Here is a 60,948-nt window from a genome sequence, read left to right as displayed (position 1 = left end):
ATATTCTGTATATTAGGCAAGGCAAGGCAAATTTATTTGTAGAGCACATTTCAAAACAAACACAATGCAGTGCTTTACATGATTGAAATATAGGAAAATAAAAACAGAAAAAGTTGGAATAAAATGTAGAAACAAAATAAAACATGGAAAAATAGAAATTAAAAGAAAATATTAAAAACAGTTGGACTACAAAGTTGAACTAATGATGTTTCAGTCCTGTCATGTTTTTAGGCCCATACTTTTCATCATGAAATCAAACTTTCCACCCTGGGGAAAAGATTGGCCCTGGAAACTGCCTTAAACCCATTATAAGGACTTCTCTGCTTCCAGACCCTTTTTTTAAAAAAATGTTAATTATTTTTTTAAAAGGTCCTCTGCAAGGTCGACCAACCAAATAAAAGGCTTAACACTTATTGGCCGTTCTGGTATAATGAGAGAGAATTCTCCTTTTCAAATCTACCTACCTCTAGATAGAAGTCAGATGCTTTAAGCACACCTGCGGCTTTCACCCAGCACCCAATGCTGCACAGCCTCTTGTCCCGCTGACAAAAGGTCTTCTGTTTCCAGGTGAAAATCATCAGCTCCCCTCCTCCAGGCAGGAGCGCTCATATTTCAGCTGAAAATTGTAATCTAATTTAATGTAATTTAAAGTTAAAACTTCAGTCACTGTTCTGTATTTGTGAATCCTATTTTGTTTGCTTCAAGGATTGAATATAATTCATTATTTCTATGGGCTTATATTTATTAAAACAGTTTAAGTAGAACAGTCGAAGGCAATCCTAAACAAATGCGTTTTTAATCTTGATTTAAAAGAATTCAGACATTCAGCACTTTTACAGTTTTGTGGAAGTTTGTTCCAGATAAGTGGAGCATAGGAACTAAATGCTGCTTCTCCGTGTTTGGTTGTGGTTCTATGCAGAGTAGGCTGGAGCCAGAAGACCTTGGTCTGGATGGTTGATACACTGATAACAAGTCTGTGATGTATTTAGGTGCTAAGCCATTTAGGGATTTCTAGACTAACAGAAGGATTTTAAAGTCTATTATCTGAGATACAGGGAGCCAGTGTAAGGACTTTAGAACTGGGCTGATGTGCTCTACTTTCTTAGTCTTAGTGAGGAAACAGGCAGCAGTGCTCTGGATCAGCTGCAGTTGTCTGATCCACTTTTTAGGCAGACCTGTGAAAACACCATTGCAGTAATCAATTCGACTAAAAATAAATGCATGGATTCGTTTTTCCAGATCCTTCTGAGACACTAGTCTTTTAATCCTGGAAATGTTCCTCAGGTGATAGAAAGCCGACCTTGTAATTGTCTTTAGATGCTTTTGGAGCACTTATTAGTGATAAGTACATACAATATAAAGAAATACTGGGCATAATTTAGTTTGTTTTGGTAACTGTAGTTAGCATATTCCCTGATTTAAACAATTTATGAATCCCATTCATCTGCAACCCTGTAAATGAAACATGGTCAAATTTGATATGATGTCATTCTCAGATAGTTTTGATTTCCACACATGATGAACCCTTGTATAATTTCTTTCTGCCATAGATTCAGATGTTCTACCAATCACAAGTATGGTACAGATTTTAGATCCTAAACAAAAAAATTATAATAATATTATAAATTCTTAATGAATAGATAATAAAATCTTCCCATTAATTTTACTAATAATATATTACAACAGCTCCCCAATTCAAACTGTAAACCAGAATACCTGTATACTCTAGAATAGACCTGTATACATAACGCACATCTCCTGAATCATTAGTCAGATTTGACTTTACGTCCACACACAGACTTCCATAAACACCTGATGAACATGACAGCAGCCAGAAGCATGAGCAGAACTGCTCCTGTCAGGAAGAGGGCCACGTCTACAGAGTGGTAGACGTACCAGGGCATTCTGTAGGACTGGGCTTTCAGGTGAGCAGCGCCTTTGTGCCGCATGACGTACTCTATCCAGAAGAGGGCGGTTTCGATCGGCTTCATCGGCTGATCCCTGTGCAGGCTGGAGAGTCTCTGCATGTTCAGCCTGTAGGAGGGTTCGTTCAACACCTCTTGCAAAGCATTTAGGAAGTAGTCACCGCTTTCCATTAAATTCAGAGTAAGAATTTTAGCACCTCCTTTCTCCTGCAAACGGAGCAGATTGTCATATTGGTCAAAAACAAGGGGAAAACCCACGACTGGGACTCCATGACACAAGGCTTCCTGGACCCCGTTAGTCCCTCCATGAGCCACAAACAGCTTTATCTTAGGATGCCCTAAAAGGTCTTTCTGTGGCATCCAGTCAACCACCAAAGTGTTGTTACCCAGAGTGGACGGTTTGGTTCCTCTATAGCTCCAGATGACTTTCTGGGGCAACTTGGCGAAAGATGCGGCGATCCCGTCTGCCAGGTCGTCTGGAAGTTGATTTACAAATGTTGAGAGAGACATGATAATGACTCCGTGCTCTCCAGAACTCTGCACAAACTCCTCCATATGGTCAGGAAGGGGTTCGGCAGGTTTACAGTGGAACCCTCCCATGTACACAACATTGGGCATTGTGGGACGTGGGTAGTCGAACACAAAGTCGGTCCTCATCAGCCAGACGTCTGCATCAGTCTTTATCAGATCAAAGTCACAATCAGGTCCGAGATATTTCTCACAAAGTGGCTGGTACACTTGCTTAGTCACAAACCTGCTTTGAAGGTTAGTCATCACATACAAAATTATGTTTTTAATTCTCTGAAAAAAGGTCATTTTATCAGTGTGGCCGGATCCTGTGACAGGTATGTAGGATATTGGTGAAGGAGCGATGGCAAAATGAGCTTCTTCAGGCATTAACCACCGAACGTTATAAACCAAAGGGAGGTTCATATATTTGGCCAATATGGCTCCATTACCCCAGCAGGGGTCAGTGAGAACCAGATCAAACTTGGTCTCATTCAGTTTCCTCATCAGCTCTGCATCATCCAGCAGGGCTGGCACAAATGCGCTAACAGCACTGTGAACTTCAACAAGTTTGCTGAACAAGCCTAGCGTCATCTGGAGGAAACTGGTGATAGGTAAAGTCCCCCGTTCCAATCTTATGAACTCAGAAAGGAGCTTTTGTAAAACATCCTTATCTATTAAGCTCTTTTCCATTGGAACTGTGAAAGTGCTGTAATATAAGGAGTTCTCCTTTATGTACCAGCTTTTGCTGGAGCACGCAATGGTGACATTGTGTCCCCTGGAGTGCAGTGCTTTGAGAAGAATTTCCATGTTTATCCAGTGGCTTCCTTCAGTGGGAATGACCAAGATGTTGCCACCCTGACAGCAACCGGGCACAAGGACGAGCAGGAGCAACGCCCTGCAGCAAAAGGCGGCCTTCATCTGAAAAGGAAGCATGGGACACAAGAGTTAAACAATAACAATAAAGTTTGCCTTATTTAATGGTAAGTTGTGCTTTCAGGTGATTTAGTTTATTTTATGTGATGTGCTGAGACACAGCCTTTGGATTAGTAATATAAAGCTGCACTATTCGGACAGCGACCGCTGACACACTTCCGCTTTGGCTACAGAGTCCTTACTCAACAAGGGTATTTGGATGGAGCCTATGTTTGCCTCCAGCTGATCAGACAGAGTTTTTTAATCCTCCCAGATAAGCAACATAAATTTGCTGACTGAAAGCCAGCCACGGGGAAGAGCTCCTTTCTTCATATACAGTGGCATCAAAATATGTTTGCACCCTCATAAACTTTTTCTGTTGTTGTCACAACCTAAATGTTTCAGCTCAAACCTATTTTAAAATCAGTCCACAAACCTGAGTAAATGCCATAGTAAATGCAAAATGCAGTTTTCAAATGCTACTTTAATTTATTAAAGTTAACTTGGTCTTCTGTGACAGTTAAATTGCCCCCTAAACCCCAAAAATGCCCGTACCACCCTCGGCGCCAAATGCCATGAAGCCTGTATACGATAACCGGAGATGTGTCTTTTAAGTTGATATGGAGCAATTTAGTTCTTCTCTTGTTACCCTAATACTTTTAATCCACCCACATTTTAGGGCCATAGCCTGTTTGGGGGTCCCACTATAGTAATTGCAATCGAATCTCTGTCTAAACTTAGAGTAGGCCACACTAGGACCTTCCCTTTTATGAACCAATCAGAGTTACACTTGCAGGTAGGCTTCAGATTATTACCCTGCTGCATACCAGAAATGTATGTAAAAAAAAAAAAAGAAGAAAAAAAAAGAAGAAAGATTATTTGCATTTTCGTCTATTTGGATGTAATTAAGTCTGATGTCTAAAGAGAACCTCCTGTAGTGAACAAGCTGGCATGTTGTTTGTATTAGTAGTAGTTAGCCTCGTCACAAACTACATCAGTCAGCTAATCTTACTGGTACCTGGTAAACTGGAACACACTTTGAGTCCAGTCCAAGATCCAAGTTTCAACTTCAGAAGTAAACGAAGCACCACCTCAGAAGCCAATTTCTTTGTTGTTACAAATACCAAAATGCCTTCTGTGCGCCACAAAAGGCTTCCCATGTAGTGCTTCTTGCACCAGAGACTTGACAAACGTAGCTCTGGTAAATTAAAATTCTCTGGAGTGCGTTTTGCACTTGATCTATAACTGAATCTGAATGTAGCTGTGAATTGCTTTCCCACTGCATTGTGTAGGATTTGGTGGAAAAACATAATCTGAAGTAATGAAACATATTACTGAGGGGTCTCTGAAGCAAGCAATCACATGTGGAAACACATGTTGACACTACAGGGATCGTGCGGGTCCAACATCCACACCTTCCTCAGGCATGAAGGTAAAGTTCAGTCTGCACATGCTCAGTAACTTTTGCTTGAGTATAACTGCTCCCAACAAATTTTAATTCAATAGATAGATAAGTTTTGTTTTTCCAGACCACAGATTAAAGTTGCTTTTAGTGTGTTAGTGGAAAATGGCAAGACAAGAGGAACACAGCGTTTAGCGCAGGGACATCTAGTAACACTTCTGCACAGCAAGGATCTGACATGACATAAAGTGATAAAAACTGCAGGACTGACAAAACAATGCAAAATTAACTGACTCCTACCGAGTTTTTGGAGGCAATCTGAATTAACGCCGTTGCTTCGCAGCAATCCAACCCGTTTGTTGTTAGGTGAAGCATGGAAGCAATAAAAGAAGAGGCAGGTATGAGGAAGTCCCTGAAAGGCGCTCCCATTTGCTGTGGGGAGATGGCGCTTTCTCAGTGGCGACCCCTAGTGTCTGAAACAAGAAATTCAGTCATTATTGCACAAGAGAGGCTACACAGCTGGTGATATCTAAACATTCAGCACACGTGTTGATTGGACAGATTATCCATGTTTCACAAAAGCACATCATAAATATTTCAACTGACAAAATTAAACAACAGTTTTTTTTATGTGGGCTATTTAGATTCGTCACAAGGTTTTCTTTTCCATATTTATTTCAGTGTTTCTGTAGCTATAGGTTGGTGTGATCGTTGGTGAACTGAGTTTTGTCTCACTCATAAGATAGAAAGACTAGGAGACCCTTTCTATTTCTATTGTACAGTGTAAAATTACAACTAAAGTCTTCTTAAAGCACCTTACAAACAGCTCGAGTTCATTTGCAGTTCTACAAAATACAATCTGGGGCGACTTCAGCTTAAATCAACCTGATTCATTACACACAGAAGTGAAGGCGAGTAAAGCCTTTTATGGTAGAAGGTTGCCTATAAGAAAGCCCAGGTGATTACATGAAGTTTGACTTTGGAGCAATTATTCTACCTGAGCGAAGGTGTGGGAGCCGTGGTAAGATAAGAACACCTGTCACTGTTTGATTAACTGTGTGCAACGTGTGTTTTAGGTCAGTCCACTATAAAGTTGATTTTTTTCCTCCTGTTTCTAAACAGTCAGTCCAGTTCAATCGTATAGCACCATCCCTTTGTTTTGGTTTAAATTGTCAGAATAAATAGGATTAATCACAAGATTACTGTGTCAGATCTCTTCCACAGACAGTAAAAAGAAGCCACACCTTCAGTCTGTTCTCTGGTTTCAAAATAAAAAGGATCTGTTCCCCATCCAGTTTCTCCAAATATTTAAATAAAAACATTCTGAAAACCATGTCTGATTTTCCCTTCATTTTACCAATTATGTATTATTGTTTGTGTTGATCTATCAAGTTAAATAAAGTCGCACACAGTCTCTTTCTCCTGCATTGTTTACATTTCAATTGTTGTACTGTTAAATCACTGCTGCACTTTATCCTGTAAACTTTATCCCTTAAATTTTATCCTGTAAATTTTATCCTGTAACTTACTTTATCCTGTAATCTACTGCAATTCACTGTAATTTTCAAGCTGTATGCAAACAAAATTTCGTTCTGTACGCACTCTGTGCATACAAAATGACAAATAAAGTTGTCTAAGTCTAAGTCTTAAATGCAATTTTAAAGAAATAACATCTGTGGTTGTGAAAAAATTTAAAAGGGGCTTTAAAGGTATGAAAACATTTGCACTGCGATGATCTGGTACACATTTATTAAAGACATATTTACAACACAAGCCTATTTACAAAAACAGCAACCAAATTCAACTGAACACAAATTTAATGTGTGTGTGTGTTTTGCAGAAGGAACATATCAGCTTTGTGAAACACTGAAAAGCTGCATTTACGGACTCAATTAACATGCAGTACACGGTACAATCATTTCTTTTGTACTAAACACTTTTGGTAAATGTCATGAAACTTTTTTTTAAAATGACCAACACAGCAACTAAGACCTACTTTGCTTCAATAGGAACAGGAAAAACAAATTAGAATATTATCCACAGCTTACTACATCTATTTTATTGTACCTTACCTTCCTGAAGCATTGCAGTACATTATGGATTACAATAAGCAAGTAAATGTACATGTCCTTAACTAGCACCATATTGATGAACAAAACACATTTGCAAACAGGTTTCAGTACGAGCATAAAATAATGCACGTCAAATCTACACCGGTTGTCATATCTCCAGTTTGTCCCCGCGTACATTTTCTGAATCTTTAGTCGGATTTGACTTTACGTCCACACACAGACTTCCATAAACGCTTGATGAACATGATTGCAGCCAGGAGCATGAGCAGCACTGCTCCTGTCAGGAAGAGGGCCACGTCTACAGAGTGGTAGACGTACCAGGGCATTCTGTAGGACTGGGCTTTCAGGTGAGCGGCGCCTTTGTGCCGCATGACGTACTCTATCCAGAAGAGGGCGGTGTCGATCGGCTTCATCGGCTGATCCCTGTGCAGGCTGGAGAGTCTCTGCATGTTCAGCCTGTAGGACGGTTCGTTCAACACCTCTTGGATAGCTTTAAACAGGTTGTCGTCTTTGTCCACGGTGTTCAGGGTAAGAATTTTGGCTGCTCCTTTCACTTGCAGACGGAGCAGATTGTCGTATTGGTCAAAAAATAAGGGTAGACCAACCACCGGGACCCCATGATAAATGGCTTCCTGGAGTCCGTTTGTTCCTCCATGAGCCACAAACAGCTTTATCTTAGGATGCCCTAAAAGGTCTTTCTGTGGCATCCAGTCAACCACCAAAGTGTTGTTACCCAGAGTGGACGGTTTGGTTCCTCTATAGCTCCAGATGACTTTCTGGGGCAACTTGGCGAAAGCTGCGGCGATCCCATCTGCCAGGTCATCTGGAAGTTGAGGCACGTAAGTTCCCAAAGACATGATAATGACTCCGTTCTCTCCAGAACTCTGCACAAACTCCTCCATATGGTCAGGAAGGGGTTCTGCAGGTTTACACTGGAACCCTCCCATGTACACAACATTGGGCATTGTGGGACGCGGGTAGTCGAACACAAAGTCGGTCCTCATCAGCCAGACGTCTGCATCGGTCTTTATCAGATCAAAGTCACAATCAGGTCCGAGATATTTCTCACAAAGTGGCTGGTACACTTGCTTCGTGATCAACATGTCGTTCATTCGGACGATAGAGTATAAGAGGTTGTTTTTAACCCTCTGAAAAAAGCTCATCTTATCAGTGTGGCCAGACCCTGTGATAGGAACATATGACAGTGGCGAGGGAGCAACGGCAAAATGACCTTCCTCAGATATTATCCAGCGAACATTGAAAACTAAAGGCAGGCTCAAATATTTAGCCAGGACCGCTCCGCTACCCCAACACGGGTCAGTGAGAACCAGGTCAAACCTGGTGTTATTCAGGGTTCTGACCAGGTCTGCGTCATCCAGCATGGCCGAGACAAATTCACTCACGGCCCTGTGAATCTCCAGAGCCGTGCTGAACATGCCGAACGACGCGTGGAGGAAGCTGGTCAGAGGCAAGGCCCCCCGCTCAAACTGTATGATGTCGAATATGATTTTGGTGATGAACGTCTGATAGAAGCTCCTCTCCACCGGAACTGTGAAGGTGCTGTAATAGGATGCGTTATCTTTAATGTACCAGCTGTTGCTGGGGCGCATAACTGTCAGACTGTGTCCTTTGGAGTGCAGAGCTTTTATTAAAATGTCCATGTTTATCCAATGGCTGCCCTCGATAGGCAGCACCAAGATGTTTCCTCCTTTGCAGGAGCTGGGAAGGAGGACGAGCAGCAGCAAAGGCCCGCAGCAGATCGGCTTCATCTGGAACACAAGCAGCTGATTGTCAGTGTACAAGAAAACTAATGGATGATACAAATCAGGGCACACACTACAAGCCAGAATCACCTGTTTGTAGCCACAATTCTATTGGTTCTACTAAATGTTAGTATAAGATAAGAATCAATTTCAGCGAAAACGCTTCTTTCTTTCTTTCTTTCTTTCTTTCTTTTTTTATAAATGTAATACATCACGGGTTTCTGCACTAAACATATTATTTGCACTGTTACCGTGGTCAGTCCTGTCTCCTCTGACAAAAAACAACAACTTTTAGTTAGGCTGGAACACAACAACACCAAACAATCAGGTGTTGTGTCGAGTCGAGCTCCTCCGCCAAACCATGTTCTCGCCGCTGTTACGCCATTGCGCGCACAAACGTCGTTTTATGGCCACGGGAAAAAAAAACCTCATGGTGCGTTCAAGTGCGCCTCGTACACTAGAACAATAGGTTGAAGTGAAAAAATATCCGTGGAACGATATAACCATCTATTCTTATTATCAAATGTCACCACAGTCTTATTCAGCACTTCGTAAATAACACCCTTAACAATGTTTAAGTAATTTGACTGTTTTATATTGGTTTCATTAAATAAATAAAAACAACAACAACAAAACAACAATCTATTTAAAGCAGGTCATTTTAAAACTGTACAGGATAAAAAATCAGAATTCTTAAAATAAGAAAATATCACCACAGTCCTTTCTATAATAACTCACATGTTTTATTGCCACAACAGTCCGGTATCAATGCACCGTGGCAGCCCCAATGGTTAAGATTACAGGGCAAGAGCGATAAGAAGTTATGCTCATTTATTATCTGTTGTCAACCGATTTTTAAATACCACTAATAGTTCTTAACTGCTCGTGAAAATCAAATAAATCAAATAAAATTAATAAAGTTACCTTTGAAGTGGGTCTAGATAAAGATTGTTTTAATGAATTTGTAGTGAAATACGTTATTTTTTTTCTTTTTAATTAAACTAATAGAAAACCTGTAAATAGTAAAATATGTTATAAAGTTTTGCTTCAAGCAGTTGTGACATTTTTTCATTAAGGAAATGATTTGAGATTTTTAAATTTGATTTAAAACGTATTTTCAGTGTTCGAGCAGACTTGAATGCATCATGTTGGTAAAACGCGACCGTAACACTTGGTGTAGAAGCGCCCCAGTGGGCCTGAAAACAACGTGACTTTCCCTTCAGGGCTCACTGGAACTCATGGGACGAAACAAGCTACTTATTATTATGTTGGAGGTAACGCAGTTTTACATCATAACAGAATATTTAACAGATACATATATCAATAGTTTTGCCTTTATTTTGCTTTTTAAATGATTTGCTGTAATTTCTAATGCGCGTTTTGGGGAAGACAGTAATCCTGCTACAAAGTAATGACGACTTTTGTTTTTAAAGCTGAACAGTAAACATAGGCAACAGCGTTCCAGTTTTATTACAGCCCATTTGTTACTTAGCAAAAGCATATTCTTCACCGGGGGGTAAAAAAATAATTGATTATGCAGACTACTGCTAAACGTACCTTCCGGCATGATTGCCAGGCAGCAGAACAGTAATCTGCATGTCATTGAGTCGGGGCTCATTTTCCTGAAATTACTCCATTAATGAATCATCGCAGAGGCCAACTTCTTGTGGCACTCCTGTGCTGTTGATCAATCCCAGTCTTCAGCTCATCTGCATTCTTGGGACTCAACTTCTTCTTGACACATCCCCACAGATTCTCCATGGGGTTTAGGTCAGACTAATCTGCTGGCACAGTCATACACAGTCATAACATGGTCATTAAAGCAGGTATAGGTACTTCTGGCAGTGTGAGCAGCTGCCATGTCCTGCGTTAAAATGAAATCAGCATCTTGCTTGTCAGCAGAAGGAAGCATGAAGAGCCCCAAATTTCCTGCTGCATTGACTTTGTAATGAATAAAACACATTGGACCAAGACCAGCAGATCTCATCGCTTCCTCGATCATCGCCGACTGTGAAGACTTCATCCTGGAGCTTTGTAGCATACCTAATTTTCTCAGAAACTGAATTTTGGGTTTTTCTTTTAGCTGTAAACCATGATCATCTAAATTAACAAAAAATAAATAATCTTGAAATATGTCACTGTCTAATTAATGAATATGCTTAAAGTACTGTGTACATTTCACTGTTTGAATTGATCAGAGAAGACAGATAACCCGCTACTACCATCTAATGTAGAACAGATTACTGGATCAATGTGTGCTTCTGTGTTTTTTTGTCTCTCTTGTTGTGTCTCTGCTCTGTCTTCTGTAACCCCCAGTCGGACGAGGCAGATGAGCGTTTATACTGAGCCTGGTTCTGCTGGAGGTTTTCCTTCCTGTTAAAGGGGAGTTTTTCTTTCCACTGTCGCTTCGTGCTTGCCCGGTATGAGGGATTGCTGCAAAGACATGTACAATGCAGATGACTCTCCCTGTGGCTCTACGCTTCTCCAGGAGTGAATGCTGCTTGTCGGGACTTTGATGCAATCAACTGGTTTCCCTTATATAGGAAATTTTTTGACCAATCTGTATAATCTGATTGAATTTGACTTTGTAAAGTGCCTTGAGATGACATGTTTCATGAATTGGCGCTATATAAATAAAATTGAATTGAATTAAAGAAACGGGAACACTTGTCAGCCATACTGTAGTTCTTCTTGATTTTTATTTTATTGCTCTTTTTCTGGGTTTTTGTAGCACTAGAGGCTTGCTTTTTCAAAGTAGGCTGAAAGGAAAGGAGGTTTGAGAGAAGGGGGAAGTCGTGCGGCAGAGGACCTCAGGCCGGAATTGAACCCAGGTCATCCACGTCGAGGACTAAGGCCTCCGTGCATGGGTCATGCTCGCTACCCCTGCGTCATCGGAGTACGCCCCCTACCTGATATATTTCAAAGGAAGACTATTCAGAAGCTAAGCATTAGCAGTTAACAAAGAAATAGGCTGAATAGACCAGCATTAGTCACGGTGTGCTGTAGATGCAGGTCATTTAATTCAGGTGCAGTATTTGCAGTTGCCTGGCAGTTGCATGAAAATGATATCTTCCATCACATATAGTCCACATAAGGTTTAAAGATTTGCAGATATCTGTAATAAGCCTTCCTGCAGTTTCAAAAGGATGGCACTTACACCTCCACCAGCATTTCTTATTTCCCACCAAACATACAGAACATGTATATTTTTCCCCCCGTTCATTATGTCTTACAGGGTCCGCACCTGTGCAGATGTGGATCACGGGAAGCACTGTTATGGAAATGGGAAGCGGAGCTCGCCATTTGCTGCTCTGGTTTAGGCGGCGGGTTGGCTGAATTCGGGGGATGGCTATTACCGCCTGTGAGGAGTGGCTGGATATGTCAGGGCTCGAGGGGAGAGACGCTGGTTGTGGTGAAAGGGCTGAAAAAGGACTCTGAGGAGGGAGCAGGAGGAAAAGGAGGGGTGAGAGGAGATGAGGATACGTTGCCTGTGCACAACTGGATGCAGCCGGGAGTGCAGCAGTGCCTGTGGGAGGCAAGGAAAAGAACCTGCCTGGAATGGAGGAGAGCGATGCAGCACAGTTGCTGTTGTCAGGACTCCCTCCACCCTTCATCTGCCGCCACGCTGGATTCTGTGCTAATGAGAAAGAGCCAGAGCAGGTAGGCGCACAGCCTTTGCATGCTGCAATGTGGACTTGCGATTATTTCCTATAAGCGGTGCATGTTTGCAAGGTGAGGGTGGAGGGCATTCTCGTTTTGTGCAGGGTGTTTAACCTGTATTAAAAGTGGGATATCAGTGCAGCGGTCAATAGAATATGCATGTCAGCACAGGAAATTAAGGTTATTGCCAACAAATACAGGTGAATTATGTGTACAAAATGATTTTTTTTCATTACTATCTGACAGCTCTGGGATGCCCAAGAGACCAGCTGTGTGTGTTCAACTTTGATATGATGCTTAGAGCAGGAGGCGCAGCCACTTTCCATGTACTGCTGCTGATGCTGTTTCCATCGCTGTGCTGTTACCACCTGTGCCACTCTCTATGTGAGTACTGGATGGACACAAAGCTCTTATTCAAATTATGCTGGGGGGGAAAAAAATGGGTAAACACTGTTTTAGGTTTTGTTTTGGGGTGTGTTTTATAATGAGTATTAAAAACAGTACGATACTATAAATGCCTAGTTATGAGGTAAAAATAAAACAAGTGGTGTTTTTTTTGTGAGTTTTCCCTTATTTTGTGGATGATTTAGCAGAGTTTTCAATCAAAATGCTGCTCCTTTGGTAAACCAGGCTGAATCATTTACACAGGATTGGATGACTGGTCAGATTTAGCCGATGTTAACTAAACAGACCCTTTCTGGATATTCAAAAGCTACGTTTTCTCCAGTTTCAACATAACTTTTAGCTATTAATGGATCAGATTACAGAGTCATGAAACTATTTTGTATACTTACTGTAACACGTGAAGGGTTCAATAACGTAAATCAACAGAGAGGAGAGTTGGGTTGATTTAGTTAAAAATAATTAATGTTAAAAATAATTGACCAGGGATTAAAATGTGGAAATGGAATCATAAATAATGCATTATCTAATAACTCAGCACAAATACATGACAGCAAATTAACGGTAAGATGTATTACAAAAACAACAAGGCATCTAAAAACTGTTCTAAACAGACGTAAACAACGGGCAGCGTGAATGTTTCAAGCTGAAGGACTAAACACAATAAAAGCTGTCAGGAAACTGATTGGGTTTAATTTCCATCCAATGTTCTCTTCTGTTTAGAAGCTTTGGTATTGTATTATACAGTAAATCTTTGCTTCACTGAGGATCTTCACATCTGTAACAGGAGACAGTTATCACATTCTATGTTTTGTTCCCATTTGAAATCAATCTTTTTTTTTTTTTTTTTTTTTGTTTAATGATGCTCCACCCCTAAGGAGCCAAACAATATTCATTAAAATGCATTAGGGTAGCATTAAATATTCAATTTTACTACACATGCATGTTGTCTGTATTGGTCCACAAACAATGACAGAGTTACACCTACCCGTGTGTGGGCATTATCATGCTGGAGTGCTTTTCAAAAGTATTGATTCCTCGTCACCATTTTCACATTTCTTCACCCCCTAAATCCACAAACTGGAATGTATTTGATTTGTATTTTTTAAGTGATAGAATAACGCACCACATTGCAATGTTGTGAGGTGGAAGGAAAAAGATACTGAATTGGGAAATATGCCGCGTTTAACCTCGCTGAGTGAGTATTTTGTAGAACCACCTTTGACTGCAGTTGTAGCTGCAGAGGTTGGGGTATGTCTCTACAAGCTTTGCTTGTTTACAGACTGAAATATTTACCCAGTCTTTTTTTTTTATAAAGGGTAAACGAAGCCAAGTCAGAATGGATGGAGTGTATCAGTGAACATAAGTTTCTGAGTCTTTGCGTACATTCTCAATTGGCCATTCTCTACACAATTAAAAGCTTGGATCTAATCCACTCTATTTGAGCTTTGACTTTATCTTAGAGTTGTCATGCAGGAAGCTAACCATGCGTCCAAGTCTTCAGGAGCCTCTAGCAGATTTATCTCTAGGATTACCTAGTATGTAGGTCTCTTCATCTTTCTTTCAAGTCAGACAAGCTTCGTTGCACACGCTATGGAAGACCATCATGCTGTTCTGTGGCAATGTCCTACATTAGAAAATATGGTGGAGTAGAATCAAATGATATCATATGATGTCATATACATATTGTTTTCATATAGTGTTACTTTTCCACCACTTATAGGATTTTGTATGTATGCCAAAGAGCTCAATTTGGATTGCATATTTTACAATATTTGCTTTCTCCTCTACATTCTTTGTGATAAACTGCAGACAGATTTCTTTTCAACAATGGCATTATTTTTTTTCTAATCCTCCATGAAGTCCTGATTTGTGAAGTGCAAGGCTGTCCTCTCACCTGAGCCGAAGATCTCTTTGAGTATTAACTTATAGACTTTAATACACTGTCCCCCAGCACACAACAAAAAGTGAACAAGGGGGTGGAATGGATCGCTTTGTGACCTGGAGGGGGGTGGGATGTGAAGTGCCTCCTTTGGATTTAAAGAGACAGCACAAAACGAGTTGTTCTCGGACAAACGTCAGAACAGGGGTAAAATGGGGGAATATGGGTGAAAATTAACGAGGAATTCAGACTAAAGCCTTGCAGTTTCACTTTATAGAGACCACAGCTGAATGATTTCATTGTGAAAACGAAGGCATTAAAAGGCACATGTACCCCTTTAAGCAAGTCCATGATAATGTTGTACTGTATGGGACCTGTACACTGTTTTTCTCTGTCCTTTTCTCACATCTCAGGGGTTCCAAATATCTCCTCCTATGCAAAAGCAGAGGACAAACTGTTCAAATATCTCTTCAGAAACTACCAGAAATGGGTGCGTCCGGTGGAGTACCTCAATCAGACCATCCGTGTGAAGTTTGGGTTGGCCATCTCCCAGCTGGTTGATGTGGTGAGGTTAAAGTATTTATTTAATCTATGGTTCTATGGGTATGAGTTTTAATCACTTACTTTATGATTTCTCACCCTAGGATGAAAAAAACCAATTAATGACAACTAATGTCTGGATGAAACAGGCAAGTAAAATAACACACGAATAACGGATATTGGATTTGATTTCTTCACACGTGAACGTGCAGATACACCTACTTGAACGTACTCGCTAGCGTACTAGGAAAGCAGAAGCATTCTGTTCCCCTGAGAGGCGTTTTTTAAATCAGGTCTGGTGGCATTTCACTGACAGTTCTCATCTATTTGAGCCGATTCGACCCTGTGCCTACACACCTGCTTGCACATGCCCACTCCATCCCCCTGGCCTGCTCCTGTCAGCTGTATATATGGACTCTGTGTTGGGTCTCATAAATTATTAAACCTAGCTCATTCCCTCAGTTTTGATACATCCTGTCACAGTGATAAATTGTGTCATGCCAAAAAAGGAAACTAAAGGGGCAGAGGCCATTTTCATGTGCTATCATTCCCAAAATGGTTACATTCTGACTTTAAAAGCTGTTTTAAGCCTGCTTGTGTCAGATTCAATGCTGTGGAATACAGAGACAAAAGCTAATGGGTTTGCCTTTCACGGTGAGTTGCTGCAAAGGGATATCTACACATTTTTTACTGAAATTATTTTTCCTCTCTTGTGTAGGAATGGGTTGATATGAAACTGAGATGGAGCCCTGAGGACTTTCTGGGAATCACAACCATCCGCGTTCCATCAGACAGGATCTGGCTCCCTGATGTTGTGCTGTATGACAAGTATGTGACACGGAGGGCGTGTGTGCGATGTTTCCAGTTGCTTTATGAAAGTAATAGTGAAGAGGTAATACTTTAAGCGTTTCAGAAAGCTGCCACGTCTTACTAAAATATTTATACCCCATACATTTTGTTGGGATTTTATGTGCTAGAGCAACACAGAGTAACACCCAATCATGGAGTGGAAGGAAAAGGGTGCATGTTTTTCCACAGAACTCTGTGGCTTACATGCAAAAAGCCCTGCGTGGTGAATCTTGGTGACAGCCGCATTATCTTGTTGAGATGTTTTTCTTCAATTGGTCACCAGAAGGGACAAACTTCTGCAAAAACTCTGGAACTTGCGCTATGCTCCTTTAAAGTATATTCATGTGTTAGAGTGGTCCAGTCAAAATCTAGACCTAAATCCAGTTGAGAATCAATTGCAAGAGTGCTTTCTATCCAACTGTATTCGATAGAGGGGATCTTAGATGGTTAGACAAATGACCAAATTATTTGTCCTCTAGATCAGGGGTTCCCAAAGTAGGGGTCAGGACCCCCGGGGGTCGCGAGACACCATGTTGGGGTCACAAGATCATCCAAATAATGTCTTGACTTTACAATATCAGAGATATACTTGTTTTAATATAGCAAATTCCTTTAATTGTGGAAAATAGCAAACACTATTCAACATCAGCAAACATCCAATTTTTTTTCTTGCTGATATGTGAAATTAATAACAAACATCATAGGTTTTTGCGGAAATTTACTCTCTAGGGCCAAGAGAGTAAATGTACAAGAATAAATAATATTACGAGAATAAACTGAAGCAAAAGACTGCATTTTTTTGTTAGAGTTCTCATAACATTTACTGCTATATTATCACAATTATTTACATTATTCTCATAATTTCCTAAAAGAAAATTCCGCCCCTCTGGCACTGTCATTTTGCGTGTTGCAGGCTGATAAATTTGGGAACCCCTGCCCTAGATAGTTTCAAATGGTTACTGTCAAGGTAGTTGAAACAATAACGTAGGAAAGGGGGCCACATTCCCCTATAGCATAATCACTTTTTGTCAACTCAAAAAACAAAATTTACCTTTGGTTTTTGGTTCTTGATATATGTGGTCCCTTTTAGTGCATATCTGTGTGTGTGTCTGCACGTCTGATAAACAGATTCACTCAACATAGTGCAGAAGTCCAGTCCTCAAGCCCTTACCCTGTAGCGCTTGGCTGCGTCCCTTCACCCAAACAGCTGAATCAAATCAATAACTCGTTACCAGGCCTCTGCAGAGCTGAATGACATGCTGATGATGAGTGAATTGAGACATCTCATATAGGTGCGTTAGAACCGAGATTAATCTAAAAGTTGCAGGAATGTAGCCCTTCAGAGCTGGACTTGGGTGCCCTGATGTAATGACTCTATTAATGATCATTAGTTTCTAAAAAAAAAAAAAAAAAAAAACAATCATGCAGGTTGGTGGCGTTTTACTGAATGACGAACATGGTGCTACTTAGTAGTTCCGATATGTATTTGTTTCAGATTTGTATTTAAGAGTGTAATCAACGGTGCAGATTAACATATAAGAACTTACCTCAAGTACATCGTTATGGTTTTTATTGTCTCTGAAAAATTCTCATGTGACGTGTAACAGGTTACGATGGTCGATGATTTTTCTCAACAGCTCAGATGGACGTTTTGAGGGAACAGTCACGAAGGCTGTTGTTAAGTATGATGGGACCATTTTATGGAACCCACCAGCCAATTACAAGTCAGCCTGCACCATCGACGTCACCTTCTTCCCCTTTGATCTCCAGAACTGTTCAATGAAGTTTGGCTCTTGGACCTATGATGGCTCACAGGTGAGTCTATGTGTCACTGAAAGTGCGCAGGGCTTTGGCAGAGCGGACCGACTACTAATTATGTTTCATTCTAATAGGTGGACGTCCTTCTGGAAGACTTCCATGTTGATAAGCAGGATTATTTTGACAACGGAGAATGGGAGATAGTGAAAGCCACAGGCAGCCGTGGTCTGCGGACCGACGGCAGCGGCTCCTATCCCACCATCACCTACTTCTTTATTATCCGCAGGCTGCCTCTTTTCTACACTCTCTTCCTAATCATTCCTTGCATTGGCCTGTCCTTCCTCACCATCCTCGTCTTTTATTTGCCCTCAAACGGAGGCGAAAAGATCTCTCTCTGCACCTCGGTCCTGGTGTCTCTCACAGTCTTCCTCCTGGTCATCGAAGAGATCATCCCTTCCTCCTCTAAGGCAATCCCTCTCATTGGGGAATACCTGGTCTTTACCATGATTTTTGTCACGCTCTCGATCGTCATCACCGTCTTCGCAATCAACATCCACCATCGCTCCTCATCGACGCATCACGGCATGGCTCCGTGGGTGAGAAGGATCTTCCTACATCGACTGCCTAAGCTGCTGTGCATGCGCAGCCACGTGGACCGTTACACTGCAGCCGGAGTGCCTGAAATGAGAAGAAGCGGCGGACTGGGAAAGCTGAGGCCAACTCCTGAGCTCAGCCCTCCTCTGTACACCCAGCACAACCTCCGAGCAGCGTTGGAGTCCATTCGCTACATCACCACGCACGTGGTTAAAGAGAACCAGGTCAGAGAGGTGAGTTTGGCGCAGTCTTTTTACATCACAAAGTGCCGACGAGGCATAACTACGTTGATTATTCGATTCCAGCCCAAGTTTTCTCTTTTTCAAATTATTGAAACATTTTGAAGTATTGATCTTCACTTTTTTTTTCTTTCCTGCAGGTGGTGCGAGACTGGAAGTTTGCCGCTCAGGTCTTGGATCGAATGTTTCTGTGGGCCTTCCTGCTGGTGTCGGTTCTGGGCTCGGCTCTCCTTTTCATCCCCGTCATTTACAAGTGGGCCAGCATCATCGTCCCTGCTCATCCTGGCAGCGCTCTCTAGAAACATGCGGTTTAGATTTAACGGGGCGACGTAAGAAAAGCACATGAATTGCTCTTCAACACCATTTTTGACATTGGAATGACTGAGAAGGCCATTCAGCCACATTCCTTCCCATTCAGTTTCTGAGATGCTGTTGTGCCAGAAATAATGCTGCAACTTTAAACACTGCTATTTGAGACACATACACGTCCTTTACTATGGCATTATTTTAAGCTTGTTTCTAACGTGCGGCTGGACAGGAAAAGCAACAAAAGAAAACACCAATGCACATATTTATGTAGTTTGGACTTCGGCAGTAAATGAAACAACAATGATTTCTAATTCTGTATTTCTCTGATTTGTAGCCGGTCATCTGCATAACAGTGTTCTGTAGCGAGTAGATACAAATTGTGGTTTCCGGTGCAGAGCAAGATAATCCAGGGAGAACATATCCTTTGAGTAAAAGCATGTCATCAATATGCTGTTCTTTTTGTTTTCATTTGGTTTGTTTTTTTGTACTTCTCTTAACAAATAGGCCTACAGAATCATTTGGGTACTCGTGGAGCATAACTTCAGCATTGCAATATTCCTGTTCTTTGTATCATATTTTTTGTAAAAGAAAAAGAAGAAAGAAAACATTTTCTTGGCTAAACACACAAGCCTGTTAGCAGACTCGCTGCAGACTTTTTTGTCAGCACTTGCCAGCAACCAGCTTCCTTTCAGAGCGACCATCCTGAATTCCTTCCCAGGGCTGGATCACATTCTACAGCAGCAGCAGCAGCAAAGTCCAGACATTGTTCATGTCTGGGATGTTTTTGCTCATTTTAATTTAGCATATACATACATTTGTCTCTAACTATCTACAAACTACCGTAGCCTTTCTTGTCAGTACTTAAAGTCACAGCACTCCTTTAAGCCTGAGGGAAAAGCTCTTTTTTCTTTGGAAAGGCTGTAAAAAGGGGAGAAAAAAAACACAATGGAAAAATTACTGTTGCTGTAGAGAGTTTTATTATACACACATGAGTAAGACATCTGTATTTAACTTGTATGAAAAAGAAGTGTCGTCGCGCTGCCAGGTGGAGCTGTGGGCATTCGGTTGCCTCTGTGTGGCTGGAGATCCGTATTACGACAAAACAAAATGTTTTCTTGCGTCAGCATGCTGGTTACTATTACCAACATGGTGTGTAACACTGTAAAAGTGATGATTTTTTTTTAAATGAATACAAATATTAATTGGAATAAAAGTAAAAAAGGAGAAGGTCTGGTAGACAGAGGGAGAAAGACGAGGGCTAGCTCTGCTACTTGACAGCCGAAGCTCTTTTAAGCTCCTCGTTCTTCTGGCAATGATCCACACATCTCATGACTATAGGTGAGGCTCAGGTCGTAGACAGACTGGTAAATCAATAACTCTCTGCACATCAATTCCTGCTGAGGAGGACACAACCTATCTTTCGCTTCTTCTATCACGCTACCGCTTTTGAGCAAGACACCGAGGAATTTAAAGCGATTGCTTGAGGCATAGAATGACCCTTGACCTGAAGGGAGACGTCTGCCGTTTCCTGCTGAGAACCACGGTTAATGGAGCTGACTCTTAACCTGGCCGGTTCTCACTCAGCTGTGAACTGCTCAACTGCACATCAAAAATAATCAATTATTTATAAATCAGATTTGTACATAGAAAGAAACAGAAACCTTTTTTTTCCCGCACGCACAGTGGGGCTGTCAGAGGTTTACGTAAAGCAGCAACAGTGTCAGTGTCAGACATCTGGGGGGTTTAATTATGCATTTGAACTTTTTTCACAGTGGAATGAATTTTCAAAACAAACATCCGGTGGCTATGAATTAAAATTTAATGCAGATTTCTGGAATCTGAGCAGAGCCAAAATTAGGCATACTGGCTCAAATATAAACGTCAACAAATGCTTTTATATTGATACGTACCCCTTAGTCGTTGTTTGATCAGGGCTTAATCGATGTCATCCATGAGTTTTGATGTGCGATCATTCAAAAAAAATCAAAAAGTAATTCAGAAATTACTACTGGAGTGCTGTTGTCATCTCGCAAACCATCGTCGGCTTGTTATTATATGCTGAAAACAGACAGATGACTGATGGAGTGAAGGGTGAGAAATGGAAAATCAAACACGTAACAGACCTCAGATTGTAAAAAAAAAAAAAAAAAAAAAAAAAGATTTAATTCAAACCAGGCTTCTTGCACAATGCAGTTTAAACAAAGAGGCCACTTCTTCTCCCCAGCCCCCACCCCCAAATCGCCCCACAAGAAAACATAAGCCGTAATCGTTTCATGCACGCCTTTCTGGACTTTGCAATAGATTGTGCAGCACACAGGACGTCTCACACTAAGAAACTAAGAAACTGACAGGACCTCGTTCATCTGAAACAGGTATGTGATCAATTGTGTTGTGTATTTTTCTTTCTTTAAAAAAAAAAACATTATTTAGCTAGTTTTGGTATCCTGTGTAATTATTTTTTTGTCCCTTCAAGGCTAAAGATGACATCCAGGGGAAATACCACAGCATTTCTTTTCTTATTATTGTTCCTTTCATGGAGAGTTGGTCACGGAGGCAGGATTCTGATCGTTCCTTTGGAGGGCAGCCACTGGGTGAACATGGACATTATGGCTCGAGCCCTCCACGCTCACGGACACTCCATTGATGTATTAAAAACCAACAAAAGCTGGTACATCAAGGATGACTCCCCGAACTACAAAACCATCACCGTCCCGGTCGCAAGAGCTTTTAATCATGATTTCATCGACCCAGTCGTTAGGGAGATTTTTGAGATCGAGAGGGGAAAGAGCTTTGTTATGAGCTTTATAAATTTGCGGGTTGCAATGTTTAAGGCTATGTTTGACATGCATGGGATAATGAGCAAGATGGCAAGCGTCATGTTGGAGGATGAAATGTTCATGAATAGTTTAAAGGCAAAAAAGTACGACCTGGTGCTGACTGATCCTGCATGGGGAGCAGGGATAATATTAGCGCATGCTCTTCATTTACCTCTAGTCTATAATGTGAGATGGGTTACGAGTGGCGAAGGCCACTTAACCCTTGCACCTTCGCCCTTATCGTACATCCCAATCACCGGCTCAGGACTGACAGACAAAATGACCTTCCTGCAGAGAGTCAAAAATCTCTTTTTCTACGCCATCTGGAAAGCTCAGGACGCCTTCTTGATCGAGCCCCAGTATCAGGCTGTCTGCGATAAGTTCTTCGGCCCAGAGGTTCGATACAGGGACTTGTTACGGGGAGCGGACCTGTGGCTCATGAGAGTGGACTTTGTTTTTGAGTACCCCCGCCCCACCATGCCAAATGTCATCTACATAGGGGGCTTCCAGTGCGAACCTCCTCAGCCTCTTCCGGAGAACTTGGAGGAGTTTGTGCAGAGCTCTGGAGAGCACGGGGTCATCATCATGTCTCTGGGGACCTTCGTGGGTGAACTCCCTTCAGACGTGTCGAACAAGATTGCAGACGCCTTCAGTCAACTGCCCCAGAAAGTCATCTGGAGGTATAAAGGTAACAAACCGGCCACTCTGGGGGGAAACACTTTACTGGTTGACTGGATGCCACAAAAAGACCTTTTAGGACACCCGAAGGTGAAACTATTTGTTGCTCACGGAGGAACAAACGGAGTCCAGGAGGCCATTTATCATGGAGTACCAGTGGTGGGTTTGCCTGTGTTTTATGACCAGTACGACAACCTGCTCCGTCTGCAAGAGAGAGGAGCTGCCAAGATCCTCACATTAGCTACCGTGGACAAAGAAGACACGTTTCTGAAAGCTGTTAGAGAAGTCCTGACCGAGCCCTCCTACAGGACGAACATGCAGAGACTCTCCAGACTGCACAGGGATCAGCCGATGAAGCCGATGGACTCGGCTCTCTTCTGGATCGAGTTTGTAATCAGACACAAAGGCGCGGCTCATCTGAGGACCGAGTCCTACAGGCTGCCCTGGTATTCCTACTACTCCGTAGACGTTGTCCTGTTCTTTCTGTCTGTCGTTGCAGTGATAACATTTTCAATAGCTACGACCTTCAGGTTGGTCTGTCTTGCAACATGTTCAAAAGCAAAAATGAATCAAAAGAAGAAAACTTCATGAGGTCTAGTATTGGCATAATTTTACAAAAATGCACACTGGATGTTTGTTTTGCGTTGTTTCTATATGATGCTTCTTTTAAATTGACCAAACAGGTAATAAATATTTTCTAATTGATATAAATCTCTATTTTTTTTCATGTCTGTAAGTTTAGATACATTAAGTGGAAGATAAACCATCTCATTACAGGGTTGCAATGAAATCAAGGTATACAACAAACTGGGGAAAAAAATTTGCTTTCCTTCAGGAGGAATTACACCAATCCTGTTAGCTTTTTAGACAAAGTGACACGTTTCTTTCAGTGTGTGGCGCTTGTCCAGATCACGTCCGCTTGCACTGAATGAGGATTCAGGTAAAGAGCGACACCTGCTGGTTAACTTTGAAACAAAAAAAGCCCAAATATTTACCTCTTCTGAATCTCTCCTCGATTTAAAAACTGCGCAGAGCTTTAATGTCGTTAAATGGATTGATTTAATTTATTCAGGAAATAAATACGTTTTACACAGCTGTCTCCAAAATATAGTGATTAACTTGTTTTTCAGAATAGAAAAGAACAAAATAGCATATTTTATTCCTCTCACGGGAACAAAGTGGAGATGCTAAAACATTGCAACACCGGTAGGGTAGACCAAATCAGTATCAGTATTGACATTTGCTCTTTACTGTATAAAAAACAAATGCACATTGATTAAAAAAAAATAATTGTGTAAAAGCAAAGCTAGGTGATCCTACCAATGCTTCACAAACATACATAAGCACTCACAAAATAGATAGATAGATAGATAGATAGATAGATAGATAGATAGATAGATAGATAGATAGATAGATAGATAGATAGATAGATAGATAGATAGATAGATAGATAGATAGATAGATAGATAGATAGATAGATAGAAAAGGAGCTGAGCAATTTCATGACCCTGAATAGAGCAGGCGAAGAAACATTTATTTATATTTTATTTTGATCTTAGAGCTTAGTGAGAATCAAACTGAAGCTAAACTGCTCAACATTTTTGCCCAAGGCAACCTATTTCTGAATACCAGCTGTGAATGTTGGTTCAGTTTATCATCAACTACAACTTTAATGCAGTGACCATATATTCAACCCATTAAGGATTTATTTAGTTTTTGCTTTTCTGTAACTCATTATTTCAGATCACCACACTCATTTTACTGTCAGACAAAGACATCTCGTCAAATACAAAAAAAAAAAAAAACAATTTGAAGGATTTAATCTATATCTATCTATCTATCTATCTATCTATCTATCTATCTATCTATCTATCTATCTATCTATCTATCTATCTATCTATCTATCTATCTATCTATCTATCTATCTATCTATCTATCTATCTATCTATCTTTTTTGCGAGTGGTTATGTATGTTTGTGAAGCAAACATACATAAGCTTTAGATAAATGCAAAAAGATAAATGCTTTAGATAAATGCAAAAAAGTATGATATGTTTTTTGTGTTTCATTGTCTTTACGATGTTACCTCTAAACAAACAACTCTGTTGTGAACGTTATATAACAACAGCCCAAGTTTCGAATCCAGTCCAACATTCAATGTGCCGTCCTAAAACGGGGAAATTATGGCAAATCACAGCTTTCTACCTAAACTGGCTGGCATTGCAAATAGCAGGTTAGTCAGTGAAGCAGGTCACAGATCCATAGTAACTCTGGAGGAGCTGCAGGGATCCACAACTCAGCTGAAAGACTGTCAACGGGACAACTATCAGTTTGGCATTTCAGATTTATTTATTGGTCCATGATAAAAACCACAAAAACAGTCACTTTCTGTCATATATTTGCCATGAGCAAAAGGGAGCAGAAAGAAGATAAAATTCACAAATTATTATAGTAAAGAGTAGCATAAAATAAGCAATTGATTGAAGAAGACAATGTATGGAACAATAGTGAAAGAAGCTGCTCTGGGGAGATGAGAACTTATTTAAACTTTTTTGGCCTGAATGCAATAAAACAACAACTGTGTGGTAGAAAACAAACACTGAACTTTCCCCTGAATGGACTATCATCAAGGTGAAGGCATTATGCTGCCATCTACTTTTCTTCAGCAGAAACAGGGAACCTGGATACAGTTGGTTGGAGGATAAAATGTGATTGATTATTATAATGGCCCAGTCACAATTACGAGCTATATCTCATTTTTAATCTGGTTTTCAGCTGGAAAGCAGATTTTCACAGACGCTCCCCATCCAGATTAGCACAGTTAGAGCTGTTTTTAAAAGAAAGTGGTAAAAAGGTGTGCAAAGATGGTAGACACCAACCTCTATAAAGGCATTCAACACATAGATACCAATTTGTCATTTTGGTTTCAATTTATATCCCCCGGTTATTTGAAACTGTTACGTGACAAACTGTGAAAAGTTCAAGTGGAATGAATATTTATTTCAGGTACTTTATTTGTGGGTAAATCTACCAGGTCAGCACCATCGCTGTTTTGGCGTAGCATAAAAGTGAAATGATGAAACCACACCCAGGTGAAGACTGGCTGTGATGACTTTAGCGCAGACTTTCATCTTTAGGGCAAGATTCGTCTTGCAGGAGAATCATCTGTGGTGAAAAAAGGAAGTAATCAAAATGTCTCTGTGCTTTCTCTCTTCTTTTTTTAACGCTTGTATTTTCACACTTATTTTCCGAGATATACTTAGTGCTCAAGAGAAACAAACAACGGCCCACATAAGCAGTTTATGCATGTCTTTGTGTGTTGTTTTCCATTTCACCTATTTAACACAGCTGGCGAGCGAGACGACACCGTAATAAACTGCATGGAGCTTACCAGTTTTTTTTCGTTCTTTTTTATAAATAATTTCATATCAAGCACCAACCTCTTAAATCTTTACAGTCATATAAAGGTTTGTTCATTTGTTCAGAGTTTTAACAAAAGAAGAAAGAAAGCATACAAATGTGTACTGATGTATAACACATAGTGTAACATTTTTGTGACTGTGGGCGAATGATGATCTCCTACCTGGAACGTGGTAAATTCTCTCACATGTGGAGTATATATCATCGTTAGTTGTCTTGTTTGCATACCTGATGAAAAAATGTCACCAGATTAAATGTTAGAAACAAAAACAAAACATTACAGTTTCTCACTGAAGGCTTGTTACTCAATAGTTTCCCATTTTGTCACGTAACAAACACAAATCAGAGAATTACTGTGAGCTGGAAGAAAAAGGACGCATGAATTTCAATTTTTGTTCATTTCTTTTTGTTATTTTGTGAACTGGTGGCGTGAATTGTATTGCAGCCCCGCTGCTGTCAGTCTGCCTCAGGGAAGCTTCCCACCGTCAGCGGTAAACGAATGAAGTTAGTGTGAAGCTTTTGGGGTCCTCAGGACTTGATGAAGCGCTGTACGAGTAATACAGGCCATTTCCAATTATAAATACATGTTTTAAAAGTATGATGTACATTTTTATTTAGCTTTCATGGGGTTTTAGAGTAAAGAGGGCTGCAGACACTTGCATGCTACTTTTTTTTTATTACTAGAAAATGTAAATTTACTAACAAAGAAGTTGACCACATATCTTAATTAAATAGATGTGTATACTTACACTAGTTCATTTTCTACGTTGAATAAGTCCACTCCATCTGATACTTGAAAGATCACAACATAAATAAACATACAACAAAATGCCATTGATTATTAATTTGAATGGGATATTTCTTATTTGTTTCTTTTTTGATAAATAGTCATAAAGAACTTTAAAGCATGACAGAATTGTAAAATGTAAAGACAAGGCATTACAATAAAAACAAAAGCAAATTACATGTATGTCCTATGTTTAAAAAAATAGGTAAATTAATGCATATGAGTGAAAATATTTTATGTATATGTTAATTATCACCTTCAATACATTTTAAAGCATCCCTTCATGATGTATTTGAACATACCCTCTTGAAGTTCCTCGTTTGTGTGTGTATTCGGCTGCTCACTATCAGAACTACGGTACAAAACATCCAATTATACAGAAAGCAAATCTTTATTTTATATTATTTAACCACATATAGCAGGATGCACAGCAACATTTTTTCTTCGGGGGGGGGGGGGATGTTTCTATTAACTTTATACATTTAAAGAATCACATTTTTGCTCATTTATCTTTTCAAAATAGCTCAATCTCAATCAGATTGGATGGAGAACATCTATGAAGTTTTAAGCTTAGCCACATATTCGCAAATGGATTTGATTTGGACTTTGACTTGGTCATTTTAACACATAAATAATTGCTCTAATGTAAACATTATGTTTTAGGTTTCCATCCTTTAGGAAGGCAAAGCTCTGCTCCGTTCTGGTGTCCCATTGGACCTCTGAGAGGGTTTCTTTCAGGATTGGCCCGTATTTAGCTCAATCCCTCTCATCAGCTCTTCTCAGGTTCCCTGTCTCTGCTGAAGAAAAGCTTCCCCCTCAGGATAATGCTGCCCCCACTGTGTTTTAGCCTCAGGAGGGTGTGTGACACATGGCAAACTGTAAATGTGCCAAATTGTTCAACTTTGGCTTTTTTCTTGCGCATCTTGCATAAATATGATAATTTTTCTACAGATTCTCTTACTTGATGCTGGATTTTTATAACTTCAAAATATGAATTTATGAACAAACATGTTGACTACAGATCTTTCAAGGATAGATAGTGCATACTTACTCTTCCTCATTCTCCACACTGAAAGAATCTTCTTCTGATGCTTGAACAGAAGATTGTTAAATTAATAGAAAAAGCAACCAAAAGTCAATTATTATTATGTTAAATGTGATTTTTTAAAGCATGACAGAATTGTAAAAAGCAAAGAGGGGGCATTACAGCACAGCGGGTTTTCTGGACAGTATTTTAAATTTAAAAAGGAAAGCAGTATGTATATCCTCTGTTTTATTAAATACGAATGTACATAAATTAAAGCAGACGAGTGAGAATAGAGCGTTTTTGGTCTCAAAATCATCAACACACTTTTACAAATAGATTTTCAAATAACCCCTTCAACATGATTGTATTTGAACATACCATCTTCAGGTTCCTCTTTTGTTTGCTCCAGTACGTCTATGCTCCGCTGATCTCTGTCAGAACTACAAAAACACACAATTTAAATGAAAAAAATCCTGCCTTTATAATATTTTAAAATCAAGTTTAATTGGTATACGGGGAGTTCAACTAAACTGAGGCTCACCATGGTGTCCATGAAGTCATGAGGCCGTTTCTGTTAAGGATCCAGTACAAACACAGACAGAAAAGCAGCGCAAGGACTATAAATCCACCAGAGAAAGCCCAAACGGTGGTCAAATCCTCTGGAATACAAATTGAATTTAATTACATTCGTTTTGACCAGCGTTTTCAGGGGAAATCATTTGGAAAGCGGAATGCATTTGGCCGTGAGCTGCTACAACGATCACCTTTGACCTCCAGAAAAACAGCGTTGATTCCCTGCAGCTCATTCCAGTTATTCTGAAAGCATTTAGACGGCAGCAAAAGGCAGCTGTAATGACCCGAGTCCCTCATGACGGCACCTTCGATGGTGAAAGAGGCCTCCATCCGAGCGACATCAAATACTTGCAACTGAAGGAAGGTGTCGTTCTTCTTCAGGCAGCAATGAATGAGTTGACAATTGTAGAGGGTGTGCAGGGTCTCAGAAAAGGTGCATCTGAGCTCAACACGGTTTCCCTCATCAACTCTGGAGGGTCCAGCTACTGAGAGGGTTGCTGGGAGGAAATGGGCTGCATAGCATTTGGAAAACATTAGCAGAACACATAAAAACAGCTGCATGAATTAATATGAATGAAAATGCTCACCTATAACCAGAATCTCGACCTTGTCCAGTCCTTCATCAACTATTGCAGAAAGGTTGAATTCTCTGGAGGAATAGAAGCAGCTGTAGTTTCCACTGTGACCAAGATCAACTCGAGATATCTTAAAGGTATCATCATTCAGATTCTGCTTCTGTGAGGTTTTCTGAAATCCTTGTCCATCTTTGAGTAAATAAACAAAAAACGAGGGTTCTTTCTTTTGCCCTAACATGCTGCAGGTTACATAGAGGTCACTGCCCTCGCTGACAGTCCTCTGCCGGACCAGAATTTTTGCAGGAAAGGTATCTGCATAACAAACAGACAGATGTTGCCTCATAATGTCCTAACATACAGCCTTTGCAATCATTCATTATGTTAGAAGGTTCTCACCTTGGCCAATGACACGATTTAGCAAAATGCCTTTAAGACAAAAATATTTTCCTATTACATCAATCTTAAATCCTGCAAAAACAATTAAAGTGCCTATTTTGATTTTGTCAGTTTACTTACAGAAAATAACAGGTGTAATATTCATCTTCAGCAGCCGCCTGACACCCTCTGATCAGACCCTCTGACTCTTGAGAGAATCTCTCCTGCACCAGGAGATAAAGCATGCAGAAAACAAGAACACACCACTTCCTGGTTCTTTTCTTCTGGCCAGTTGCATTTCTTTTCTTTTGTTCCAAAATAGGTGATAAATGATATATGTTCAATATAATGTCAGAACAGATACAGTACAGTACCTTGGCTGGGTTACACTAGATAAAAAGCTGCGGGTTTAATCTTAAAACTGAAGATGTCAATGGGAGGTAACAGTTAGAACGGTTGCAGCAATGAAAAGTCAAATGGTACAGAGCCTAAAAAAAAGCCTTCCTACGAATGGTACCTTTTACATCATATTATGTTAAAACTACAAACCACAATGTCTTTTTTCAGATTTGTGTGACAAACCAACAAAAAATAGTGCCTCGTCATAAAGTTGAACGGAAATTATTCATGTCTATATATATATATATATATATATATATATATATATATATATAGATAGATAGATAGATAGATAGATAGATAGATAGATAGATAGATAGATAGATAGATAGATAGATAGATAGATAGATAGATAGATAGATAGATAGATAGATAGATAGATAGATAGATAGATAGATAGATAGATAGATATGAACATAGTGTAGCATACATTTAGGTTCTTACCAGCTAATCCGTTCTTTGTAAAATCACATGTTGTTGCTGATGCAGCTGCAGGTCTTCTGGGGGTACTTCTCTAACCACTTTGCACATCCTGTCCATTCTTTTTGAAAAAGTATGTCAGGCTCAGTCAGACTGGATTGACAGCATCTGAAATCATCTTATCAAGTCTTGCCATAGAGTCTCAATTGGATAGGCCTGTGCTTTGACTGGGCCATTTGAGCATGATTATACTTTGATCTACCATGTTATGGAAGCCCTCGCTGAGGTGTTTACAGTTGTTGTTTGTTCAGAGAGACGTGCAGCCTTAGCTCTCTGTCACAAATAGCATGTAGGTCACAGGGCTTAGTCCCCTCATAGCAGATTGTTTACCCTTACATGAATTGGGACATATTATAATGACTTTTATGTTTTTCTTTCAACAATGACTTTCTTCTTTGCCACTTTTCAACGAGGGCAAGATTTTTAGACTATCCAACTAATAGTTGTCCCTTTGACTGGATCTCTGCAGCTCCCTCAGAGTCGCCATGGGCTCTCTAGATATTTTTCCTAATGATTTCTCTCCTTGCCTGGATGGCCATGTTTTAATAGGGCTGTAGTTATCGTGGCACTTTTACATTTGAACATCAATTTGTGAGATGTTTATGAGCCACGTATTTATACTGAGATTAAATAAGACACCGGTGGATTCTGTTTGCTGATTAGGTGACTTCTGTAGGCTTTTGGTCGCACTGTACTTTATTTATGTATGTAGCTAAATACATACACACATGCACAACACATATTTTAGAAAACATTTTGAAAACCACGTCTCCCTTTTCTTCTACTTCAGACCAAGTGCACAACTTTGGGTCTATTAAGTTTATGGTTGTAATTTGACAGAACATGGACAGATGCAAGAGGTATGAAGACTTTTTAAGGCTCTGGTCAATCTGACCATTATCTTCCATTAACGTCTTTGCCTTTAAGCTTTAAAAGTAGTTTTGTTTACAAGGCAAAAGCCAGACAGCAATTATGATACCCTCTAAAATCGATTTGCGCTGGATCTTTGGAAGATCTCCAACAGAGCAGCCACATGAGCAACGAGGAGATTTTTATCTGTAATTCATCTCCTGCATCCTTTGCACTCATTGCACCATTGCAATATTGTCTCACTTTGTCCGTTTATTTGTAGTGTGTTCATATGTGTCTTCTATAATGAAGACTGTGTTAGATTTTTTTTTATTTCTGCATCATTGTGTTATTGTATTAATGTATAAGTAAGCACATTGTGAGCGTTGTACAATCCACAGTCAAATTCCTCACTTGTTCACACGTACCTGGTAAATAAAGCGGATTCTGATCAATTTTAGATAAACGTTTGTTTACAAAGAGAAAAAAATCAACATATCTTTATGAGTTTTCCATTATCAGTTAATAATCATAATTTTATGTCCCTTGTGTGTTTGACAAGATGCTATGAGAACATGGTACTATGGCAGGAGCATGCAGTTGGGTCTTACAGTAAAGAGGAAAGCTGTAATGACAAAACCTTTCCACGTGATGTCACTCTTTCAAAGCAGTCCACGTCATCGCTTAGGTTTCATCGCATTTTGTTCCTATTGTTGTTGGAATTTGAATCTTTTTGTGAATTTAATTCAAGTTTTTTGTGTGCACCTTTTAAAAACCATAAAACAAAATGTGGTTCTTTCATGTTGCATTGTCTGAATGACAGTAAACAGAGTGTGACAAATTTTTCTAGTTTATCAGTAAGCCTAAACATGTTTAAAATGTAACTTTTACAGCTTTTCATGTTTTTCATTTTCATTAAAGAACATAATAAAGAAATAAAGGAAAAATGTTATAGTCAAATTGTTATTATTATTATTATTATTATTATTATTATTATTATTATTATTATTATTATTATTATTATTATTATTATTATATTGTTTATTTTAATTGCTACAAATCGTTTTCCTTCGTCTTTGTTTTCTTTACATGACATATTCAAACAGAAGATTAGTGAGAATTACTCACTATACGTTGTGACATGATTAGATTTTACAAAATGCATCTCTCATATTATCTCTATCCTGATATTAAAATTGTGGAGTCAGTGCAGCATCCCAAGAAAAAACTGAAGAAAATGTCCATAATTAATTAACAGAATTATCCATAGTAGTCTTTTTTTATTACAACCTATTTTTCCAACTGAATTTGCCCACAGTTTTGGCTTTATATGTAGGTGGTATGTTTTTTTTTTTTTTACCCAGCTGTGTCTGAGGGCAGCATCAACACGCAAAAAATACTTATGTTAGTTTTACCCCTAGCACATTTTCTATTGCTTATTAAAGTGTCCAGTCAGTGGAGAATGGGTGTTTCCATGTATTCTGCACAACATAAGTGCTGTAAGAAAATATTAAATCAACTTGATAGTTGATTTAACGGATTCTGGTCTAGTTTTAAGATGCCTTTTTTCTTAGTGATTTTCTGTATCAACTATAACAATTTCTTTACTCTGGAAAGAAGGAGAGGCACATCTGGGGGAACATTCTGGCTAAAACCGCCACTGTTTACTAATATTTTAAAATTTGTACAGTGAAAGTTAAATAGCATTAAAGAGTAAATGTTGATTAGTAAAGCTTGCTATAAAGACCATACAAGTAAATAATAAAGCAATAAAAAGTTTAAATACTTCTGGATGTGATTCATTTCGAAACAGCACAAATGATTTTAAAAGCAAAAAAAGATTTAACTATGATGAAACTAGAAGCATAGTTATAAAAAAAAATTGAACCGTGTATAAAAATGGCACATGTGAGGACAACTTTTAAGATAATGTGCATTTCCTTCTCCAGAATGGAAACATTTAACAGATGCATGTAAGCTAAGTAGAAAAAAAAAAGAACAACATAATTTTAGAGAAATACACACAATACCTAGTTTAAATAAATATAAAGATGAAGAGCAATTATTTAACCTGGGACATTGCAGGCTTTGCAAAACATATATATATATATATATATATATATATATATATATATATATATATATATATATGTTGGCCTATTTTCTGTTTTCTAATAAGGTAACTCTTGTTTCTATTTTATTTGTTTTGCAATAACAAAACTAAATTGTATAAGTAGCAACGTAGTAGTATCAATACAAGTAGTATCTAACAGGCGTTGTAATGTGCTTCTATTGACACCTTTTCGACTGTGAAAGAAGGAAATGTAATATGTTAAGATGTGACTTAATTAATATTACATGAACTAAACACTAACTTAAATACTAAACTATTTCTTCATTTGCAAATTTCAATGAAAAAAATATATTATGATAAAACACAATCTAAGGAAAATGGACATAGAAAGTTCTAATAGAGTTTTTACATCACACCAAAAGTTTCACTACAGTGAAACATGTAAGCAATTAAAAACCTGCATCATAATGTCTAGCAGGTTGTGAATATTTGCATCAGCTCACCTGAACCAGATGCACGCAATGGCTTAAAAACCACCGCCTGCTTTACATTTACTAGTTCACTGATATTTACTAACGTGTGTCCTTATGGCTAATCCTTCCAAATTTGATGATATCATCATTATATTTTTTTGCGAGATCAGTTGCAGGTTGAAGAAAACCAAACTCATACACCGTGTCACAGATTTATTTGCCATATATTCAAGAAAGATTTTTCAAATAAAAAGCAAAGCAGAAAACATTAAATCTTAGAACTTTTTTTTTTTACTCCATGTCTTTGTGTCTTTTGTTTTTCCACTTCTCAGACAGAGGCCACAGTCCTATATATGAGAGCTGTGTGCAATTCAGCAGTCTGGAGTAATAGTTTTCTTAAATTCAATCAAATATCCTCCCCGAGTAATAGAGGCTGGAGGAAGAGGCCAGCTGTCCCCAGGATACAGACAAGGACAAAAACCCAGAGGAAGATCCTGTCGATAACCATGGCAACGTACTTCCAGTCATCTTGAACCTGTGGGAGCATTCAAATAAAAAAAAATAAAAAAACATGGTAAGTGTTCAGCTTCAGAAGAGAGTTCTCTGAGAAATGTTTCCAAGCAAATTCGACAACGCTCTACCTCTTTTGCCTCATTCTGAAGTCTCATGTTCTCTGCTATGTATTTAACGCTTTCAATCGCCTCTCGCACCTCAGGAGACAGAGGCAGAAGGGACAAAACGCCTCCATCCAGAGACTCCGAACTGGAGCAGTGACTGTCCTGTCTGACGCCGACACCAGTGCCTCCAGCCAGGGCCCCAAGGCTGCCCAGTCCACCACACCCTCCCGCAGCGTCTGACGGCAGTCTGCCGGATCTCTTCTGGCAGCAGCAGTTACAGCGGCCTTCGCAGCACAGGACGCCCTTGCCCAAGTCTTCGCTCAGGTTGTTCAGGTTAGAGAGCTCCGTGTTGTTGAAAAGCCGCTGGCGGCTCGTCAGGCTCGACACCACGCTGGACGCCAAGGCCTGGGGCTTGTGCTGCTTTTGCAGGGTGCCCGAAGGGTGAACCGCGCAGGTTCTCGGCTGCATTGCCTCGACGCTGCCCGCCACCGTCACCTTCTCCGCTTCCCTCTCCGGCCTGGTCATGAACATCACTCTGGGCAGCAGTCCCAGAAAGACGCGGCGCACCCAGCGGGGCATGGTGTGCGTCTTGGGAGTGCGGTAGTGGACGTTCAAAACGAAAACGGTAATGACAATGGAGAGGGTGATGAAAATCATGGTGAAGAGGAGATACTCGCCGATCAACGGTATGACAAGCGAGGTGGAGGGAATGGTTTCCGTGATGACGAGAAGGAAGACGGTCAACGATAGCAGGACGGAGATGCACAGCGTGACTTTCTCGCCACAGTCCGAAGGCAGGTAGAAGACGAGCACCGTCAGGAAGGAGATGAGGAGGCAGGGGATTATCATGTTGATGGTGTAGAAAAGAGGCAAGCGGCGGATGTACAAAGAGTAAGTGATATCGGTGTAGATCTCCTCGCAGCAGTTGTACTTAATGTCGTGCTTGTAGCCAGGCGCGTCAATGATTATCCACTCGCCAGTCTCCCAGAAGTCCTTGAGGTTGATAGTCGAACCGATCAGCACCAGGTCAATCTTGGCCTTGTCGTAGGTCCAGGAGCCAAACTTCATGGTGCAGTTTTGGTAGTCGAAGGGGAAATATGTGACGTCGATCTTACAGGAGCTTTTGAATATGGCCGGAGGGATCCAAGTGACGTCACCGTTGTAGCGAAGCAGAGCTTTTGTTTTGTCGTCAACCTGGAAATCTCCGACAGCGCTGTTAACAACATAAGAGTTAAGCTCATGAGAATGGACAGTGGCGGGTTAAACACGTTTATGAAGTATTGACTTGGTAATATAATAATACAAATAAAAATAGAATTGTAGGTCTCATTAAAAACTTGCAAACGAAATTAGAAATATCGACTCATGTACAGTTGGGGGAAATGTGTTAAGATCACCAGTTTTCTTAGTAAAGGGACTTCTAAAGAGGCTACTGACATGAATTTCACACCACATGTCTGTCATAACACAAGCAATGCTCAATCAGAACCATTTTGTGCAAAAAATGGAAAGACACAAGAACTAAGTATTGAACACATGGAGAAAAGGAGGTTCAAACAGGCATGAAACAAACAAACAAAAAAACAGCTGAAATCTGTTAGTATTCAGATAGCAATCCTCCTCCTTATCAGTGCAAATAAATCGTTACCACCCAGCTGATGGCCCATAAAAACATTTCTCAGAAGCATCTCATGATGGTCACAAGCAAAGAGCTCTCTGAAGACTTTTACAATCTTATGGCATTTTCAATTGAAATGGTAAATTTTTAAATTTCTTACTGATCAAGCGGGCATTGTTGGGTATTATGATAATTTGCAAAAGGAAGAGCACCATAAATCTGCCAATGAGTGATGCATTGAACTGCCATGGCCTGTCTGCACACCACGCAACACCTCATCACAGAAGAAAAAGTATGTTGGAGCCCATTTAATTTTTGCCGCAAAAACATTTGGCAAGCCAGTAACGTAATGGGAGAATTTAGTTTGGCTAAATTAGGTCTTTGGATTTCATTGTACCCTCCATGTTTGGAGGAGGAATAGCCCTACAAATCACCACAAACTTACCACACAAATTGAAATGCCTTAGAAAGATCTAAAGATCCAAGTGCGTAGAAGAGACCCCAGAGCCCTCAGGATTTAATAAACAATTTAAAAAGAAAATGAGCCAAAATCACACCTGGGTGGGAGATTTTAAAGTTGTTACCAAAAAGAGCTTTTTTTTTTACTGCTGTAAATATTAAATAACTTTTAGTGAGCATTGTCAATACTTATTCCAAGTGTCCTTCCACATAACATGTGTTTAGATTTATTTGTAGGTGTGGATCCATTGGGTTGATCCCAACATCTGATGTGAATTTCACTCCGGTGACCTCTTAGAAAATATAATTACCGACACAATGTTGACATGTCCAATACTTATTTTGGAGGTATCATCCCTGTCAGGAAGATGCACCAAAATAAATATCAAGTAAGATTTGAAATTGGCTCTTCCACTTACTTATTGTAAAGAACAATGTCTGGTTTCCAAATTCGGTTTGACGGTACTCGGATGAACTCTACGCCACCAAAATCTTTAGGATCCCATTTGAGTTTATAGTCGTTCCAAATCTGGCAAATGACACAATTATTCCTTTATTTTCAAAGAGCAGCATCAAAATAACAGACAAACACTTGCAACAGCTTTGAGAAACACGTCAAAGTGAATTTAAGTGAACACCATTTACTTGCGTTCGTCTCCCTGATATTTTTGTTCACATTCGGTAATTTGTCACGTTAATCCAATCAAACTGAAAACATCTAACCACCTCAAGATTGATGGGTTTGTGCAGAAACCCCTCATCTTTCTGCAGATGCTCCGAAGCAGAAATTGGCGGCAGGGGAAATCAGAGTCAGAATCTGCTTTATTGGACAAGTAGGTTAACACACAGAAATACAAACCGTCTGTATACAACAGGGGATCCCGTGGATGCTTCCCCTGGGAGAACATATGCAGCCTGTTCTGTTGCACAATGCCAGGCAGCCGTCACAGTAGAGTGAAACCACTGTCTCAGACTGATGCTGACAAATGAACCAAGCTTTTCATTTAGAGCAAACTGGATCTTTTTTAGACACAAGAAAACAGAATATCAATGTGAGACGTTAGCACTTGTTTCCCACAAGTGATTATAGTTTCTGATTGGTTTTAATTGGCATCCTCTTATAGAATCTGTGGTATATAAACAGAGCTTAAGCTGTTGTATTTGTATTTATTATGTGTTTTATAGACTTTTTTTTGTTATGGGGTCTCTGAACCCTCTTCTCGCTCAGTGAACCCCGTGACACTCATCATGATGCCACAACAATAAAGCGACTTCAGAGTGTTGTAAATAGTTCATTTCATCACAACACTGCACAAAGGTACTGTGCATATTAAAACTGGGATGGGCAGCAGGGGACCTTTGTCTGATTGGGAGGGATTTGTGTTTTCCCTATAGTTAGTGTAAAACATGCATTTGAGACTGAGGGAAGAAAAACAATTCCAGCTTTAATAAAACCATACAGTATTTCGAGTTAAAACCATTTTTAAAAAGTGCCTCTAGAGTAAATTTGTGTTTGAGAAGCGCTTTTAAAATGTGACCAAGAGACCCGCTTTGGTCTATTTCACTTGGTTCACAGCGATGTGCATCATAGCAGGAGAAGTTTAATGCAGGGGGGGGGGGGGAGCTATCCAACATGTCGACACTAAAGATTAAACTTTTTTTTTTTTTTAGCTTTGCTTTATGTAGTTAGGGAATACAAAGGTTTTCTTTAAGGTTTTGTTCTTTCTGTTTAATTTGACGAAGAAGCTCTATGTTTTTGGTCACTAAAACTACATTTGAAACCCTCGCTGTTAAGAATTACAAGCTGTGGTCAAATTATTTCAAGAACATTATAAAATTAAGTGTTCAAACTAAGTGCATCAAGTTGACGTTGATTTGTTTTTCCATTTTAATAAAGATCAAATGGATCAATGTATTTAAACAGCCCCCCCCCCCCCCCCATAAATAATTCATTGTCTCAGTCTAGGCACCATGGGGCAAGGCGAGTTTTGCGAGGGCTTTACAGAAACCAGAGGAACAAGGGTACATAAAGTTACAATAAAACAAAATATTATTTAAAAGAATAAAAGTAAAATTATAGCATCACTGTAAATTCAGTTCATGTTGAATTTATATTCAAAAATTCTTTATTAATCCAACAAGGCGCATTAAGCAAGATAAAACATACTATATAAAGAAAAAAAAACATGACAAGATCATTTTAACCAAAATACATATTTGCAACTTGATAAGAATTGAGTATATGAGGTAATCTTTGAGCTTCATAGTTAAGCAGCAATAAACAAAGTTTTCAGTCCTGGTTTAAATGAGTCAACAGTTTGTGCCTATAACAACCTGTTTCTGAATGACATGAAACACTAAACTCTGTCCTACCTTGTTCAGTTCTGGTCCTGGGGGATCTCTCCGCTTACCTCAGGGATCTACATGGATCCTACCTGAAGAGCAACTTCTGAGATGTGCTCAGGTCCAAATCCATTCAATGCCTCATAGACAAGGTACTATATTTTATTCTCAATTGTTTTACAAGCTGTGTGTTAAGGACTGATATTGATAATTATGTTTTATTTTTCTTATGGTGGTCAGGACTCTGGCAGCAGCATTTTGAATGATCTACTACTGCCTGGCTAATTCAATGCAAAGACCTGTAAAGAGAGCATTCCAATACTCTAGCTTACCAAAAACCAAAGCATGCACCAGTTTTTTTATGTGCTGTATTGACAGGAAACCCCTTTATTCTGGCATTGTATTTAAGATTGTAGTTGGCTGATTTAGTGATGCACTTTACGTGGATATTTACATTTTAATTCTGCAGGCTATACAGCATACCCTGTGCTTTTTGTCTCACTGGCTGTAGTTCATTACTGATATCTAACCTTTCATTATTTTGGGACCAAAGTATGGACGTCTGCCTTTTTTGCTTTAGGTTTCAGGAAATACATACCGCATTGATGTTCTTGACACTCTGACTTAGTGGCTGTAAAGAACTTCCTTCATTTATGACACTGAAATATAAGGTCAAGTGTCATCAGCATAATAGGTGATATTGTAGTATTAGATTATCAAAGCTAATTGAAGCAAATAGATATTACATTAAATTGAGCCTGGATGAACATTGTGTGTGACTGTTCTTTAAGATTTATTTTCCTAATGACACAAAGTCTGCAAAACAAGATCAGAACTAATCCAGCACATTACCAGACAATCTCAACTACTTTCCCAGTCTATCAATCACCCCCAAAGAATCACGTCAAACAGCAAGCTGGATACGTAGGCGGTGTTTTAGCTCAGGGCTTAGTTTTAAACTCATAGACCAGAAACTTACATGTCTGAGCCACAGATTGGTTTCCATTATCTGGTTGACTTCATCCTGAGAATAGGACAGAATACTGTATTATAAAGACATCAATGCAAAAGCACAGAATAAAAGCAGCATACAACCGTTAATGTTTTTAGTAAACACTGCAGTAAACCATGCTGTCAGGTGTGATGGTGAAACTCAACCCTGACGGTTGTTTGTGTGCTTTCCTCAAGGTCAGGCTTTGATAAATCCCAAAAATTACAATTCGGAGAGATGCACCTGAGTCCTATGAGCTTCATGCATAACATACACGACAGCTGAAGTCACGAGGTATGGATCCAGATTTAACTTTTATTCTAACTAAGCTGGAGCAGAGAGATAAGGAGTGTAGGGGGGAAAAAAAGTTGCTTGAGTCAGATTTATGTGTGACTTAGACCATGAATGAACCAATCATAGCATAGCATTAACCATTCGTGTTACCATGTACTACCCAGAGGAGCTCAAAGGGGTCGGGGTGAGCGCGAGTTACCAGACAGCCTAACCATTATCTGTGATCATTCCTCTATTATCAGTAATTATTGCACGATTAGGTCAGTAAGCTTTTGCCCTCACAGAAAGGCATTTAGTAAGAAAGCACACACAGTGGGTGAGCCTGATCCCTAATGGTAGCATGATGACTCGGTGATGAGCTATTGATGGTCTAAATGAACTCATACAGGCGCGTTGTAATTGGTGTGGGCAAACCAATACCAATCGTGGCGAGCTTGGGAGCAGCAGGTGTTGCTGAATGAAAGCAGCCATCCATCAGCGCCTGAATCTCAGTGGCTCTCTCCGTTAAATGTGTTTTTTTTTAACATCTTCATGCACCTGGACACATCATCAGGGATTGCTTTCAGAATTAGGATGAATCTCTTGAACCCAATAGGTCCGTCATACTTATTTAACTCAATGATGCTTTGCTGAGATAGTGGGCAAGGAAAACAGATTGAGATGAGCAGGATAGCATCAGATTCTATTTTTCTTTTCTTTTACCAATACTATGCTCTGCAGAAACATGCGTATCCCTGTCTCTATCACATTTTGTTACATTACAATCACAAACTCTAATATATTTTATTAGGTTTTCATTCAATAGACCACCACAAAGTGGTGCATTATTGTGGGGTTACTTTTCTTCTTTTTTTTTTTTTTTTTTTTTTTTTTTTTACAAACAGACATCTGAAAACTGAAATGTAAATGTGTATTTAACTCCCTGTAATCTGATAACCCTAATGAGATCCAATGCATTGAATTGGCTCCATTGGGCACTTAATTAGTAAATATAATAAACCCGTTTTTAATTTATTTTCTTTCAAAACACAGCAGGTCTCTGAAGGTATTTTTGTTTTGTTTTTTTCTTGAGAACCTCATTGAACGTACAGCATCATGAAAACTAAGGAATACAGCAGACAGATCAAGGATAAAAGGTGAAATTGAAAGCAGTGTTGGTTTACAAAACAATCTCCCAACCTTTCGTCAACGATCCATCATCCAGCTTCATCCAATTCATCATCTGATTTTGTCCAGAGTACGGCAAAACACGGTTATTAATCAGAAAAACAGCCATGAGGTCCACGGTAACTCTGCAGGAGCTACAAAGACCCTCATGTATTAGCCTTGCGTGCAACAAACGTGGTGTTAACAGAAATGAGGTGAGAAGAAAGCCATAGTTAAAAGAAAACCATAAGAAGTATACTGTTTGCAGTTTTCCGCAAGCCATGCAGGGGACAGAGTAAACACAAAATTGAAAGAACTCGGGTCAGATGAGACTAAATCTGTCATGATCCCTGGGTTTAGGTTTTCATTTGTGTTTGTCTTGTCCTCTCTATGTGGATTATTTTGACCTATACGGTCTTGACGTACCTTGTTCCATTCTCTGTGTTCATTTTATCTCTGGAAGTTGCCATAACAGTTGTTCCCCTGTGCTTAGTTTTTTAGTTTATCCCAGTGTTCTAGTTGCTTGGTATTCCAGTTTATTTGACTAGGTTAATATTTGTCCTTCTCCCTAAAATAAGTATTATTTGTGTATTAGTTCAGCTCCTTTGTGTGAATTAGTCTCCCTCCTCCAGCTCTTCTGCTTACATTCAGCTTCAGCTGCTCCATATCGTCTGCTGACTAACATATCACCATCCTATGTCATTCTCCTCACCTCCCTCAGCATATAATCTCTGTGTTAGTCATTGTTCCTCACTGAATCCTCCTGTTACCCTGCCTAGTTTCACCAGTCACTCTCCCAATTGCCCTGTCTATAACTCTGTGTATGCTCTTTGTCTTAATTTTATATATATATATATATATATATATATATATATATATATATATATATATATATATATATATATATGTATATATATATATATATTGGTTGTTTGTCCTTGTAAATGTCCATAATTAGTTATTTGTTGAATATCTTCGTGTTCATCCAATTTTCCTGGCAGCACTTGGGTCTTGCTTCAAAACCACAAATCATGACAAAAAAACAAAAAAAAAAATCATCATCCTCAACACACCATCCCCACTGTGAAATATGGTGGTGGCAGAATCATGCTGTGGGAATGCTGATCTTCAGTTAGAATTTAGAAGCTAGTCAAAGTTGATGGGGAGATGTTTGAAACTCCATAGAAGATGCACTGGAAAGGTTGCAAAAACTTGACAAGACATCAACTCGAAACATTAACCTGGAGCTACAATTGAATGCTTTTAATCAATGTGTTCTTCATTTGTTAGAATGGTCACGTCAAAGTCAAAACCTACATCCAGTTAAGAATCTGTGGCAATGTTAACCACCTGTTGATTGAGGGAACATCAAAAGGCTCACAACAAAATACTTGGCCCCTCCTACTTGGATCAGTCCAACATAAGGGTCTGTAATCAATAAACCCAACACTAAAACCCAACAATGAGATGCTCATCAGAAAAGGCAGTGACAGAGTGAAGAACCGCCTTAACTGAGTGCTCCTCAGATACCTGACATTCCCCATCTCGTCTCAGTGAGACAGCCAATCTGACCCTGTCTTCGTCTGTTGCTTTCCTCAGGTGGATAAGCGGGTGGCTGCTGTGATCTGGCATGGACTGTTGAGGGTATCTCAGACTGTATACCAGTTGTGTCTGATTAACAGAAGCTTACAAATTGACACATGGCTATTTTGATCTGAGAAAAAAAGGTATTTTTTCTTTATCTAATTTCTGATTTCCTGTATTCTGTACATCCCTTTTCTTCCCTTTTCTGTGGTCTGGTCATGTCTATTTACCGGGGTGATTTATGTCTGCTGTGCCCCATAAATAACAGGGGCCATAGGGTGTGCAAAAAAAAAAAAAGAAAGAAAGAAAAATGAAAAGGCTTTTTGGTTACTTACCACTTTGACCAGCTGCGACATGGACACCTCAAACTGCACAATGACCGGATCAGACACATTTTCCACCGGCCGTATGTACTGATTGTAGTTGGAGAATATCACTGAGAAGAGCCTGTGCTCTGCTTCTGAACATGTGCCTCCTGCACCGGAGCAGATTGTCAGATATGGATCAGTGACTGCAGGATTTTCCACATGGCGGAAATCCAATTTGTGCATTTAACACAAACATATTTCCTTACATTTTAGCTATTTTACCCATGCAACTGTTATCTGCTGACACCATTACAAGTCAATCAAAGAATAGCAACTATGTTAAATAATCTTCTTGGTTAAAATGGAAAGTTTTCAAATTTGTGCACGTTCAGTTTTTTAAATTAAAGCTGCCGTTTTTATACAGAAATGCTATATGAAGAATTAAGCCAACATACTACCAGAAATAAAGACAATGCAACAAGTAAGCGACAAATAATTTGACAAAAGATAACTTACCTGACAAAAGATACAGAATGAACAAACAACTAGGAAGTACGAAGCAAAATCTGCTGTCCATCCTAAGGGAAACTGACAGAGGGCAGATGAATCTGGGGTCAACGGCAGCAGAGCTCCACGGCGCAGACGGAGGGAGAAAGAGTGAAAGCGAGTGTGCAGCTTGAGACACAACCAGAGAACAGGGGGAGGGGGGGGGGGGGGCAGCGGCACACTGAAACACACAGCCAGTCACCGAGAGGAACCAAACAGATGTGCAACCTGCAGCTACCGTATCAGATCACACCACAGGAGGTGTGGAATCAGGGCAGGAGTTTTGTTGTATGAGAAACAAGCAGGTAAAACAACAAAAAAAAAAAAGATAATTCCTGTAAGACAATACGCTAATTACCGAGCCGCCACTGGGTTCAGCAACGCAAATCCTTTATGCTGTCAGCAGACCAGGAGGTGTTCGCTTGGGTTTCCCTCTCACAAACATTTATTATTAATTATATTAAATCACGAACCTCTGCGTCACTGGGGTTTGGACAGCCTTCAGTGTAACAGATTTATCTTTAATTAAATAATTTATTTTTTTCATTCACACTAATTGTGATGCTTTATTTCAAAGTCACGGTAATGTTGTTTGTTTTTTTATTCTCTTTTAATCACTAAATTTAATTTTTTTTTACCAGCTTTGTAGCTGTCCTCTATTTAAGGGAAGACAGGGAAGATCCTTGTTTGCCTCAGGTGAAATCTAACCCACTCAAAGGTCCTTGGAAGATAAATTAATTTTTTCCAAGGACAGAATTGTCATTTTAACTACTTCAGGTGGAGAAAAATTATGTACTTGTAGATGTGGACAAACGATGGCTTGTGTCGTATAAAAAGGAACAGGTGCTAGAACCCAACGGCATCACCTCTTATCCAGCAATTAAAAGTTAACTAAAGATCTTACACAATTTAATTCTGTGTAAGGCGTAATCCTTGTTGAAAATAAGCAGGTTATTCTGAGAAATTGGAAATTCATTAGAAAAAGGTTTCTTTTCACACATTCATCATGACATGACAATGTAACTGACTTAGTTCTGTGGCTGAATTGGATGCTGGCGGGGTCTTCGATGTGGATTTTCATTTTAGCTTTGATTTGTGAAAGAAAACACAAATCACAATTATATTGCAGGGGAAATTACAATTTCACCCCTTGAAATTATCGTTTCAGGGGTCGGCAGCATCATGCTGCGGGGACGCCTTTCTTCAGCAGGGACAGTAAAGCTGGTCAGCGTTGATGAGAAGATGGACGGTTAGGAACAGGACAGTCCTGGAGGAGAACCTGTTAGATGCTCCAAAAGGCACGAGACTTAGACTGGATTTGTTTCGATTAAGGTATCCTTGTGTGTAAGAATGCATGGAAATCTGATCACAGATGCTCTATATCTAACCTGACTGAATTTATAACTGGTTTGCAAAGAAAACTGTGGCGAAATTTCAAGCTCTAAAGGTGCAAAACTGGTAGAGAGACGTTAAACATTTTACAAATCTAACTGCAGTGTAATATTTTTTTTAATTTGTTTGTTTTCTTTAATGACAAAAGAGAATTGAACTAAGCCTAAAAGATTAATTCTCCTGGCAGATTTAAATTTCTAAATTTCAATCTGATAAGAAATGAGACGGGTATCTCTCAAAAGACAATAGCTTCTCATAATCTCCGAGGAGCCCTTTAGATGTTTTCACTGGTAATTTACTTAGATGATTTCCTTTCGGTGATGATCTCCAAGTCTTTAAGGTTGGAAGGCATCCTTTCTATCTCCCTAATCTTTAGCTCTCTCAACAGATTATCATATATTTAAACTGGGACTCTGGTTTGATGATATTTGGCTGGAGCTCAAGGCAGCTTTCCAAGTAAGCAGGGCATGCTTACTTGGAAAGCTGGAGATGAGGAAATAAGGTTTTCATGTGTAGAAGCTTCAAAATGAGCAGCTTTCTTACTGAGGAACAAATAAAATTGGTTTCAGTGTGGTCTTATTTTGCAATTTTTTATTTTTTGATTCCACTTTAACCTAAATCTGTCTGGGGTATAAAAATGGGCTTAACTGTGTGCATGGCATACTTTTCAGATTTGTGTTTCTAAAAGAATTTAAAAAAATAATATAACATTTCCCTGCTTCTTCCCAATTTTGCACTTCTTTGTGTTATTCTATCTGAGTCAAATTCTATGTGAAAACTTTTGAAGACATCTGTAATTCCATAGCAAAAACAGTTCATTGGGAATCTGCACATACCTGCCAGAAGTTAGAATCGAACAATGGAATAAGACATGGCATGAATAAAATGTTTGTGAAAAGGAGACTTCATTGGAAGTTTGATTTTTAACGGGGATGTGTGCAACAATTCACCGCTTTCTTTTTGCTTATAGCTGTAAGCAAAAAGAAAATATTAAATGAGTGAAACCTGTAAACCTAGAAGGCCAGTACAGCAGTTCTGTCCATTAACACAGGCACTGATTGATTAAAAGGAAGATCTCCCTCAGAGTCTGCAGAATCTCTAACGAGCCCACTCAGCACTGTTTATCGAGCAGTAAACACAGAGTCCGCCGGTCTTTGTGCTTCGGCTCCATTTGTGTGTACACCTGCACTTTCTAATCTGCAAATAGGACAATTATCAAAGATCAGCGTAAAGACAAAAACAAGTAACCAGAACTGTTCTCCTTCATTAATGGTTAAAACAGCCTTTATTTAGACAACCTCACTCTGTCTAAACAACTTATAAAAGTCCAAAGCCTTATGGCACACCCATCAGATCCTGCTTTCTCTCCTGCAGTTCTGTTGTGTCAACATATAATTGTTAAGCACCCTTTTACACATTCTCATAATCAAAGTGTCTTAAATCTCTAATAAAATATCCGACCGGGAAAGTCTTCTGCAAGCACTTGGCTCTGAGAACGAGTGTCATCACCTGAAGAACAGATAACCAAAGCACTTTGGCAAGACCTGGACAATCTGTGGACATTTTCAGACATTCAATCAGACTAAAAGAGAGCAGAGATTCATCTTTATTATTTTATGATGACACAGAAACAAAAATTAGGAGTTGGGCAACATTTAACAGCTGACGTCTTTGTCATACAAGATTTGTTTCAGCAACAATTCACTTTAATTCAGTGCTGTAAAAAGGACATTTTGTCCAGTCATACATTTGCTCTGTATAGATATTCCAACACCAGATAAAGGGAGTTTGTCCACTGCACTGATATTTTTCCCCTTAAAATGTGGCTTAATTGGATTAGGGCATTTTAACAGGTAGATCCAGTGTCCTATCTGTGTACTGTATTATTTGTTTACAGATCAGGACTGAACCCTTTCAGATGTGATGTCTGTTAGATTTGAATGGGAGGTCCAGTAGGTCAGTTCTTATGGTCCCTCTGCAGTAAACACCTGGAATATTTTTACATCGCTGGCTCTCCTCACAACTGCAGCGTCTAAGAGCATTGAATTAAGGTCCAGGTGTTGCACCTCATCCCTCGACGCTCATCGTATGCGAGGAGTCTCTGAAATGGGCTGCTGGTTGGGAACGATCTGACGCTGGAAGACGGGCTGGAGAAACAAGCCCAGGGTGCCCACCACACACACTATGACAAAGATCCACAGGAACATACGGTCCACCACCATGGCCACGTACTTCCAGTCTTCTATTACCTGCAAAAGGACAGAAAGTTTCACAGCCTTAGAACTTAATAGTATCTTTAACCAAAAAATAAAGGCCTTTTAAAAAAAAATATGATTAAAAACAGATTTAATGCAGATTGTAATATGGCAATAGTAAAGTAATTTTAGCTCACAGGAAATGTAAGAAACTGAATTTATCATTGCAGACAACAGCTTGTTTCTACCTAATTATGGAGGTTCAACATGCAACCATGTCTTTCTAAAGTACTCCAACCGACTGTGTTTTTTCTTCCCATTTTGACATGTTAAAAATGCAAACTGCAACACATTTTATTAGGATTTTATGTGACAAGAGCAGGACACAGTAGTGTGTTATTGTGAAGTTGATGGAATGAATGGTTTTCAAAACGTTTGGCAAATTAGAATTTCAAAAGTGTGGCGTGCATTTATCTTCAACCCTTTGAGTCAATGCTGTATAGCACCTTTGACTGCAGTGCAACTGTAAGTCTTCTGGGATGTGTGCGTCTACCAGCTCTACACATCTAGAAATGAAACATTCTCCCCTTTCTTTGCCACCTAGCTCCTGCTCACTCAGACTGGATGGATCTGTGAACATGAATTATTACGTCTTGGCACAGAATCTTAATTCGATTTCTTTCTAAAATTTGGACCGTTACAACACATGAATATGAGTTGATCTAATCTGTTTCATTGTAGCTCTGACTGTAGGTTTAGATGTGTTGTTCTGCTGGAAGGTGAAGCTCTGATCCACTCTCAGATCTTTTGTTAATTTGCTTCCCTTTCTCTGTGAAGAAAAACATCTACCACCAGGTTTCATCATTGGGATGGGGTGCTCAAAGTTATGCACTAGAAAAGATTAAAAAAAGAATAAAAAATAGTAAGAATAAGATTAATTTAAACAACACACTCCAGTGTTTGGACATCGTCCCATAACTGATGGAACCATGAATTTTGCTCTCTAACAGAAGATCCTACAGGAGAAGGTCCAGCCATCAGAGGCTGAGATGCTGTGTCTTGACTTTAAATGGGCTTTTCAAGATCTGAAATCCTTAAATGTCAATGAGTTTAAAATTATATACAGGGAAAAAAACAAAACAAGTGATTGATAACCAGTCTTTATAAATGCGGGTAGGTAGGGAGTAATTCCTTTGTCACATTGGGCCCGGTGTGTTTGGATAGCTTCTTTTCTTAGCAAACGAAATCATTCCAAACTGCATTTTGTATTTACAAAGACTATCTTTGATATATAAATTGCTTGATAATGTGAAACATTTAAATGTGACACAAAAGCCAAAACTAATATCAGAGAGACATTAATCTGCAAAAGGACAAATTTTTGACATTATGACGTCTGGGGATGGGTACCGAATTCGGTACTTTTATAGTCACTGACCAAATCCCGCCGGTACTATCGGGTACCAATTCACGTAAAATCAAACGGTACCATGTTTCTGTACCTAAATGCATCACTGTGACACTGAGGGTAGTAGAAGAGTGGGCGATTTTCCATGGCAAACATGAACACAGCATTCCACGCACAAGAGTGTGATGATGTCAGCAGCAACTGCTCCAGGCAAGAAAGAATGGCTGATAGTAAGCACTGTCTCCGCTTTTAAAAATGTGCTGCAGATTACGCTCACTGCAGTATTTGTGCTAAGTACAAGGCCAGCGGTGGGAAAATTTCTAAGCTGAGGAAACACCTGGTCACTGCTGCCAATTTAGTGACTTTCTCACTATATTTAGTGACTTTTCAGACCAAACAAGCTACTTTTTTTTTTTTTTTTTTTAAAGTGACTAGCGAAAAATCTAGCGACTTTCTTCTGTTATTGGTGACTTCCTGTGAAAGTAACAATTGTGTTGGAATTATTGTCTTCGGAGAGCCAAGCAGACAGACAGACACACAGACAGCTGTCTCGTCCTGAAACTCGCCTGCAGTCAGAGCAAAGAGAGCAGAGTGGAGAGCCTCTCTGTTCCATCATTGTAAATTTAAATAGCGGGATAAAATGTTTTTAAAATATTTTCTTTCTTCTCTGAAACTGTTGCACTAAAACAATTTCCTGAATTTTATTCACTCACAGCTTCAATCCCGTATTTACCTCGTTCACCCTGCGCCTCTGATTACTGTTGTTTTGGTAAAACTTTGTTTTTATTATTACATTGCCTTCATTACTTTTCAGGCAATTTATTAAAATTAATAAATTATTTAATAAGGTTCATTTGTAGATCCAAACAAGTTTATATATTGAGATATTAATATGTTAAATTGAAACATTTTGAGATTTTACCAATAAACTAACATTTATTACTACATGCACACGCAAAAAATACTGAAAATAGGTACCATTAAGTACCGGCATCTATGGTTCAAATGTGAAAGGTATCCATCCCTAATGATGTCTCTGTTGTTTTTACTCTGATCTTGATTTGTCCGGACATCTTTTCATCCTGAAAGCTTTGCCAGTTAACCCGTCTTTCTCGTGGTCAGGACACAATGTCAGTTTTGGTTTTCCATGCATTTTTAACTCTCGTCTTGTGATTCCCAGTCCTCAACAATAAATACCAACCTAAAAATGAGGAGTATAAAAATGATAAGGGGCATAGTACTCATCTAGTTTACTAATGTTTAACAGGAATTTAAAAACCTGAAATGATTAACTGATAAATAAAGCTGTTTTCACAGCACTGAACGATATTTGGTGAAGATGGGTATACATACACTTTGATCATCATCGTCACTCATCATGTGCTCAGCTACAAAGCGCACTCCATTCACTGCCTCCTGCACATCGGCAGCCCAGTCAGAGTTGCCTCTTTGCTGAAGGTCCTGGGTGGAACTGAAGCCGCTGAAAAGGTAATCACCAGACCGCATGGACTCCATCCTGTTGGTGTAGCTGTGTGCCCCTGGAGGAGCAACATTTTTATGTCCTGGAGTAGAGAAGGCAGAGTCAGAGGAAAGCAGGGCAGAAGTAGACAAGTTGAAACCTGTTTTGGGGGCGACCGGGTAACTCAGACCCATAATAGCTCTCCTGGCCCTTAGGCAGCGCTGCTGACGCAGTCTCTGACGAGCAGAGTAGTTGTGAGGCCGTTTCATGAAGAGTAAAGCAGGTAGTTTGACGAGGAATATCAGCTTGACCCAGGCCGGCATTGTATGGGTGCTTGGAGAGCGGTGGTGCACATTAAGCACGCACACACTGGTGATAATGGAGAAGGTCACAAGCACCATGGTGAACATCAGGTACTTGCCGATTAGGGGTACATCCAGTGACGTAGGAGGAACGATCTTTGAGATTAAAAGGAGGAACACTGTGAGAGCCAAGAGGACAGAAATGCAAAGTGTCATCTTCTCTCCACAGTCCGAAGGCAAGTAGAAGACCAGTATGGCCAGTGAGGTGATCAGAACACATGGGATGATGAGGTTTATGGTGTAGAACAGGGGTTTCCTCTTGATGATAAAGTCATATGTGAGGTCCACATAAGTAGGATCCAGAGGGTTGACGGTTCGTCTGCCTGGTAAAGCCAAGATGTCCCATTCTCCACTGGGTGTAAAGTCATCCATACTAGCAACCTCAGACTTCAAGATCAGGTCAATTTCTGTGTGGTCGTAGGTCCAGGAGCGAAACTTGAGGGTACAGTTCTGCTGGTCAAAGGGAAAATGCTTGACTTCGATCTTACAGGCGCTCTTATAGATGGCTGGTGGAAGCCAGTTGATGCTGCCATTGAAAAGGACAATGGCGTTGGTGAAGACGGTGACCTCGTAGGTTCCATCAGCACTGTGGTGATGAAGAAAGAGAAGACAAAAGAAACTTTTAACATCTTGCAAATTGCCAGTTGAGGCATGTGTTGTCAGCACTGTAATCAGTGGAAGTACAAAATGAAAACGACACATACCCCATTGGGGAGGTAGTTCATTTTATTAGCAAACAATGTCCAGAGAAATGGAAATGTTTCCCTTTCTTAAACTACAGAGGTTTCATTTGAGTAGCAAATCAAAGAGGGGAAAACCCATCAGAGTGAGGATGACATCAGACTTACTTGATTACCCTTATGTAGCACTTTTTGGATGTTGTAAATGAGCGCATATTTTAGAGGCTTTACACTGAGCCACTCCAGAAATCAAGAATACATTTGTACATCAGATGGAGCTTCTTGACACGTTTTCATGTTAATTTAACCTAATATTTAACGACACAGGCAATCTCTTGAAAATTATATAAAAAAAAAAAAAACAAAGCTTACTTGTTGTACAAGACGATATCAGGAAGCCAAATGTGCCTGGAGGGAATACGAAGCTTGTCGATACCTTCATACTTTGCAGGGTCCCATGACAACCTGTAATCAACCCAGTGCTGGACAGACAGGCGGCTCTGGTCCGATTACAATGCACTTCCATAATACCAACTCACTTCTAATTACATGCCGGATTATTACTGAAATGTTGTTTGAAGCAATTTTACAGAAGTGATTTGTTCCACATTGAGGGAGAAATAACAGACACGGTTTAATTCAAGTTTAAAGGAAAGGACATTTGCTAAGCCAGAAGGTTACACACACACACACAATGTGACACTTTGCTCCACAAACGTACCTGAGTGAGCCAAACATTTGTGGTCATGATCTGTTCTCTTTCATTCTGGAAAGAGAAATGTTAGGCAGCAATTACTTTTGTTGCAGGTTAGAGGCACAAACACAACAACTGAGCTAAAAAGAATAACAAAACTGCAAATGCCTCCTATCTTTTGGTTTGCCAAAGACTAACCTGATTAGCATGACTAGCACATGGATAAATGTTTACAATGTTTAAATATTTCACTACCCTTTAAGTCACCAGAAGGGTTTAAAAATTTGCAACTCCTTATCACAGGGGGAAAACAGAACATGACTTGAAAATGGTTCTCTTTAAACCATTGATTTCTACTCTGTCTTTTAGTAGAGAGACACAGTGTGAAGAAATGCACAAATTGAGGGTAGAAACATCAGAATAATAACAAGACAACTGAACAGTAACATCCAAATGTACTGGATTTCTGTGAAAGTCATGCTGGGTGTCAGGGTAAACTTGCTTCTCGATGTCACTATGCTCTTAACTTTATGGGCTGCAAAAGATTTTACTATGGGTTTTTTTTTTTTTTGTCAAAAAGAAGTGGCATTTATTTTTTAGTCATTGGTTCAGTTTGGATATAGTAAACAAGAACACACAGATGTGAACTATCACCCAGAAGAAATGGTTAATTTAATGCTATTTAAAATATCTTGGTGGGCCTTTTGGATTTAGCAGCAGCAGCAACTTCTGATCCCAGTCAGATAGTATCCTTAATCTTCAAAACAATCTTTTTATGACCTAAAAAGTTTCAAACTCATAAGAAGTTTTGCCTCCATAACTGCTGAAATGTCAAGGTTCTCACACATGAAATACATTTAAAAACCTGATTAGTCATAACCATTGCTAGTGATCAATGTGTTAACGTCTTAAGAGCCACGGTGATGCAGTTCTGTTGGACCTCAGCGCAGCATTTGACACTGTTCACCATGATATATTATTAAAGCGATTGGAGAGCTTGGTTGGACTCTCTGGTACAGCACTCAATTGGTTCATATCCTACCTAAAGAACAAGAATTCCTTTGTCAATAGGTAACTTCTCATCAGAGTGGACAAAAGTCCCATGTGGGGTACCCCAAGGTTCAGTCCTGGCACCCCTTCTATTCATTGTCTATATGTTCCCACACGCTTATAACAAGAAACAAGATTAGTTACCATAACTACGCAGATGACACTCAGCTCTACATTGCGATGTCACCAGGTGACTCTGAACCCATCCATGCACAGAATGGATGCTTAGAGCAAATCAATGCATGGATGTACCAAAACTTTCTCCAGCTGAACAGAAAGAAAACTGAAGTTATTATCTTTGAACCTAAAGAGGAACAAACTAGAGTCAGCACACAGCTTCAGTCGTTACAACTACAAACTGGTGATCAGGCCCGAAATCTGGGTGTAGTGACAGTCACAAAGTCAGCTTTCTACCACCTGAAGAACATTTCCAGGATTAAAGGACTGATGTCCCAACGAGATCTAGAGAAACTCATCCATGTGTTTATCTTTAGTTGCATTGATTACTGCAATGGTGTGTAAACAGGTCTGCCCAAAAAAACAATGAAAAAGCTGCAGCTTATCCAGAATGCTGCTGCTCACGTTCTCACTAACACCAGGAAGATAGAGCAAATCGCCCCAGTCCTAAAGCCCTATTTTAGACTCTAAAATACTTCTGTTAGTTTATAATTCACTGAACGGCTTAGCACCAAAATATATTAAAGACCCGTTGTTGTTGTATCAACCCTCAGATCTTCAGGTTCTGGTCTACTCTGCATACCCAGAACCAGAACCAAACATGGAGAAGCAGCATTCAGCTTCTATGCTCCACAAATCTGGAACACAACTCCAGAAAACTGCAGAACAGCAGAAACAGTGAGTTCCTTTAAATAAAGCCCACACACCCACCTGTTTAGAGTTGCATTTGACCCACAATAATAGGAACACTGACCGACATATTTGATGTGTATCAATGTTTTCACTTAAGGAAATGTAATGTGGGTTACTGGTCTCACAACCAATGACCATTTCAATGTGTTTATGATGTTTTTATATTTTCATGATGTGAAGCCCTTTGTACTTGTTTTGCTAAAATGTGCTATACAAATAAACTTGACTGAATTGGAACAGTTTTTATTAAATCAAATGAGCATATGTTTGAAACATTAAATGAGGAAACAGCTCTAGACATGAGTTTTATCAACCAGGGTAGATGGTTTACATTCTGGGAATCTGTACAAAAAAGAATGCTGTACAAAAAAGTAGATGAAGCCACTTTTCTTTTTCTCTGCCTTGGGCGACGCGGCTCACTTGCTTCCCAAGTCCACTTCTGACAGCCTGATCATCACTTAACTTATATAGCCTGTAAAAACTACAATGATTAGAATCTGCAAATAAGCAGTCTCTTTTTAACAAGTGTTCCTTCAGATATAAAGTATCTGTTATGTATTCTCCATTGTTTATGTCAGTACCCATATTTACACACAGCGTGAAGCATCTGAGAATAAGGGCAACTACTATAATGGAAAATTAGAGGATTCAAAACTGGAACATATTTGCCAACACATTTTCCACCATGCTACTAAAACATGCACTATCAAAAAACGGGGTTCCAAATAGCAATTACCCAAAGGGGTGAAATAGAAGCTCATAAAGTGAGGCTGTGAATGAACTTCCTGTCTTGATCTGCAGCTGGGAGCAATCTCCATTGTAAATCAGAAAGGAGCCTTGGTCGCTGTGGCTGAAACAGGTTTATTAGCCCCTTTAATCCAGTGTGCTGAATTTTCAATCTGGACATGACATGGGCAGAGATCAAAGCTAACCAGATCTATTTTCCACTTCATCCATTTGTTTAGAGCTGCACCCTGAAAGCAGAGGCAACTACGTAAATAATTACTTTCAGGAAGGTTGGCAGCTCCTTGGCATTTGACATCCCATCTCTCTTCCATCCTGAGGTTTGCATCATGTCTGCCCATTTGTCTCCACAGTATGTTTACTCTTACACATGCATATGCATAAATACGCACACATGTAAACAGATGCACATCTTTATTGATTGTGTGTTTGCTGCCTTACCACGCTGATGAGTTGTGCAAGGGACACTTGCAGCTTTACTGTGACCCTCTCTGTCCTGTTGACGGCTGGCCGAATGAGCGGGTTGTAGCGTTCCTTTCCTAGCAGCCAGTTCATCAAGCGTTCCTCTGAGTCAGCACATTTGCTACCTGGTAACACAGCGGTGTTTGTCACGATGTTTATGGGACAGTTGGGGCATGCACATGCAGAAATCTAGCTTCAGTAAGACATTTTAGACTTAGACTTAGACTTAGACAACTTTATTGTCATTTCGTATGCACAAAGTGCGTACAGAACGAAATTTCATTTGCATACAGCTTGAAAAAAATCACAGTTAATTGCAGCAAGTTTCAGGATAAAGATGCAAATTACAATAAACCTTCTCATCAACTCTAGAATATATTTTATTGTCATTGTTTCACACAATGAAAAACAGTTTTGTAGCTCTTGTCTAGTGGTGTGAATATCGCAACCATATATACGCACATTACATTTGTGTTTATTTCTATTTTTTTAACACCTAATGGAAACCCAAAATTCTGTTTTTAGAGCATCTTAATATTGCACAAGAGCTGTATTAGAAAAGATTTTAAATATAAAAATGTGCCGTATTTTTAGATGATGGACACACAAAGCAGAACTTGGTTATGAAGTGGAAGGAAAAGGATAAATAGTTTCAAGTTTTTACAGATAGAAAATTGCAAAATGTTGGAAACAACTTTAGCCACCCTTACTCCGATAATCCTAAATTAAATCCTATGCTATCAACTGAAATCAGAGATCCCCTAATTGGTAAAGGCCTGAGTGCCTGGTTAGAGAAAATTAGTGAAATTACAGCATAACAAAGCCCAAGGAACACAGCAGACATGCCTAAATAAAGCTCTGCATAAGTTGAAAGCAGGGTTAGGTTATAAAACATTATGACAAGATTTGAACACCTCACAAAGCACTGCTTAATTCATCATTGGAAAATAAAAAGTATGGCGCATGACTCAACCGCAAACCGACCAAAACGTGGCCATCAGCCTAAGTGGACAAGTCAAACAAGGAGAGCATTAGTCAGAGAAGCAGTCAAGGTGTCCATGGTAACTTTGGAGGAGCTGTAGAGAGCCATAGCTCAGCTAGGAGACTGTTGACAGGACAACTATTAGACTTAATCTCCAAAAAAACATCTGGTCATTATGGAAAAGTGTTTTTTTTTTCTCAATGTTGAGAAAAAGACATGAGAAGACCAAAAAACAGCAAAACATGAAAATTGTAGTTCACAGAAGCTTTCAAGCCAAGAGGAATGGGGGAAAATGTAATTCTTCATAAATGTGTAAAGCTGATGGAGACATTGCCCAGAACACTTGCAGCTGCGATAGCAGTGAATTATAATTAGGTCTTTTATTCATACAGGTAAAAAACAAAATGTCTCACGTGGAAGCAATTTCAGAAAGTAGCAACCAAGCACATCCATTACAAATAAGTACTGGTAATGTTTAGCATAATCAAACTTAACTCTTATACCATAAACAATACTGAGCAGCATGAATAAAACGTATAACAACCACACTGAACAAGTGTGCCTGTATCTTCTTCCATTAAAACTGACCTGAACTTTCAAATAATAACCACTTCTGACTCTTTCCAAATTATTCCACGAAGGTCAGCACGTTTAAAAACCTTTTTAGTAGTGCTGTTCTGAAACAAACATTTGAAGTATACCTTGAAAACACAGGCCACGCCAGGAGTTAAATCACGGACGTGTACTGACTCATGTACACACAAAACACCTTTCAGCTTTTTGTTTGCAACAAAATCCTTGAAAACAAAGCATCCTAAAACTTCTACTTTCCTGCAACGTCCGGCCCAACTTGTGCAAGACTGACTGAAACTGATTGCTGTTCCAGGTCCTTGCAAAACACAAGCTGGATATTTGACACATTGTTTTCTATTTTTTTTTTTTGCTCTCATTTTCTTTACGGTGAGATGCTCATCGATGCCTCCACATGATGCAGAGCAGCTACGTTAACGAGCACATGGCTCCAATAAGCTCAATCTCCCTCTGTACAACTGTGTGGTTTTAGTTTGAGGCTCCCCTTGGTGAGCCTCAAACTGTGTGTCATTATCGGCCCCTGGACTCCTGTTGCTTTGCACGGTGCTGGGCGGAGACGACCTACTCCCTCACAGGTCGCTGGACGCTGACACGACTGCGTTGTCGTCAGTCACTTGCCTTCGGTTCTACCCGACGGGCCTTCCAAGGCACCATTCGACAGATGGTGTGTCTGTCAAAGCTCTTGTTAAACAGAGTGAAACAAGCTGTTTCCTTCCCCAGAGGTGAAAGCCGTTTGCCAAACAGCGAGGCCAAACGCTGATCGGCTGCTGAGAACAGACACCAAGACATGCCTGGGTGTGCGTGCGTTTAAAGGCTGAACGCGGCAAACCAAACAAGCCGCCTGTGACTAGTTCATTGACGTTACACTGATTGGGAGGGAGGTCAGGCGTGTTAATACAATGCCAGCGTCAGCCATTTTGGAACTGAGAAGGTCATTGTGAACAACCCTCTGAATAAACAATTATTCTTTCAAAATGGGACACACTCAGAGATGTGAGGTGATGTGTGAAAATGAAGCAAAATGAGTTATTTTTGTCCTTCTTCTATTTTGCTGTAATCCATTTGTAGTCTGAGAATAGATTAATAAATCATTGAACTTTTCCACCATGTGTTTTATCTTTTAAAACTCTATAAGGAGAGCAGAACGGTGGTTTATTTTTGTGACACGTAGAAAGACTCCTGGCCAAAATACTATTATTTTACAGTCTTTAAACATGGCACGCCCACTACCTTGTTTTATTGTTATTTTTAATTTAATTATCAGAGATTCTGTGTTTGAAAATATGCAATTCTAAAAAGGAAAGTAGTTAAGACTTCACTTTTGGCTGATCTTTGTTTTGTTCACCTAAATATTTGCAAATATTTGTAAAGTGGTTTATAGGTTTGATTACAGGACATTTTGCTAATGTTTTACATGTGTCCAACATACAATATTTTGTGTATTTTTTTCCCTTTTTTTGTAATATAAAATCAAAAAAAAAAAAAGCGTAATCCTTTTAAAAAAACGGAATATTTATCTTTTTGCTCTTTAATCCAGCCATCCAGTCTGCACTGGCAACTTTTAAAGTGACTACATTGAAACACTCCAACTACAAATAAACAACGTAAAAAAAAAAATGCTAAACCTAAATACAGCTAATTGTCTCAGTTTATGACATAAAATGAAACGAAAGACACTTACAGTGAAGCAAAGTCATAAGGAAGTAAGCGAGGATGAGGAGCGTCCGAGTCATGTTGACGGCACCATCTGGTCCGGGGAAGGTTGTCGGTGATGAAGCGCCTCAGCTGCGCTCCTTAGCGCTCCCGTCCTCGGACATGCCGGGCTCTGCGCGCTTCACGGGTGGGTAACTTCCCCAACAATGTGCCCTTCATGGCTCTCTACTTGCACAGCGACCCACTTGGGGGGAATTCCCCGACGCTCTGAGCCAGCCTGACGGGACTTTTCAGCTCCGCTCCCGCGCTGCAGCAGCCTGTCCCGGCGCTCCGCTGACTGTTGCCTGCAGGTCCTGTGCAAGTTCACCCCAGCGCAGCAGCTTTTCTGAATGGCCAGTGTTGGCCATGCATAGTGGAAGCGTCTCTTTGCTCCATCTAAACAAGCATGTTTTTTTTTTCTTTTTTTTTTTTCTTTTTTTTTTATAAATAGAGACAATTCTAAATCATTAGTCTTATAATTAAACAACTAGATCTTTCTGACTTACAGGTGAAGCTCAGGGAATTATAACATCATCAAAAATCAAATGAATTTATTAAGTACACACCAGACCAATTTAAAGTATATTTTATGCCCAACACAGTCGCGATGTCTGTTGGTTTGACAGTTGTCCAGCAGAAAGTAAATCACACCCTCCACAAGTAGGGTAGTCCACAAATGTTTACAGCTTCCAAGCATCAGTTGGAACCTACATGGAAGGAAACAGGGATAAACAGTGAGAGGATTGTGAAGCAAAGGTCATGGAAGGTTTGGGAGAAGTGGGGTCTAATGGTTGAAGAGCCTCCAGCCCAGGACATGGGCTAAAACAGCTGGATTGTTTGTGTCAAGCCACTCCTGAACCAGAGACAATGTCATTACTGTCATTATGACATAGTCAGGTCTTCACTGATGTAGGTGCCCAGGAACCTGAAATTAGGCACCATCTCCACCCTGTCCCCATTTATAATGATGGGCTGTCTGTCATGTCTGTTGAAATGTAAGCACCCAAACACAAATAAATGCACAAATAATGTGCAGAAGTGCAATGTAATGAAATAAAAGACTGTAAGGTAACAATAACCAGCATACGGACAGAAAGGAACGAGTCCGTATACGTGGGGAGAGAGCAGCAGGTGAACAGGACTGAATGCCGCAGAGGACTCAACAACAACTGTTGAGATAGTAGACCATGGACACCTGGGGAGGTGATCATTGAAGTGAGAATAGTTGAATAATTATACTGACGAATAACAGATGGAGAAGGAACCTGTGCTGGTTGGGAACACACAATAAACAGAAAAGAAATACAGCAAATCGAGAAATCTAACAAAAAAAACTGAATTCAAATAGAGTAGATAACAAAAATAAAGAAGAGCATAAAGGGGACATATGCCAAATCCACATTTTAGCCCTTAAAGGGATTTTGTTTGGTGTCTCTGGGAGCGCAGAAAAGTCAGACGCAGCTCAGAACAGGGGTTAAAAGACACAACCGAATGATTTCAACGTGAACAGGAAGAACTGAAAAGCATGCTATGTCCCCTTTAAAACCAAGGTTACAAAAAAAAATAATAATAAACAATAATTGGCACAAAAATAATCTAAGGGTGGTGACACCAACATTAAAATCCAACTGTTTTGACAGTTAAAGCTGGTATAAATACTCTAATATAACTAAGATTTTCCACACCCCTAAATTTATTTTCATTGTATAGAAACCCTAAAATACAATTAAAGGCTTTTATCTAAAAAAAAAAAAAAAATGTGTTTATATTATTTCTGATGTCTCGCATGTCAAGTCAAAATTCTCTTTTCAGATCCAGAAGGACGGCGCAGATATCTAGATGTCACATTTAGACTCAGCTCTTCTCCAACCAGCCAGCACAAATTGTCAGACTTCAGATCATTTGCTGACCCCAGGCTGCACCGAGGAGCACAATAAATATTTTTCTCCTCCTGAAACATGAGATTTAGTGAGGCGAGGTCCAGTTAGAACTGCAGCGGTGCAATCTTAGCATAGCTGATTTACAGTCGCCGACCTGCTTAAAGCGTCATTATACGGACCAGTAAAGGACCCGTAACAGGCATGAAGAGCAGGCTCAGGAACTCCTTCGGTTGTAAATTTGAACACCAATGACCTCAGCTCCGGAGAGTTGCAAGCAGATCAATACGGGCTGATCTGGTTTGGACTCTTATATTCTCCTCAGGCCGAGGTAAACAAGGCCAAGGAATACGTCGCTTTGTTTATTAGTTTCGATGTGCAGAAAATTGCTATGCTAACAAGTGGCGAAACAAGACTTCTCAGTGAGCTAAACGACTATTCATTGCGTAAATTGCTGCCTACTTGATTACATTAGTGGGGACAATTTACAGAGACACATAATGACATACTGGGAACTAGTCTTCTTATTCAGCAGAGCTAGTCATCGGATTACAAGATGCGTACACATTTATAAAAGCCAAATATCACAGGATTCAGTGGGGTTTTTTTTGTTAGAGTATACAAATAATTTTAATAATTTCCCACCAAAGATTGTAATGTAAACATGACTGGATTCAGAGAACAGAAAGAGGTGGATTCAGGAGTTTATACAAGCATTAAACAGCTGGAAAGAAGTTATTTGCATGCAGTTATTTAAAATATATACATTTCACCTGTGTGCTCATGTTTATTGTAAAGTGAATCTTAAAGGGATGCATGAAACCCCTTTAAGCCTCAACGGGTCACAGCAACAACTCACAAGTAATCGCTTGTCATTAAAAGCATATTCACAGAAACAAAATTGCAAGATTGTCTCTTGTCTGAATAATAAAAGCTATGCAATCAATTCAAGCGGCTTTGAGCTCCGCGAACATCTGCAGGGACCAAAGAATGGCAGAGGGTGGATACGGTGACATGTTGACAGAAGGCTCCAGCATATGTGTGTGCAACATTTTTCTACACACCCAGGAAGCGTGATGGAAGAGAAACGGCTAATCAGAGAATTGCTGCTGTTGCAGTACCATGTTGCACCACTGCAACAACGCCCTATAAGGGATATATATCAAGCAGGCAGTTCATTACCAAAAGTGCTTGGCTCCTGCAGCAGAGTCTTAGCCTCATGTGAAAATATTGATCTCTTAC

General features: G+C 39.6%; 7 protein-coding genes across 11 annotated transcripts; 2 read left to right on the top strand and 5 right to left on the bottom strand.

Moving 5' to 3' along the window:
• Positions 1–1,254: 1,254 nt before the first annotated feature.
• On the bottom strand, positions 1,255–5,190 carry LOC110368868 (UDP-glucuronosyltransferase 2A1). The gene is made up of 2 exons (XM_036136014.1): positions 5,050–5,190; positions 1,255–3,353 (listed from the first exon to the last, which is right to left on the bottom strand). The coding sequence occupies exons 1-2, from the start codon at positions 5,176–5,178 to the stop codon at positions 1,767–1,769; spliced, it is 1,716 nt and encodes a 571-aa protein (XP_035991907.1). The 5' UTR covers positions 5,179–5,190; the 3' UTR covers positions 1,255–1,766.
• A 1,291-nt stretch (positions 5,191–6,481) lies between these two features.
• Positions 6,482–8,612, bottom strand: LOC105930164 (UDP-glucuronosyltransferase 2A2). Its single transcript, XM_036136015.1, has one exon. It carries the CDS (start codon positions 8,588–8,590, stop codon positions 7,010–7,012), a length of 1,581 nt encoding a protein of 526 aa, XP_035991908.1. The 5' UTR covers positions 8,591–8,612; the 3' UTR covers positions 6,482–7,009.
• A 3,276-nt stretch (positions 8,613–11,888) lies between these two features.
• On the top strand, positions 11,889–19,263 carry chrna5 (cholinergic receptor, nicotinic, alpha 5). Its single transcript, XM_021319332.2, is given in 9 exon segments — positions 11,889–12,010; positions 12,012–12,244; positions 12,546–12,628; positions 14,942–15,093; positions 15,173–15,217; positions 15,787–15,896; positions 17,555–17,732; positions 17,810–18,502; positions 18,649–19,263. Coding segments are annotated over 9 exon segments (1,734 nt in total). The 5' UTR covers positions 11,889–11,929; the 3' UTR covers positions 18,808–19,263.
• A 543-nt stretch (positions 19,264–19,806) lies between these two features.
• On the top strand, positions 19,807–23,016 carry LOC105930140 (UDP-glucuronosyltransferase 2A3). Its single transcript, XM_012868177.3, has 2 exons — positions 19,807–21,189; positions 21,291–23,016. The coding sequence occupies exon 2, from the start codon at positions 21,298–21,300 to the stop codon at positions 22,900–22,902; it is 1,605 nt and encodes a 534-aa protein (XP_012723631.2). The 5' UTR covers positions 19,807–21,189; positions 21,291–21,297; the 3' UTR covers positions 22,903–23,016.
• A 1,620-nt stretch (positions 23,017–24,636) lies between these two features.
• On the bottom strand, positions 24,637–29,654 carry LOC118562890. The gene is made up of 11 exons (XM_036136012.1): positions 29,209–29,654; positions 29,089–29,118; positions 28,705–29,004; positions 28,309–28,629; positions 28,086–28,203; positions 27,923–27,984; positions 27,569–27,608; positions 26,820–26,869; positions 26,480–26,522; positions 25,894–25,958; positions 24,637–25,475 (listed from the first exon to the last, which is right to left on the bottom strand). Exons 1-11 carry the CDS (start codon positions 29,231–29,233, stop codon positions 25,444–25,446), a joined length of 1,086 nt encoding a protein of 361 aa, XP_035991905.1. The 5' UTR covers positions 29,234–29,654; the 3' UTR covers positions 24,637–25,443.
• A 3,886-nt stretch (positions 29,655–33,540) lies between these two features.
• On the bottom strand, positions 33,541–43,407 carry chrna3 (cholinergic receptor, nicotinic, alpha 3). Of its 3 annotated transcripts, XM_012868185.3 has the most exons (6): positions 43,219–43,407; positions 42,730–42,869; positions 39,359–39,403; positions 36,456–36,565; positions 33,984–35,172; positions 33,541–33,877 (listed from the first exon to the last, which is right to left on the bottom strand). In XM_012868185.3, exons 1-6 carry the CDS (start codon positions 43,277–43,279, stop codon positions 33,749–33,751), a joined length of 1,674 nt encoding a protein of 557 aa, XP_012723639.2. In that variant the 5' UTR covers positions 43,280–43,407; the 3' UTR covers positions 33,541–33,748. The 3 variants fall into 3 exon arrangements, with proteins under 3 accessions (XP_012723639.2, XP_012723638.2, XP_021174998.2); XM_012868184.3 differs by lacking the exon at positions 43,219–43,407 and having other exon boundaries at positions 42,730–43,101; XM_021319323.2 differs by lacking the exons at positions 39,359–39,403; positions 42,730–42,869; positions 43,219–43,407 and adding an exon at positions 38,978–39,021.
• A 3,046-nt stretch (positions 43,408–46,453) lies between these two features.
• chrnb4 (cholinergic receptor, nicotinic, beta 4 (neuronal)) lies at positions 46,454–58,217 on the bottom strand. Of its 3 annotated transcripts, none has more exons than XM_021319364.2 (7): positions 57,819–58,216; positions 54,544–54,689; positions 51,466–51,510; positions 51,117–51,226; positions 49,893–50,650; positions 49,597–49,805; positions 46,454–46,889 (listed from the first exon to the last, which is right to left on the bottom strand). In XM_021319364.2, the coding sequence occupies exons 1-7, from the start codon at positions 57,868–57,870 to the stop codon at positions 46,722–46,724; spliced, it is 1,488 nt and encodes a 495-aa protein (XP_021175039.2). In that variant the 5' UTR covers positions 57,871–58,216; the 3' UTR covers positions 46,454–46,721. The 3 variants fall into 3 exon arrangements, with proteins under 3 accessions (XP_021175039.2, XP_035991904.1, XP_012723637.2); XM_036136011.1 differs by having other exon boundaries at positions 50,124–50,650; XM_012868183.3 differs by having other exon boundaries at positions 49,597–50,650; positions 57,819–58,217.
• Positions 58,218–60,948: the final 2,731 nt, after the last annotated feature.

This window comes from Fundulus heteroclitus, chromosome 4 (genome assembly GCF_011125445.2).
Source record: "Fundulus heteroclitus isolate FHET01 chromosome 4, MU-UCD_Fhet_4.1, whole genome shotgun sequence".
Taxonomy (NCBI): Eukaryota; Metazoa; Chordata; class Actinopteri; order Cyprinodontiformes; family Fundulidae; genus Fundulus; species Fundulus heteroclitus.
This window is presented reverse-complemented; position numbering and strand designations above follow the sequence as displayed.

What these genes read in the sequence shown, in the direction of transcription:
- chrnb4 (XM_012868183.3), bottom strand. Translation starts at nt 57,870, where the DNA reads ATGACTCGGACGCTCCTCATCCTCGCTTACTTCCTTATGACTTTGCTT. An exon ending in CAAATGTTTGGCTCACTCAG is followed by an intron (nt 51,227 to 51,465) that starts GTACGTTTGTGG and finishes CTGTCTGTCCAG; the next exon opens with CACTGGGTTGATTACAGGTT. An exon ending in GATATCGTCTTGTACAACAA is followed by an intron (nt 50,651 to 51,116) that starts GTAAGCTTTGTT and finishes TCATCACCACAG; the next exon opens with TGCTGATGGAACCTACGAGG.
- LOC110368868 (XM_036136014.1), bottom strand. Translation starts at nt 5,178, where the DNA reads ATGGGAGCGCCTTTCAGGGACTTCCTCATACCTGCCTCTTCTTTTATT. An exon ending in AGATTGCCTCCAAAAACTCG is followed by an intron (nt 3,354 to 5,049) that starts GTAGGAGTCAGT and finishes CTTCCTTTTCAG; the next exon opens with ATGAAGGCCGCCTTTTGCTG.
- LOC105930140 (XM_012868177.3), top strand. Translation starts at nt 21,298, where the DNA reads ATGACATCCAGGGGAAATACCACAGCATTTCTTTTCTTATTATTGTTC.
- LOC105930164 (XM_036136015.1), bottom strand. Translation starts at nt 8,590, where the DNA reads ATGAAGCCGATCTGCTGCGGGCCTTTGCTGCTGCTCGTCCTCCTTCCC.
- chrna3 (XM_012868184.3), bottom strand. Translation starts at nt 42,945, where the DNA reads ATGCACAAATTGGATTTCCGCCATGTGGAAAATCCTGCAGTCACTGAT. An exon ending in GACATTGTTCTTTACAATAA is followed by an intron (nt 35,173 to 36,455) that starts GTAAGTGGAAGA and finishes TGTTGTTAACAG; the next exon opens with CGCTGTCGGAGATTTCCAGG. An exon ending in TTCAGAATGAGGCAAAAGAG is followed by an intron (nt 33,878 to 33,983) that starts GTAGAGCGTTGT and finishes ATGCTCCCACAG; the next exon opens with GTTCAAGATGACTGGAAGTA.
- LOC118562890 (XM_036136012.1), bottom strand. Translation starts at nt 29,233, where the DNA reads ATGAATATTACACCTGTTATTTTCT. An exon ending in AAACGAGGAACTTCAAGAGG is followed by an intron (nt 26,523 to 26,819) that starts GTATGTTCAAAT and finishes TGATCTTTCAAG; the next exon opens with TATCAGATGGAGTGGACTTA. An exon ending in AACGTAGAAAATGAACTAGT is followed by an intron (nt 25,959 to 26,479) that starts GTAAGTATACAC and finishes TTTTTTCATCAG; the next exon opens with GTATGCAAACAAGACAACTA.